At 51.3% G+C, this 69,902-nt stretch overlaps 3 protein-coding genes across 8 annotated transcripts; 2 read left to right on the top strand and 1 right to left on the bottom strand.

Moving 5' to 3' along the window:
- The first annotated feature begins 6,887 nt into the window (after positions 1 to 6,887).
- On the top strand, positions 6,888 to 12,083 carry ENPP7 (ectonucleotide pyrophosphatase/phosphodiesterase 7). The gene is made up of 5 exons (XM_033848425.2): positions 6,888 to 7,140; positions 8,434 to 8,579; positions 9,762 to 10,388; positions 11,056 to 11,323; positions 12,001 to 12,083. The coding sequence occupies exons 1-5, from the start codon at positions 6,888 to 6,890 to the stop codon at positions 12,081 to 12,083; spliced, it is 1,377 nt and encodes a 458-aa protein (XP_033704316.1).
- A 39,559-nt stretch (positions 12,084 to 51,642) lies between these two features.
- Positions 51,643 to 61,238, top strand: CBX2 (chromobox 2). Of its 6 annotated transcripts, none has more exons than XM_033847696.2 (5): positions 51,643 to 51,792; positions 51,864 to 51,907; positions 52,936 to 53,001; positions 55,258 to 55,363; positions 56,772 to 61,238. In XM_033847696.2, the coding sequence occupies exons 1-5, from the start codon at positions 51,721 to 51,723 to the stop codon at positions 58,074 to 58,076; spliced, it is 1,593 nt and encodes a 530-aa protein (XP_033703587.1). In that variant the 5' UTR covers positions 51,643 to 51,720; the 3' UTR covers positions 58,077 to 61,238. The 6 variants fall into 6 exon arrangements, with proteins under 6 accessions (XP_033703587.1, XP_073654501.1, XP_033703589.1 ...); XM_073798400.1 differs by adding an exon at positions 54,953 to 55,056 and having other exon boundaries at positions 51,661 to 51,907; XM_033847698.2 differs by having other exon boundaries at positions 51,661 to 51,907; positions 55,162 to 55,363.
- Positions 61,239 to 66,981: 5,743 nt separating this feature from the next.
- On the bottom strand, positions 66,982 to 69,567 carry CBX8 (chromobox 8). Its single transcript, XM_033846712.2, has 5 exons — positions 69,414 to 69,567; positions 68,991 to 69,034; positions 68,740 to 68,805; positions 68,547 to 68,613; positions 66,982 to 68,094 (listed from the first exon to the last, which is right to left on the bottom strand). The coding sequence occupies exons 1-5, from the start codon at positions 69,480 to 69,482 to the stop codon at positions 67,237 to 67,239; spliced, it is 1,104 nt and encodes a 367-aa protein (XP_033702603.1). The 5' UTR covers positions 69,483 to 69,567; the 3' UTR covers positions 66,982 to 67,236.
- Positions 69,568 to 69,902: the final 335 nt, after the last annotated feature.

Below are 69,902 nucleotides of genomic sequence, written 5' to 3'. Positions count from 1 at the left end.
GAGGTGGGCCCTTGACCTCCAGGGCTCATCCAACAGGGGGGACAGCCCATGGCTGGAGGACCCCGATTCCACACCCACTCCCCACCAGGACATCCAGGGCTCCCTGGCAGGCAGCACAGCCCGGGGGGCACAGTGACCAGAGAAGGAGAGAGAGATTCCCATTTTTAGAAGGAGACAAAGGAGAAGCAAGGAGATCGGTCAGGAGCAGATGGCCACAGCAGTGGTCCCGACCTGCTAATTTCATCCACCTACGCTCTCATTCATGCATCAAGATCATGCAATGCCTACTGTGTGTCAGGAGGCGGGGATAAAGAGTCGCTCACAGCCTAGCAGGGGAGACACAGAAACAATTGCAATGTAGTTCACTCATACCAGGTTGTGAATGAGAACAGGGTGGCACTGACCCGGGAAGCTGACCTTATGGGGACAATGCCTGGTATGTCCCTCTCCCCAGCAGAAACCGAGCACAGGGCTGGGCAGGCCTGTTCTCCCCACCCTGAGCCCCATGCACTGCTCAGCTGCCCAGGGTTACATGTGTGCTGCACACCACCACCTGTACATGTGTCAAATCCACCCGGTCCCCAGGCCTCTGGGTCAGGGCCCCCCAAACAAGAAAAGCAGCAAATAAACCACTTCATGCATCCCTCTGTGTCCTCAAGGAGGGGTCCTTCAGGACCTCTCTCCATCATGGATCCTGGTTTGCCCATAAACGTTGCACCCAGAGGAGCACATCAGCCCTGTCTCTCAAAGCTGCACATGCACCTGACTCAGCTAGGGAGTCCTTGGCTTCAAGAACAGCTAAGACGGTGACTTTTTAAATGTTTTATCAACACCCCAGTAGCAAGGCGCACACCCACCACCCAGATCTAATATCATCCTCCAATAACAGGAACCAGGGCTCCTTGAGAAACACCTGATTCCAGGACTGAGGTAGAACATGTACAAGATGAACCTGGAGCATCCTGTGCTCCAAAAAGCAAGGGAGTGCTCCAGGAGACAAACAATGGGGTGTGTCAGAGTGATGCAGGAGCCAACTGAAAGAGTTCCCAGCGGCCAAAGCTGGAGTGATTTAAGCAACACAATAAGTAAGTAGTATTGAATTGTAATTCAAAGTATAAAATAAATATCCATGCGTTCATACTGATATAAATGATTGAATAAATTAATAAAGCAGGAGAATAGACAAATGGATGTAAATGCTCCCAAGGAGGTGGAGCATGACCCCTCCCTCCTTAAGTGTGGGCGGCACTTCCTTCCAGAGAGTGGAGCATGAGAAAGGAGGGCGGGGAGAGTAACTTCATGGTGGAGATAACTGGCAGACGCTCTGCTGGCCAGATGGTCAAGGTCAACATCCACAGTGATGAGTCACGTGGACAGTATGTACCCTTGACAGGACATAATGAGAAGATGCTTTATCTCTGTGCTCTTCCTCCCAAGAAGCCATAACCCCAGTCTAATCAAGAGGAGAACATCATATCACCCCAGCTGAGTGACTTTCTACAAAAGCCCTGACCGGCACGCCTTAAAATCTGTCAATGTCATGAAAAACAAGGAAAGTATGAGAAACTGAGACATCCAAGAGGACCGTAAGGAGATGTGACAGCTTAGTGTAATGGGGGATCCTGGGACAGAGAAAGGACACTGGGGCAGGCACTGAGGAAATCTGAACAGAATAGGAACTCGAGTTAAAAACGACTTATCGGGCTTCCCTGGTGGCGCAGTGGTTGAGAGTCCGCCTGCCGATGCAGGGCACATGGGTTCGTGCCCCGGTCCGGGAAGATCCCACATGCCGCAGAGTGGCTGGGCCCGTGAGCCATGGCCGCTGAGCCTGCGCGTCTGGAGCCTGTGCTCCGCAACAGGAGAGGCCACAACGGTGTGAGAGGTCTGCATACCACAAAAAAAAAAAACAAACAAAAAAAAAACGCCTTATCAATACTGGTTCATAAATTGTGCAAAAATACCACATAATGTAAGATGTTAATAATAGGGGAAACTGGGCATGGGGTGTATGGGAACTCTCTACTATCTCTGCAATTCTTCCATAAACCTAAAATTATTGCAAAATAAGTTTATTTTTTTAAATGTTTTGCCTAACCAGAAAGTATGGTAGATACTTGCATACATTTTCTCTCTAAGTGTGTTTATTCATATTCAATAAATATGCGTTGAGCACCTACTCTGGGCTGGCATCATGCCAGGCTCTGGGGACATAACAAACAACAATACAGCAGGCCCTGCCTGCAGGGAGCTTTGAGTCTACCTGAAGAATGACCAGCATGCAAGAGGGTGGGGAAAGTTACAGGTGACAAACTTAAATGACAGGAAAATAGATTTCAGAAGTATATCTTCCCAAAAATATATGCCGCAAATTACACAAAGAACTAATAAAGCCCTAAGATTCGATGACCGCTTTGACCACTCAATCAACGGTCAAAGATGATGAAGCATCTGCATGCAGGTAGCTAGAGATAAGAAATCGTGACATGAAACTCTCCTGGCCTCTCTGGCTTAATACGTTAAGACGTCATTACACACCTACCAAGCTACCCAAAAGGAATAAAAAATAAAACCCAATGAAAATAGTGGGGCAGAGGAGGTATCAGCAACTATCCACTTCACCCATTCCTGATGGCAATCTGATTGTAAGAACCAAGTAGCCTTTACATCCTTTGTCCAATAACCCCTCGCTAGGGACAGTACCCCAAGGAAATAATGTGAGTGGGAAAGAAAAGAAAAAAGTCAGTGATACCAAGATATTCACAGCTGCACTATTCTTTAAAGAAAAAAATCAACAGCCCCCAAAGCTGGACAAGAAGATCCCAAGTGGCTGGTAAGTCAATGGGATCTAGAAGTGGTTCCAAGGGGGGTTCTGTGGCCAGAACACCTGGGCGCAAGTCTCAGTTCCTCCACTAGCTCAGTGACCTTAAACCTCTCGATGCTTCAGTTTCCTCACCCGTAAAGTGAGGGTATTACTAACTCCTGCCTCCAAGAGCTGCTGCAAAGCTTGAATCAGATCGTGGATAAAGCCCTGGGCTTGATCTGCAGAGATGCCCTGTCACTGTTAGCTACAGTCAACTGCACAATCTTTCTGCTGACATGCTCTAGGAGACCAGGGAATAAAAAGGAATCTGATGGGGGATGAGCCAAGCAGCTCCCTGTGACAAAAGGTGAGCGAGGAACAGAGCCAAAAAAAGGAGGGGAGCTCCCCCAAGTCTGGCTGAGAGCCGGAAGCGGACCTTTCATGCCACCTGCAGGGCAGAGCCAGGCCAGCAGGACAGGGTGAGCGGGCCAGGGAACTCCCATATCCCCGATGAGGACCAGCAGAAGGATGTGCAGAGTGAGAGCAGAACAGCGACTCCTCCCTCACCACACCCCACAACCACCCGCCACCAACATACCCCAGGTCTGTGCCCCTCTGCCCCTAGCCCCAGCTTTGCCCCTGGACCACTGCATCAGCCCCTCACTCACACACAGCATGCTCCCGACCCCCCACACAGCAGCCAGCATATTATGACACACACACCCTGCTTAAACCCAGCAGGGCCTCCCAGAGCCATTATCCTATTGGATTAGGTTAAGATAGGTCCTGCTGAGAGTGACAGAAAACCCAAATAACGGCAACGGAAGCAAAGACAGAGCTTGTGTAACTCTCCCTTCGAGGGTGCCCCAGGGGCTGAGCCATTCGAGGCTGGCTCGGCCACACTGCCCAGGACGCCTTGGGGGACCAGGCTCCTTCTGTGTACCCTCCCCCGGGGAGCCCCTCATCATCGTCAGTCCTCGGGACAGCCTCTGAGCTTGAAGCACCAGAGGGAGAAAGAATCAAAAAAGAAGGGCAAAGCTGGCGCTGGGAGGAGACTGGAGGCTGTCACATGACATTTTTCTTTTGACCCATTGGCCAGGACATGCTCACATGGCCAAACCACACTGCAGTGCATGTTGGGAAATGTAGTCTTTTTTTTCTTGGCAGACATTTTATTATGGAAGAAAGGGAGAATAGATATTAGAAGATATAAGAACTGATATTAGAAGACAACTAACATAAAATCCAGATTCCCCCAGACCTGCCTCCCAGCCTCAAGCCTGATCACTCCCTTCCTCCACCTCATCACCCTCATTGTCTGTCCTTACCTGGAAGGCTTTCCTGCCCACTCTTCTCCCTGCTAAATCCATCCTGTAGGTCTGGATCCTCAGAGTAGGCTTCAGGTCCCCACTCCCAGCACTAGTGTGAATGTGGTCCCCGCTGCTCTCTCCTAAGGCACCCACACTTCCACCGTGTTGCCCCACATTCGGTGGCTACTCACACAGGTACCTGGTCCACCGGCCGGAGCTCCGGGCCATGATCTCAGTGAGGGAAGGCCTGCCCTCTGGTCCTCCTGCACCCCAGCTCTGCGTGATGCCGGCCCACAGCAGCCCCCACATGCCCTGGTTGTAGGAGTCCATGCGGGGGACCATCTCCAGCTCTCAGACTCCAGCATCCGAGAGAATCATGAGGGGTGGCACCGTGCGTGGATTCCCCCCAGGGTGTGGCTCTGCAGATGGGGGGAAGGGCCCAAGAATCTGCACCCCGGGGTCCCCACCGCCTCACCCCAGAGGAGGCTGCTGACGGCTCTGTGACGCTGGGGATCGCCTGATGAGAATCCCTCTGGCCAGCCAAGCAGAGTCCTAGGTAGGACCGCCCTCAGCAGGTCAGCAGCGGAAGACAATTTAAACCAGGACATACCAAGGACTCGACACCTCCCGTCAAATTTCTCATGGGCACCTCCAACTGGATGTGGCCAAAATAGAATGTTCTGCCCTCGACCTGCCCTCTGACCTCTGATCGCCCAATGGGATACACGCAAGATACGATCACCCTGGCTGCCCAGGCGGGAAACCGGAACGTCTCCCTTGATTGCTCCCCTTCTGTCCCGCCCAACATGCAATCTAGAAGCAAATCCCTCCAGGAAAACCTCCAAACTCCCTCTGCATCTGTCACTCACACTGCCACCACCCTGGTTTAGACACCAGCAGTCCCCTCCCTGTGGAGCACCCAACCTCCCTTCCATTGTCATGCTGACCGTCCTGCAAATGGAGCAGCCTGTGTGTTCTTTCTTTTTTTAATGTTAAATCAGTTTATGTCACTCCCGTGTTTAAAACACCATCCCATGGGGGCTTCCCTCGTGGCGCAGTGCTTAAGAATCCGCCTGCCAATGCAGCGGACACAGTTTCAAGCCCTGATCTGGGAAGATTCCACATGCCACAGAGCAACTAAGCCCTGCGCCACAACTACTGAGGCCGTGTGCCACAACTACTGAGCCCGTGTGCCACAACTACTGAAGCCTGCGCACCTAGAGCCCGTGCTCTACAACAAGAGAAGCCACTGCAGTGAGAAGCCCGCGTACCGCAACCAAGAGTAGCCGCTGTTTGCCACAACCAGAGAAAGCCCGTGGGCAGCAACAAAGACCCAATGCAGCCAAAAATAATAAATAAATAAATTTATTTATTTTTAAAAAAAAATCCCATGGCATCCTCCCTGCACTGCACAAGAATGCCAGGCTCCGTACAACAGCCACACGCCCCAGGACCTGCCCTGCCGCTCTCCCACCTGCCCCGCCGCTCTCCCACCTGCCCCGACCCACTCCCCTGGCTGGCGATCCCCGGAATCACTCCCTCACAATCATCCTCTCACCAGGCCCTGGCCGACCACCGATCTGGTGCTGCCCCCTCCCACACCCCCAGACAGATGCTCCATCTCATTTCCCAGCCACCAGGCCCTGGCTGACCACCAATCTGGTGCTGCCCCGTCCCACACACCGCAGACAGATGCTCCATCTCATCTCCCAGCCACCAGGCCCTGGCCGACCACCGATCTGGTGCTGCCCCCTCCCACACCCCCCAGAGAGATGTTCCACCTCATCTCCAGCTTTACTTCTTTCTGCTGACTCTATTTCACTGTTTTACTTGTTTATTCACTTTGTGTGTCCCCAAACGTGATGAAAGAAGCCAAGAACACCGTTTATCTCGTTCACTGCTGTGTCCCCAGGACTTAGAACGGGGCCTGGCTCACAGAATCTGCTTCATAGGTAGTGAGAGAGACAGAGACAGAGACAGAGAGAAAACTGCACAATGAACTCAGGGTTCCCTCTCCCGCACCACCCTCCCCATGAGCACAAGGTAAAAAGGGAGGCCCCCCTTCTGACCACCTTGTTGATGCACTCCAACGATGAGACTGCCCACGCCTGTGCACCCCTCTGAGGCTCCCTGGGGCCCGAGAAGGAGGGCACAGCAGGTGCTAATCTGGGCCATCAGGTTGGATCTCTGCCCGCCGCATCCCAGGAGCCCCCTTAACACAGGCAGGGAGGGGAAGAGGCACTCCCCCAAGCTGGGGCTCCCTGTGGACAAGGTCAGCCTCCTGGACCTTGGACCCCGGACCCCGGCCAGCCCACCCCACAGCCTTGGCCCAGGCAGGCCTGAGACCCACGTACCCCAAAGGCCTCCCCAAAGTATGGTCTGGAGGAGGGGCTCCCATCCAGGTGCTCTGGGAGCACAGTAAGCAGGGCACAGGGACAGAGAGTTACTATGAGAGCTGGGGCGGGGATACAGGCTTTCCCAATGGAGTAGGCCCGTTCTGCTCTCCAAGCCTTCGGGAATGGTCCCCATGCTTCCTGTAAAGACACTTATTCACGAAGTGGGCAGGGCATGGAGCCCAGAGAGATCCGCTGGCAATAAAGGCAGATGCGCATGAGGGCCAGGCAAGGACACGCGGTCAGGGGCCACTCTCTAAGGCACAGGTGCGTGCACAGTCTCATTTCAGTTGCACAGGATAAGACTTGCCCAGTGACCCTGGGACTTTGCTCTGCTCCTCAGAAGGCACCTGCCTGGGTTCTTGCATGTCTGGAGAACGCATCATGCGAAGCCCGGCTGTCCTCCTCGCCGTGGCTCTGGCCACCCTCCTGGCTCCAGCATCAGGGGCGCCCATCCAGCGGCAGGGGTCCCGGAACAAGCTACTCCTGGTGAGCTTCGATGGTTTCCGCTGGGACTATGACCAGGACGTGCACACCCCCAGCCTGGACGCCATGGCTCTCGATGGGGTGAGGGCTCGCTACATGACTCCGGCCTTTGTCACCATGACCAGCCCCTGCCACTTCACTTTGGTCACCGGTGAGTGTTGGCCTCAGGTGGGGCTTGGGGGTGGAGGGAGAGCTGAGAAACCAGGGAACCAACAAAGGGAACTGAGCACATGCATGGAGCCCTGACCCATGGGGCTCGTGGTGCCAGAGACCAAGGAAAGACCAAGGAGGGAACACTGTCACTGGGCAGACATGACACGGCCCACGGGGTGGTCAGCAACCCTTACCGTTGGTGGCAACGGATAGAAGGCAGATAAAAACACCTGGGTGTCTCAGTTTAAACGGTGATCACAGCCAGGGTGGCAACCTGGGAGGGCTTCTGGTGGAGGTGAGGGTGGCCAGGACTCAGAAAGGCAGGAGAAATGAGCCTGAGGCTCCTGCTTTTTCCACCGCTCACCCCTCTCAGCCACCCTCGAACCCACTATTGCTCTGTTTAGGCTAAAAGCCTAAAATCCAGGTGTCACAGAGGCACACTCCCTCCGGAGGCTGTAAGGAAGGATCCTTCCTGCCTCTCCCAGCTTCTGGTGGCCCAGGCGTTCCTCAACTTGTGGCCACAGCTCTCCAACCCCTGCCCCCTTGTCACATGGCCATCTCCCCTCTGTGTATCTCTCCTCTTCTTATAAGGACACCTGTCATTGGATTTAGGACCCACCCTGATGCAGAATGCCCTCATCTTAACAAAACCAGTTACATCTGCAAAGACCTTATTTCCAAACAAGGTCACAATTGTAGGCTCCGGGTGGACACAACTTTGGGGCACATCATCCGGTACAGACAGCTTATTCTCACACCAGCATTCCCATGACCACAGACCCTTCCACACACAAACAGAGGCACCTGGTGCTCCCTTTTGCATGTCACCTCCTTACTTAACATGTCACAATGGGGATGTGGAGAAAGGAGGCGAGCTCTTCATCACCCCGCTTTTTCCACCTTCTGAACTCACACACAGGCATTTTGCCCATGAAAACAATAAATTGTAAAACCTGCCTCCTCTTGGTTCATTTATCTGCCTGCCTGGGATTCTATTTCACGGCTGGGCCATAATTTATTTAATTAGCTCCCTCCTGATAGCCAGCCAGGTTGCTCCCAACCTTTTGCTAAAACCAACGAGGCTGCAAACAACATCCCGGCATGTGTGTATTTGCGCCTTCGTGCGCGTTTAGCTGCAGGGTAAGCTGCTCAAAGTGGAAGCAGAATCTCTGAGTCAGAGCATGTGGCTGTGATGGCCCAGCCCGGCTCCCTTGGCGGCGTGTGCTTCCCCGCTGCCCTGGCTGTTTCCTGCCCTCCCACCACTTCCTCTACGCGCCCACCCACCCCACAGGCAAATATATCGAGAACCACGGGGTGGTTCACAACATGTTCTACAACACGAGCAGCAAGGTGAAGCTGCCCTACCACGCCACACTGGGCATCCAGACGTGGTGGGACAACGGCAGCCTGCCCATCTGGATCACAGCCCAAAGGCAGGTATGCCGCACCCACACCCACTCGGACAGACGGGGGAGGTGGGAGGGGGACCCAGCCAACGAGGCCATGACCACGTGACATCCATGGCAGGCCCAGTCCCCGCCCTGGGAGTCCGACAATCCCGGCACAGAGCGGTGTTGAGTGGGGTCCCACGGGAGGTGGAAGCCTGACGCCCATGAGGACCCACCAGCAGCTACACAGCCTGCCCAGTCCTCCCTGGAGCCCTGGGACCCAGAGGGGTTGTTCCATTCTCCCAACCGGAGTGAAACCTGGACTTCGGTACTGGTGGGAAGGGGGTCGCGGGGAAAATAATGTGACTCCACAAAAAGGCAGGTAACAATGAAACGGCTTCGTACTGTTCCCCTGTCGCACGCCTCTCAGGGCCGGGCAGCTAGTTCTAAAGAGGTGGGTCATCCTAGTGAAAAGCCCAGGACCCCAGCATCTTGCAATGTTCTGGGCTTCCTGGCAACAAACTCAAATTTTTCAAGGTGAGCCCAGAATAAACTTCAGAGGTTACCCCACCCCATAGGCAAGGCATCCACTCATATCTGAGTCCCCTCGCTCTGGAAGGAGCTACCAGACACCAGGCTGACTTGCAGAAAGTGTAGCCAAGAACTTGGCATCTCGAGGAAGAATGGCCAGAGGGAGTGGCCAGGCAGACGGGGCATGCATGGACAGATGGTTGTGAGGACAGATGGATCTGTAAATAAAACAGCAATCGGTTTATGGAAAGACAGATGGATGGCCAGGTTGAAGGCTAGAAGGGCAGGTCATGGGCGGTGTGTGGAGGGGCCGATGGACACACGGCTGGACAAGAGTACAGCAAGCAGAAGCCGGGTTGCAGGCCGGAAGGGGAGGGCTCTTGGGGCAGCACTGTGACCTAGGGCTACAGTGTCGATGAGGACGCAGCATATCTGGGATACTTTTATACCTACTATCTCATTAGTGCTGAGTCCACTAGGCACCTGCTCTCTCCTCTATAAAATCAGTATCAGCCTTGATAACATAAGAGCTATGAAAGGCCTTTCAGAAAATACAAAGTCCGGTGCCTGCAGTAAGGAGCAGGGATGGGTGAGTGGGCAGAGCAAGGGCAGGCGGTGAGGGCAGAAGCGTCAGCAGCTCATGACAGGCAGGGGACAAGTGGTAGGAGGCCCGTGGCACTGACACCGCCTTCCCCGGCAGGGCCTAAAGACCGGCTCCTTCTTCTACCCGGGCGGGAATGTCACCTATCAAGGCGAGGCCGTGACGCTGAGCCGGAAGGAAGGCATCCTGCACAACTACAAGGACGAGAAGGAATGGAGAGCCAACATCGACACTGTGATGAAGTGGTTCACAGACGAGGGCCTGGACCTGGTCACCCTCTACTTTGGGGAGCCAGACTCCACGGGCCACAAGTATGGCCCCGAGTCCCAGCAGAGGAAGGATATGGTAAGGCAGGTGGACAGGACTGTGGGCTACCTCCGGGACAGCATCAGGAAAAGCAGCCTGGAGGGCAGCCTCAACCTGATCATCGTGTCTGACCATGGCATGAGCACCGTCAACAAGAAGGCCAGCGACCTGGTGGAGTTCCACAAGATCGCCAACTTCACCTTCAAGGACATTGAGTTCGAGCTCCTAGACTACGGACCAAACGGGATGCTGCTCCCCAAGGAAGGAAAGCTGGAGAAGGTATACCAGGTCCTCAAGGACGCCCACCCCAGACTCCACGTCTACAAGAAGGAGCTCTTCCCCAAGTCCTTCCACTACGCCAGCCACCCCAGGGTCACCCCCCTGCTCATGTATAGTGACCCTGGCTACGTCATCCATGGGGTGAGTTCCTGGGGGCGCAGGTGCTTCCCTGGGCTGCTGGGTCTCTTTCCAGTTCTGTAAAAAGCACCCTCTGTTTCTAGCCAGACCCTAATTTGAGGAGAGTCAGCCACCAAAGGGACACACCTGCACTGTGTAACAGGAGTCGGGGGGCAGTGTACGTGCATTGCATACCTGTGTGTACGTGTGTGCATACGTGTGCACGCATATATGTGTTTGTGTGTGCACATGTGTATAGGGTAAAGTGCAGGAAGATTAGCTGTAAAAGTGACACGGAAGAGGTGAGAGCAAAGAGCCCAGGGAGGCTGAGTGGGAAGCAAGACGCAGAGCAGGGCAGGAAATCTGGGAGAGGAAGTACTGAGGTTTGAGGTGCCCAGCAATGGAAAGGAGCCCAGCAAGCATCCTTGGGCTGAAGCTCCACCCCACTTACTTGGCGGTCTCCATTCATGTCACCGGGTCTTCGCTAAGCCTCCCTCTTTAGGCCACTGATCTTTGGGGACTGAGAATTCAGAGAGACTGAGGCTCAGAATCCTTCCCACCCACACCCCCACTTTGAACTCCTTCCAGGGGTCCTCTGCCAATGCAGGGCCATGCAGAGGGTGCTGGTGGAGAGGGTGGGGTGGACTGGGAGGGCCAGCAAGAACTCACTCGGGGTCCTCCCTTCCCGCAGAGAGTGAACGTGCAGTTCAACAAAGGGGAGCACGGCTTCGACAACAGCGTCATGGACATGAAGACCATCTTCCGGGCCGTGGGCCCCAGCTTCAAGAGGGGCCTGGAGGTGGAGCCCTTTGAGAGCATCCACGTGTACGAGCTCATGTGCAAACTGCTGGGCATCGTGCCCGAGGCCAATGACGGGGCCCTCAGCACCCTGCTGCCCACACTCAGCGCCGAGGCCGGCGACGGGGCCCTCAGCACCCGGCTGCCCACGACCCCCTCAGGTGCACCCCTGCCCTCCACCTGCACCCATTGCACCTCCAGGCAGTTGCAGGTGATGTGTGCGTGCCCAGCCTGCCACTAGGTGTCATCTTCTCTTTCCCTGTCCCTGGCTCCTGGGAACATCTCGAGTCCCTGACATTCCCACGGGCCCTGACATACTACAGCGCACTTTGTGCATCTTGGCCGCGCAGGCAGGAGAGCAGGTGGATGTAAGCAGCCTTGTTTAAGGCGGGGAGGCTGAGGGCCAGAGGAGCCGGCAGTTTGCCCACAAGACAGGCCTTCCAGGTGAAGTCCACCTCCAGGTTCCATGGCCACATGAGGGCTCCTTTCTTCCTAAAGTCTTCCTCTGCCAGCCTCCCACACACATACCCTCACCGCAACCCTGACCCATCTCAGGGGCAAAGGTCACCTGGGAGCTGGCAAGGTGGCAGCCCCCGTAGGTGCCTGGCTGGAGGTGGGCAGGCCCCGCCGAGCAGGGGCTGTGAGGGGTCACATTGAAATGAGCCAGGAAGCCAGTGCAGCTGGGGCAGGAGAACAAGGCCGGGGGGCGGGTGGGGCCGGTGATGAAACCAGGGCACTTGTGGGGGCAGCCTGGTGGCATCTCGCCCGCCATTAAGCAGTCGGGGTGAGGGACATGCTCCCATTTCCCTCATTCACTGGCTCCTCCGACTTTCCTTAGGGTCTGCCCTCCTGCCAAGAAGCTGGCCCCCCTTGGTGACAGGACTGCTGGTGGCTGCAGTTCTCCTGGTCAAGGTCGCATAATACCCACTGCTCAAGGTCAGAGGCCCAGGAGGTAGAGGGGAGGGTGGAACCATGCTCCCTGCAACTTCAGCTGACACCCCCGCCCTGTCAGTCCTCGGGCGCCCAGGCAGCCCCTGCCAGCCTCTCTGCTCTAGACTCGGAGCAGTTCTTTCTAAAGCAGACAGCCCAGACAGAACTTCCCCGGCCCCTTCCCTCCTGCCTGCAATGTCTCTGTTCTCCCTGGGAACAAGGGAAGCCACGGTGGGTCAGGTTTGGGAGGAGAACTGCAGGGCAGTGTTCCTGGAATGTGTGGGAAGCAAGCTCGGAGGACTCAGCTAGCTGCTGGGTGACAGCCCCTGGCCAAAGCAGAAGCAGGTCACTCGTTCTTTCTAAAACTACGCAGCGGGAGCCCGCTTGGTGTTAGGCTCTGGCCTGGGCTCTGGGGACACACAGTGAACCCTGGAGTTTGTAATTTAGGGGCCAGGGAGGGCAGATAATACGAAGAGAACAAATACATACCCAATAATGGCAGAGAGCAGGCCATAGAGAGGGTGGGGGAGAGGGGACTGCTGTTTAGGTCACCTGGCCTCGCCTGGAAGAGCCTCTGTGGGGTGGGGGGGATGTGGGATGAGGCCTGAATGATGAGGACCAAATGGCCACACCAAGCCCCAGGGGACGAGATTCCAGGCAGGGCAGAGCAAGAGAGAGGCCCTGAGGTGGGACTGGCTCCTGTGCTTCTGGGAAAGAAAGGAAGCCAGTGTGCTCAGAGGCTGGTATACAAGCATGGGTACACGATGGGCTTCCATGGGAAGGCCCTGGGGGAGCCCCCAGCTGAGGTCACGCAGGGACGTGCCGTGGTCTGACACGAGTGATCAGGTGGCACATTAACTGCCGGGCAGGAGCACAGAAACAAGAGCAGGTGCGGCCAGTGAGGGGGTCACTCAGGGGTCCAAGCAGGACATCTCAGTGGCAGGGTGGAGATGGGGCAAAACGGACAGATTCAAGATACCTTTAAGGGTATACCTGACCTCCAAGGTTTACGGATAGATGGTGGGAGATGGAGGGTGAAGAAAATGGAGAGGTGAAGGATGAGTCTGAGGATCGGGGCCTGAGCTGCCCAATGAAGGACGGAGCCACTTACGGAGAAGTGAGCAGGCTAGAGTCATTCTGCACCCGCATGCCCCACCTTCACCCACCCTGTGCCCTCCCAGGTCCAGCTGAGGGTCAGGAATTCCCACAGGGGCCCTCCTCAGACTCCGCCCACCATGGGTGCCTCTGTGCTCCACCCTGGCCAGCGAATTCCCTCTATCCCTCCCTCCGGGCACGTCTGCTTCATCTCCTCCACCAGACCCGCCTTTCCCCTGCCGCATCCCTTCTTCCCAACCCAACACACACCTGTTCTTCCAGGTCCGCCTCTTCTAGGAAGCCTGCAGAAGCTGGCCACAGGGCCTGAGCCTGCTCTGACGGCCTACTGGACACGGATGGGCCTGTCTCCTCAGTAGACCTGGGGCCATGCCTCCCTGTCCCGACAGCCCCAGCCCCTGCTTGGCCATGATGGTGCCGGCACTACGACCTGCCCAGGTTAGACCTCCGGAGGCACAGGTCCACTCACCGGTCCACGGCTCCCAGACTCGCAGGACGCCCCCACTCCTTCCCTCCCCCTCCCTCTCCTTCTCACCGCCCTCTTCTGCCTCCCCACTTCCTCTCACCGCAGAACTGTCCCGTGGAGGTGCCACTATCTGTGGCCACGGGGTGGGGGGGTGTCGGGAGCCTGCTCGGGAAGGCGCCGCAGGCCTGATGGTGGTCGAGCTATAGGACCAAACCCTCAGATGCTCGGACCTCCACCTCCACCTCCGATGGGCGGCGAAGAGGCTCTGCCTGGAGTTCCCTGTCCCAAGTCCACATGCCTCCAGCCTGGGGCCATCTCCATCTGGGCTGACCAGGTCCTGCACCCAGGCCACCGGAAGGGTACCGCCAGGCAGAAAGCATGGATGAGAAAAAAGGACCGGGCTGGTCGTTACTAAAACGCAGTGACCAGTGTGGGTGTGACCTTTTGTTCTAAAGCCTGCTGGTTTCTTACAGCCTCCCCACTTGGATCCAGTGTATAATAAACTCCTAATTCCTTAGGAGGCTGACAAACACAGGGGAACCCACTCATTCTTGTTGGGGATGGGCCCTAGAGGTACAGCCAGCAAGAGGTGGTAAAGGGTGGGATCCCCGTTAAAAAGGAAAGTGGGGGGGGCTTCCCTGGTGGCGCAGTGGTTGAGAGTCCACCTGCCGATGATGCAGGGGACACGGGTTCGTGCCCTGGTCCGGGAAGATCCCACATGCCGCGGAGCGGCTAGGCGCGTGAGCCATGGCCGCTGAGTCTGCGCATCCGGAGCCTGTGCTCCGCAACGGGAGAGACCACAATAGTGAGAGGCCCGCGTACCGCAAAAAAAAAAAAAAAAAAAAAAAAAAGGAAAGGGGGGATGAGAACTGACAGGGAACCAGAATCTCTATGCCACATTGTTCAGCAAAAAAGAAAACACTGCAAATGGTAGAATGCCACTGGGGCGGGGAGAAAGGGGGGATAAGTCTAGACATAAGACATGTCCCTGGAGAAGTTTCAAGAGAGGGTGAGCATTGACTGGGTCCAGAGAGGGGACCTGGGTGACCAGGCCAGGAGCAGGGAAGACACTGTCCACCACCTAGTGCCTTGGACACTGTCAGTACTGAGCCACTTCAAGGACTGTGCGTTCACAACTACTTTCAAGAGCGTAGACTTTGGAGTCAGACCAACTCCTGCTCCAGTCTGTCCCCACCCACAGGCTGTGGCCTTAGGGGGGTCATTTACCTCCTCCAACCTCAGTTTCCTCATCTGAAAAGAATGGGATGATAAGGAGGTGCCTGCCTCCCTGAGATTACCCCAGGATGAAGCACCGGGGCAGATGCTTCATAGATGGTAGCCATGGGAATGATTAAATCCCTACTGTGGGAGGTACTGGACTTGTCAAATTCAGCTCTTTTTCTTTTTCTTTTTAAAAAATTTATTTATTTATTTTTGGCTGCGTTAGGTCTTCGTTGCTGCTTGCGGGCTTTCTCTAGTTGTGGCGAACGGGGGCTACTCTTTGTTGCGGTGCACAGGCTTCTTATTGAGGTGGCTTCTCTTGCTGTGGAGCACGGGCTGTCGGTGTGCGGGCTCAGTAGTTGTGGCACGCGGGCTCAGTAGTTGTGGCTCGCGGACTCCAGAGCGCAGGCTCAGTAGTTGTGGTGCACAGGCTTAGTTGCTCCGCGGCGTGTGGGATGTTCCCGGACCAGCTTTCGAACCCATGTCCTATGCATTGGCAGGCAGATTCTTAACCGCTGCGCCACCAGAGAAGTCCCAAATTCAGCTCCTAAACAAATAAATCCAGCTGTACCGATGGGAGACGCACTGTTTGAAGGACAGCTTTGTCAGGATATGCCTGTTCCTCACCTATGAATCCCCCTCTCCCTTCCCCGGGCCTCTCGCTTCTACCTGCAGCTTGAGCTTCACCTCCATCTGCACGATCCATCCATCCCAACCTGCCCTCCATAGCTGCCTAACCACCAGCCTAGAGCTGGAGTCCTGCCTGACCGGAAAGGCCTTGCGGCTCCCTGGCCCTGCATCCCATAGTTGTCCTGGAAGGACTACCCCGCCCCCACTGCCTGCAGCCATACCAGGATACCCAGACCCTCCTGCCTGCCCGTACCACCTTCTGACTCTGGACAGGCCCAAATCAGGCTGGAGGAGACCGGGGGGTTATCCCTATACATCCACGTCCACGGAGCAGTGAGAGTTCACAGGTGCCGGCATAACAACCACGACCCCCGGGTTTCCAAGAGACACCCAACCTTTAACTGAGAGCCCACGATTATCATGGTCAGCCTACCCTACTTTCCAGGGACGGGCCAACAGATACTCTGAGAATTACTCTTGATTGGCTCTTTCAAACAGAAAAGAGAAAGAGAGAGAGAAAAGAGAGAAAAATAATCTGGTCTGTCCCACATTAAGTATCCTGCTAGTACAGATGTCTGGCGTCACCAGAGCACCCCAAAAAAAATTCCAGGCAGTTGACTGACTTACTGAATAAGCTTCCTTTATCGGGAACACAGGAGCTAAGGCGGGCAGTGAGCTGTGGGCCGTTTCCCATCTGTGCAGCTGGGGGTGGACCAGGGGTGGGGGCACTGCCCTGAGCAGCATGGCGGGTTCAAACCAGCTCCCGAACTCCAACACTCACTAACTCAACACTCTGCAGCCCTGGGCAAGTTCTCACATCCGGGCCTCAGTTTCCTCACCTGTAAAATCAGGACCAATAGCAGTACCTGTCTCATGGGGTGGGCCTGATGACTGAGTTAATATCTGCAAACTGGGCTTCCTGGTGGCGCAGTGGTTAAGAATCTTCCTGCCAATGCAGGGGACACGGGTTCAAGCCCTGGTCCGGGAAGATCCCACATGCCACGGAACAACTAAGCCCGTGCGTCTCAACTGCTGAGCCTGCGCTCTAGAACCCGCGAGCCACAACTACTGAGGCCCACGTGCCACAACTACTGAAGCCCGCGTGCCTAGAGTCCGTGCTCCGCAACAAGAGAAGCCACCGCAATGAGAAGCCTGCGCACCGAAACAAAGAGTAGCACCCGCTCACCGCAACTAGAGAAAGCCCGTGCACAGCAACGAAGACCCAACACAGCCAAAAATAAATAAATACATTTATTTAAAAAATATATATATCTACAAGCTGCTTAGAACAGGGTCTGGCCCACGGAAGGCCTACATGTTTTAGGAGTTATGAAGAGACAGGGTATCACGTAGTGAGAAAGTAACAACGGCTCCCTTTTCATCTCCAAGCCTTCTTGTTTCTCTAGCAGAAAGCTTCTGGTTGGTGATACTAAATCTTAAAACACCTCCTTCTGTAGCATAGAGAGAGGACCCAGGCTCAGAGCTCTGGCGGGCAACTGTATAAGGGTGGAATGTTACAACCCTGTTTTATTTGCATTATATTTGTTTTTATGATCATCTTCAGCGTGGATGAGTGCTACTGATTTTCCATTTGAGTCTGTTATTTTAAATTTTTTCCTTTTAAAAGTAACAAGTAAAAAAGAATGAGTTGATTTAAAGAAAAATGTTGACTGGTGGACATAACAAAACGTATAAATAATAAAGGAGGTTATCCGGAAGCAGACCTGCTGGAGGTTGTCCACTATCCTCCTGCCTCCCCTCCCGCCCCCACAGTGTGGCCAGCCCAGGACACTTCTGGAGGGCAGCACTCGGCCTCTCTATGGCCAATGTCCAAAGATTCCCCCTCCCAGCCCCTCCACAGAAATACACTATATTTCAAACATGCCCTGCACCCTTCTCGGCTACCTATCAGAGGAGTTCAGGACACCACAGAAAACTAATGTTGCAGTTTGCTGCACAAAGTTCATTTTACTATCAGTCCAACTAAAAGAGTCTGGAGAAAACCCCAGCTGAAACAAAGCCATGCACTGCATTCTGGAGCCAATGGAGATGACTGGGGACTCACACATCATCCACACACAACTGCCTGTCAGCTCAGAGCCTTTGTTGAATTTGGCCAGTCCCACTGCTGGCAGTAATGGATGAAACATCTGAGTAAAGACTGGGTAGTTCATGCCTGGCTGGGTGTATGATTGGGACACTGAAAGCCCCCTTTGTCAAGAAGTTCTATTCTTTAGAGCCAGCTCTGCACGCTGTCACCAGGAGGCAGCACTCTTGGGCTCCTCAACACCCCTTGAAGCCTTTCTCAAGCAGCTTCTGAAGTAGAGAGGAATTCAGAACCTCCTGTTCCTCCAGCTTCTCCTTCTCCTCTGAAATAGCTGCACTCCTCCTCAGACCAGCCTTGGGGAAGTGGTCAAGCAGTATTTATGTTTCCTCTGGCTTTAGATGGAGCCCCAAGCAAAACACCGGGCGTTCAGAGAAAACTAGAACTTTCTACACTAGATTTGTTTTAGGATCCCATGAGGGAAGGGATCATGTAGCCCCATGCTTAGCACAAGGGCCACCCTGGATCAGTGGTTCTCAAATTGGTAGGTCTGGAAGTGGGCCTGAGGATTTACATTTCTCACTAGTTCCCAGGTGATTCTGATGCTGCTGCCCCTGGCACCACATGTGAGAATCTTTGCACTGGATAAAGGTTATGAATGAAAGAAAAGAAAAGAAAGACGGAGGGAGGGAGGGAGGGAGAAAGGAAGAGAAGGAAGGAAAGAAAGAAAGGAAGGGAGGGAGGGAGAGAGAGAGAGAAAGAGAAAGGAGGGAAGGAAGGAAGGAAGGAAAGAAGGGAAGGAGGGAGGGAGGGAGGAAGAAAAATGGCCTAGACCAACCTCCTCGTGTTAAACAGGATAAGAAGGTGGCGTCACCCACCAGTTTGCTCTGGACAAAGGTGGGAGGGGAGCACAGGTATATCCAAGTTCAATCCTGGTAGGCTTGGCCAGCCTCTTCCCGAGAAGGCTCTACTTGCTGGCAAAGAAGTCTGTGCTTTCCGGAACCCAGCGAGCTGCTCCCCTCTCCACTGAAGAGAAGCCTCCCTTCAGCCCTTCCCAGTCTTTTCATTTGTCCTGGGACTCAACAGGAGCACCTGCGAGTCTTAAAACCCGACCACTGCTTGCGACGCGTTCCGGCGCGCGGGTTCATCTCCCCCGAGCTGGAACCGAAGCGCCGAAGCCTTGCTGCGCCTTCACACCTCACAGCAGCAAGCGCTTTGCGCACCGGAGTCGCTGGGAGGCGAGACGGCAAGAATCCTTCGGCCCCCGCCCCAGGCCTGCAGAGCTCCCGACTCAGGTCGCCGGGTCCCCCAGGCAAGCAGGGTCACCAAGGAGGGCAGCGCGTCCAGACTCCAACGTGGGCGCCTCATCCGACGCCTCCCCACCCCCCACCCCCGCCACGGGCCATCTGTTGCCATGGTTACCCGCCGCACTCCCTGCAGCCCGAGCCGGAGGTTCACCTCGGCAGGCAGAGGACCGCTGAGCCCGCTTGAGCTGGGGACTCAAGCAGGACGGGACGCGAACCTCACGCGCCGCATACGTACGCTGTACACTTTCACACGCGAACCGCACACGCCGCGCACTCATCTCACCCGCACTCGGCACGTACCACATCCCACCCCACACACACCACATACACACAAAACACACGCCACATGCACGCACACTCCACACGTGTTGCGCACACTGCATGCACCCCACGCTCTACACCACCTCGCTCCACACCCAGCCACACACAGCATAAAAACACGTACAACACATACAGATACACACACACACACACACACACACACACACACACACACACACCCCTACTCGGGACCTGGACGCCGGAGGATACCAGCCCTAAACAGGCGCCCCCCGCTGGCCCTGCGCCGACTTCTACCTCCGAAGGCACAGCCCGCAGCCGGGTAGAACCCTTGCCCGCGCACGCGCAGCAAACTGGTGCGCCCGTTCCTTTTGTGATCGGCGGGCAGCGGATTCCCTGGCCCTCTCTGCAGCTCGACCTTGAAGGTCATTTAAGGGACGGGGCAGCACCGAGGGGCGCGCACCCCCAGGCTGGACGGTCAGCGCGGTGGCCCCGGACCCCCCACTCCTCATCCCGCCCGGAAGCGCCCTGACCCCGCGTCTCCTAGCGACCAAAGCCCAGCGGGCCAGCCCGAGGGTGTCCCGGTCGGACCGCCCGGGGGCGCGCTTCCAGGGAGAGCTTGCCAGGGCCTGAGCCTGGGGGACCCAACCACCACCATCGCAGGAATGCCGCCTCCTAACCCCATCGCACCTCCGGAGGTTGCCCCTCCATCCCACAAGGCAGAAGGAGGCTGAAGGTGGTGAATCTCCCAGGAGGAGAGACCTAGGCCACTCACATAACCCCAGTGCCAAGAAGGCAAGTCGCTAAGACCCGGAATCTTTTCCATCCGGATGAGAATTTACTCTGGTCAATTTTTTGTTTTCCTTTTGGTGATAAATCACTGAAACTTTCAGCTTAAATCTCCAAAGAATTTCAAAAAGTGGAGCGACATAGCTCTAACAAAACTATCCCATTACCATGAATAAATTTTATATGAGCAAGTTTTCTCATAGTCTACACCAATAAAAATGAAAAATGGGGTTGGAATTGATTCTGAACCACATCTCAGATAATAAGTGATATTCATCCAATGACACATGAACCATTTGAAAACATACAGCCCCAACTATCTCGTTAAGAGATGCAGTCCAACAAAAATTTAACTTTTATATGTATATCATAAACATATACCACAATTTTAATACATTTTTGTTGGTTTGAGGAGTTGATTAATTGTATAAATCACTCAACCCAGAGAAACTTTTTTTAATAGAGTCTTAGAGTCACAGGAAATAAAATATTTAAAATTTACATTACATACATGTTTTTGTTGCAGAGACCTATGCTTGAGTGGTTAGTGAATTACTTTCAAACGTAAAAATGTTTTTATCAAAATAAAATTCAGTGGAAGAAGTGAAAGGTGGAGGAGAAAAGAACGAAGAAGAATCTGCCCATGTCTTTGGTATCATGAGGCCACATTGCTGCCTAAATTACATTTCGTTTGATATATTTAAAAGAATTGTCCAAGGAAAACTGGAGGCAGATGCATTTAGAAAAAGAAAGTTTTCTTGCAAAGAGTGCAGAAGAGGCAGACTTTAGAAGGACTGGCTCACCAAATCCAAAAAGCCATCAAGTATTTAAAGGGGAAAAAAAAATCATGAGAGAACTAAGGTCACCAAATTTACATTCATCTGTCCTGGGTGGGTCAGCAGCCACTTTCTCCTGCGATAATGCTAACCCTACAGGTCAGGACACGTGACAGGAAGAGCAAAGGTCGGGGCTAAAATTCTTGTTGTTATCGAATAGAGTCGAAGTTCACAGGAAATAGGCAGGGTTGGATCATTTAGAGACTGTGATTTACGTTCATCTCAAGATGCAAAGTGGTTTGCTGGGTTGGTTTGGGTTTTTTTGTTTTTTGTTTTATTTGGCTGCGTTGAGTCTCTGTTGCTGGGCACGGGCTTTCTCTAGTTGTGGCGAGCAGGGGCTGCTCTTCGTTGAGGTGCGCGGGCTTCAGTAGTTGTGGCCACGCGGGGTCAGTAGCTGTGGCTCGTGGGCTCTAGAGCGGAGGCTAAGTAGTTGTGGTGCACGGGCTTAGTTGCTCCGCATCATGTGGGATCTTCCCAGACCAGGGCTCGAACCCGCATCGCCTGCATTGGCAGGCGGATTCTTAACCACTGCACCACCAGGGAATTCCCGGTTGGTTTGTTTTTAGCGGAGGAATGTAACTTGCTCAATAACCTTGGAAGCAGGACAAAATGTCAGATTTTGCTTCTCCAGAGTGAGGAACCATTTTATTTTTGAGTCGAAGTTTACAATACACTGGAAATCACATCGTTTGCAACCTTGTAAACCTCATGATGAAAAACAATAGATATCAACCTGAAAAGGTACCAAAGTTGCATGATTTTTCCAAATTCTTTTAGGAGTTATGTGGGCAAAGCAGCTTGAAGGCCATTGACCTAGTTCAACTCCCTTTTGGACAGACTTGTCCACTGTTACAGAGTGCTGGTAAAATGCAAGGGAAGCTGGGCAAATGACCAAGGAGCACAAGGAAAGACACTCAATGTCACCATCTTCAAGGAAATGCAAATTAAAACCACAGTGAGATGTCACTTCACCACATAAAATGAATATAATTTTTTTCAAAAAAGGAAAATAAGTGTTAATGAGGATATGGAAAAGTTGGAACACTCATATATTGCTGGTGGGAATGTAAAATGGTGCAGCCGCTATGGAAAACAGTTTAGTGGTTCCTCAAGAAGTTAAATATAGAATTACCAAAGGACCCAGCAATTCCACTCCTAGGTATATACCCAAAAGAATTAAAAACAAGTGTTCAAACAAAAACTTGTACACAAATGTTCATAGCAGCATTCTTGACAGTCGCCAAAAGGTGGAAAAAGCTCAAAAGTCCATCAACAGAAGAATGGAAAAATGAAATGTGATGTATCCATACAGTGAAGTAGTATTCAGACATAAAAAGGAGTGAAGCACTGACACACGTTACAACACAGGTGAACCCTGAGAACATGCTAAGTGAAAGAAGCCAGACACAAAAGGTCACATATTGTATGATTCCGTTTATATGAAATGTCCAGAATAGGCACATCCTTGGAGACAGAAAGCAGTTAGTGGTTGCCAGCGGCTGAGGGGAGGGAGAAACAGGGGGTGACTGCTTCATGAATGCAGGTTTCCTTTTGGGGTGATGAAAATGTTCTGGAACTAAATAGTGGTGATGGTTGCATGACACTGTGAATGTACTAAATGCCACTGATTTATACACTTAAGATAGTTTAAATGATATGCTTTATGTTATGTGTATTTTAGGAAAAAAAAACAGGTTCTGGGGTCCCACAAAAAAAAAAGCAGGGAGACTGCATAGTGGCCATGTTTCAGGCCATGAAACACGGGGGACCCCGTTTGCTTAGCCCGCTTCCAACAAAGCTGCCCCAGTCCTCTGCTTAGCTGATAAATGCTGCTGCGGGGACCCACAGGGGAGCCAGGAGGAGCAGCTTGGGTTGTCCCCGCTCTGAAGAGGTCAACCCAACTCCCATCAGAACCTGGCTGGAGCCTCAATTCCTCCATAAGAGAAGCTCAGGGAAGGTGGACGAGGACGCTCCAGGGAGCACCTGGAAACTCCTCCTCAAGGCTGCTCTGGGCTCCAGTTGTGGGGTATCAGTCCCAGTGAATTGATTCCTGGTGGCTCAATGTGGAAAATGACATTTTTCAATCATCAGATTCAAGTCATCAGCAGATTGTTTTTCTTTTTTTAAACAGAGCACACCTTAACAGATACCTCCCACCCTCTGGATAAAAAGTTAAGGTTGACGTATTCCACATCTGGAATTAATTAGGGAAGTGGTTCTTTTAACCGGCAGTTCCTTGGGAGAAACTCATTCTGGAGAACAAATGTAAGAGCCAATGTTTTTGGACAAACCACGCCACAGAGAAAACCCCTCTGGAAGTCCAGTGTTTTACATGGAAACTTCTGCTAAACAAACAGGTCAGGGGCAGCGGCACATAATTTGTAAATGTCCAGCCCAGGGAACAGGAAAGACCCAGTGTCTGTCCAGAACAATCATCCCTCCGCAGCTGCACACTCCCTACGGGAGGATCCTCCCAGAAAAGGCTCTGGTTGTTCAGTTCTTACTACGGCTACTCTTAAGACTTTATTAGAAAATTAACGTTTTCCGTTTATGTCATTTTCACCAAAGGTTTGCTTTTCTCATGCGAAACGTGGGTAAATAAATTCTGCAAAGAAATTCAAAGGACCAATAAGCAAGCATAGGGAAGGATGTTCATCCTTTCTAAAGAGCCAACAGCAGAGGGATGCTATTTGGACCTAATCATTGCTTTTTAAGATAAAACACAAAGGCAGGTTCCCACCACCACTCACCCAGATGGGAAGCAACTGTCATCACCCACCTTTTCACTCTTTCTGTGGTTCTGCTCCTCCACCAGTTTTGCCACTAATTATGTATGAGACCCTGTGCAAATCATCACACCTGTGTGCCCAGTTTCCTCTGTTAAAACGGGGTTCTGTGTGGTTTTTGCACTTTATTTATTTTTTATTTTTCAGCTGCATTGGGTCTTCATTGCTGCACGCGGGCTTTCTCTAGTTGCGGCGAGCGGGGGCTACTCTTCGTTGCGGTGCATGAGCTTATTGTGGTGGCTTCTCTTGTTGCGAAGCACGGACTCTAGGCGTGCGGGCTTCAGTAGTTGTGGCACGTGGGCTCTAGAGCACAGGCTCAGTAGTTGTGGCCCACGGCTTAGTTGCTCCGCGGCATGTGGGATCTTCCCAGACCAGGGCTCGAACCCGTGTCCCCTGCATTGGCAGGAGGATTCTTAATCACTGCACCACCAGGGAAGTCCTTTTTGCACTTTAGGGAGTGCAGGTTACATAGACTGAGCAGGGCCTCACTGTCATGTTATTCTGACCACAAAGGCCAATGTGATGCCAAAAGCATTTCCGTTTTTTTTTTATTATTATTTATTTATTTATTTTATTTACTTTTGGCTGCGTTGGGTACGTGGGATCTTTCGTTGAGGCATGCGGGCTCTTCGTTGTGGAAGCGGGCTTCTCTTGAGCTGTGGCATGTGGGTTTTTCTCTTCTCTAGTTGTGGCCCACGAGCTCCAGGGTGCATGGGCTCTGTAGTTGTGGCGCACGGGTTTAGTTTCCCCGCAGCATGTGGGATCTTAGTTGCCTGACCAGGGATCGAACCCGCGTCCCCTGCATGGTAAGGCGGACTCTTTACCACTGGACCACCAGGGAAGTCCCAGCATTTCTGTATTTTGTATCTTCAACTATATCTTGAAGTTACCGACCAATACGCGCTCTTTCGTCCACAGAGACAATCCAGCCACCTACTATGTGTGTTTTCTGTGGCGGCTCTAACAAAGTGCCACAGACTGGATGGCTTCAAACAACCCAGACTTCTGGAGGTCAGAAGTCTGACATCCAGGTGTCGGCAGGACCGGGGTCCCTCTGATGGTTCTGGGGGAGAATGTTCCCTTGCCTCTTCCAGTTCCTGGCGGCTGCCAGCACTTTTTGGCTTGTGGCCACTCACTCCAATCTCTGCCTCCATCATCGCATGGGCTTCCCTTCTATCTGTGTCTCTACTCTTCTGTGTCTTATAAAGACACTTGCCATCGGATTTAGGGCCCACTCTGTTCATCCAGGACAATCTCATCTCCAGATCCTTAATTACATCTGCAAATACCCGTTTTCCATAAAAGCTCACATTCGGAGGTACTGAGGGCTAGGACTTAGAACACATCTTTTTGGAGGCTGCCAATCAACCCACTACACCTGCTTACTTTATACATCTAACAACTTTGCCATGGGAGTGATTAGGTATTGTTATCCAGATGGATTCCCAACCCATTAATAGGAATAGAGCTACCCCTGGAACCCAGTGCTCCTAAAACCCCAGCCAGAGGTCAGCTGGAATGTCCAGCAGGAACCTGAAACAGGTGAAGGGGCTGGTTTATTTCATAACATGAAACAAATCCTCTGGGCTTTTTGCCCACAGACCTACCCCATTTGTATGTTCAATAAGCAGGAATAGTCCTCTTTCCCCAAGAGATGGAGACCTCTCCAGCTGTTTTTTTATTTTCCACTTTTGATAGAGACACAGGTAATGGAAATATTTTGCTTTTTTCTCAACTCGACCATGAGAAAGACAACAGCATAAGCACAATAATATACAGCAGTCAACCTCTGGTCTCACTGTCTGGATGACACTGTCCCAGGGTCAGGAGCAGCTCCTATCTGCTCTGCGGCGGCTGACATGCAGGACGGCAGCCCAGTGTGGCCAGATCTCCCTGTTTTTCACAAGAAACTTGACAGTAGATGTTCTTGGGGGGTGAAATCTCCCCATTATTAAATGTTGGCAATTAATTCAACATATTTAAAAGCCTGTTTGGTATTTGTACGCCCACGTTCACAGCAGCACCATCTCTAAAGTCAAGGGGTGGAAGCAACCCAAGTGTCCATCGAAGGATGAATGGATAAACAAAATGTGGTCTACCCATACAATGGAATATTATTCATCCATAAAAAGGAAGGAAATTCTGACACCTGCTACAACGTGGATGAACCTTGTGGACATGATGCTCAGTGAAATCAGCCAGTCAAAAAAGGACAAATATTCTGATTGCATTCATGTGAGGGACCTGAAGCCGTCAGATTCACAGAGACAGACAGTAGATGGTGGGTGCCAGGGGCTGGGGGAGATGGATGGGGAGTTAGTGTTTAATGGGCAGAGTTTCAGCTTTGGGAGATGAAAACATTCCACAGATGGATGGTGGTGATGGTTGCACAATGACGTGAATGTACTTAATGCCATGGAATCGTCCACTTAAAAGTGGTTAAAAGGTAAATTTAATATTATGTTTAACAATTTACAGTTTAAATGTACAATTGAAAAAATGTTTAAAAGACCCAGCTTGGACCCAGCATGGGCCACACATCACATCTGGATGCCAAATGAAGCCCACTGACTGCCAGTCTGGGGGTTGAGCAAAGTTTCTTGATGGCAGCAAGCCTTATTCCCAGGTGTTTCCCCAGCACCCAGCCCACCACCTGTCTGTCCCCTAGTAGGTTTAAAATATGTCATTTGGTGTTTTGGTTTTTCAATGCAATGTTGGTAATATACACAATACAAAGGAACTGTATACACGGAGAATTGTGTGAGCCTTTACACACACACACACACACACACACACACACACCCCTGCACAGAGGGGTGGGTTGGTAAGGAGGTGCATCCAGGGTACCTAACGCCATCCACTTAGCTCCACGAAGAAGCCCAGACAGGCTACCTGTGATGATCTGGATGGTAAAACCTTTCCCTCGAATTACATAAATACATTTTCTTTCGCAGTGGAATGAGAAAGAATGTTGAGGGATACACAAAGCCAGTGAACTAATTGGGAGGATGTGGAAAGTAACCAAGTCATCCCAAAGTGGCTGTGGGAAAAGGCTTCAGCATTTTCAAGTTTAAATTGCAAAGCCAGCTGGAGGCAGATGGGGGAGGCTTCTCTGTACAGGAAAAGGAACAGGCAAAATGCCCAGTCGGATACATTTTTTTCCAAGATCTTCAGCCTGAAACACAAGGTGCTTAAAAAGTCTGCCTTTGACACCCGAGACCTGGCCAGCCCAGCCTCGAACAAGGACAGCAAAGACTTTGGAGGAGGGAAGTAGGAGGTGTCCCCGTTGTCAGGCAGGCTTCCCTCCCTTCAGTTCTGTAAACACACCTGTGGGGGCAACAAGCAGGGACAAGGACCAACAAACACAATCAACCTACCTCTTGCTCCAAAACTGGGTCCTTTCCATTTATCATGAACCCTCCTAGGCCACCAATCTCTCCTTCTCGCCGTCCTCACCTTCAAAATGCACACATAAGCTCATCACCAACATTCCATCAGCTCTTTAGTGAGAACCTACTATGGCCGTGCACAGCTTTCTAGGCAGAATCCCTGCATCCCCTGCCCGGAACTCCAAACTCCTGCCCTCAGCTTGGTGAAACCGGTACTACCCCGACCTCTACTGTGCAACACTGCATTCAGGTAACTTCCAGGAGTCAGTGACATTCCATCGTGGAGGCACAGAGGTTTCAACTCATGCCAACGCAGGACACCACGGGCCACATGGAGCTTTGGGTTAGGAAGGATTCTGAGACCCAGTCTAGGCTCAAAGGGAAACCATGCTGTGGTAAATTGGTGAAGTCATCCCTGGAAATAAGATGGAGAAATGATGGTGCCTCCCAGTTCTGGGTTTATTTTATTCTAAAGCACTTACCAAAATTAAATTTAAACTCCTCATTTTGATACTGTGTGATCAAGGTATACAAGCAAAGGAAGAGTGTGGCTCGACAGTTGAGTTTCGAAACTAACATCAGTAGAAACTCCTGTGTTTTGCTGTAGGTATAAAATTATTTCCTTTCCATGCTTTTCAAATACAAGGTCCTAATTTCTTCAATATACAAAGAGTGGTCGCAAATACAATTTTAAAAAGATGAATGACGTAATAGAAAGGATTTGAATAAAATATTTAGACAATTCTCAAAAAAGAAGTATATTAATGGCCAGCAAATCCAAGAGAAGGTGTTCAGCCTCTCGCTCATAACTAAAGCAACACAAAGCAAAGTGAGATGCTATTGCAGGGGGCGGGGGGTGGGGGGATCTATTTTAAAGTTGAATAAAAGCATTTTCACCTAATGTTGGTGGGCGTGGGCATTGGTGAAAGTTTCTGGAAGAACAATTTGGCTTCATCTATCAAACTTGAAGATTTTATATATCCTTTGACCCACACACTTCACATAAGCCTGCAAAAATACTTTCTATGAGGCGTTTACAGCAGCATTATTTGCAATGTCTAACACTTGAAAACTACCCAAATTCCATCAACAAGACAATGAGTAAATTCGTGGGGTAGACATTCAATGGGATACTACTCAGCAATAAAAGTGAACTATCTGAACCTTGCAGACTAATGCTGAGTGAAATAAGCCAGACAGGGAATTCCCTAGCCGTCCAGTGATTAGGACTTCTCGCTTCCACTGCAGGGGGCACCAGTTCAACCCCTGGTCGGAGGAACTAAGATCCCTGCAAGCCACACACTGCAGCCAAAAAAAAAAAAAGCCAGACAGCAAAGAGGACATCCTGTATGATTCTATTTACATGAAATTCTAAAACAGGCAAACTAATTTATGGTGTTATAAGTTGGAATAGAGGTGACATCTTGGGTCGGGGGAGCCCCAAAGGACACTTTGCCTCAGCATCCTCCACCTGAGTGGTAATTACAAAGATATATACATAATGTGAAAATATGCTGAGCTATTTCCTTAAGATCTGTACTCTTTAGTATATGTAAGCTATATCTCAATTTTACAAGTTATTTTTACTGTGAGCATATGTTACTTTATATGTACAAAAATCACAATATATTAAAAATACTCAAAAAGACAAGCTATAAATATATTTTTACCATGAGCATGTATTACTTGTGTGTGTGTGTGTATATATATATATATATATATATATATGGAAAACACAGTATATAAAAACACATTTGAAATATTTTATGTATATATTAAATACACAAAATAGAAATATATCTTTTATGGTGAGCACACATTACTTTTATATATATGGACAACACAAGATGTAAGGAAAATATAAGACCAGACTCTTGAAAGAGTAAATCTCCTCGCCCCCCAACCCCCAACGTGCAAACTAGTCCCCTCCTTTGCACCCAGCCTCGGGGGGAATCTGCATCCCTCCCCAGCCCGCCCAACTCCTCTGTCTTGCCTGCCCTCCTGGCACTTGGCCACCTGCTTCAGGGCAAGAGTCATTTCTAAATACTTGCAGTTGAGAAGCTGTGAGATCAAAAGGAATTCTTGCTTGTGTTCAAGAGGCCTCGTCCAGGGGAAGGCCTCGGCCCAGGTGTAACTATCAATACATCTCCAGCCAAACAACTCTGTGTTGCTGGAGATGGAGATAAAGGACTCTGGGGGGTTCCTGGGAGGCTTCCAGAACATCAGAGGAGGTTTCCTGGGATCGACTATAGTGAGAAGGGCAGGAGAGTTTGGGATGAATCCAAGCGAGACCCCACCTGTGTCGAGGGCAAAATGATTCTCCTGGCTGTTGGCTTTACAGCTGCAAAGTCAGTCCCTAGGGGGCAGGGAGGAGGTGCCCACAGCTGCGCCCCAGGGTGGGTGCTGCAGTCCCCCCAGGCACCTGTGTGGACAACCAGGAAGATGGGGTCTGGGTGGTGGGAAGTGTGGAACACTTCCTTTCTCTCAGGCAGTCTCGCTGGTTAGATAATCAGTGGGTCTGCTGATCTGATCAGGCAGGAAATAGGAAAAAGTAAGCAAGCAGACATTCTCTGTGGGGCAGCTCAGCTCTCCTCCCAGGACGGGGCTTCTGGGCTCCCGCTGCCACCAGATGTTGGCTGTTTCTTTCCTAAATGAAACCACCAGTGCCTCCCAGCTCAGGAACAAGCCCCAGGAAGATGAGGACCACTTGGCACTTTGTCATCTGCTGCAACTTTCAGCTGGAAGCTGGATCATCTATATAACCCAGGCCGGAAGAATCTCCTCTTTTCAAAGGAGGGAAGCTGAGACACGGTGAGATTGCACATTCCCAAAGACATACAGGGCTACTGAGGGGGTGACAGGCACCCCCTGCCCATTCCTGCTCCCTGGAAGCCATGGCAACCTAAACAGGAGGCCCCAAATGCTACCTAAAGCTGGATACCAGAGAGACAGACAGAAGGGGGAGCTGAGACGTAGAAAAGTGACCAGTCCCGATCTAAGAGAAACTCAAAATGCCATCTGCCAGAGCTGTCTCATGTGTTTTGACTCAAGTTTAAAAAACATGGTGGCTGGGACTTCCCTGGTGGTACAGTTGTTAAGAATCCTCCTGCCAATGCAGGGGACACAGGTTCAAGCCCTGGTCCGGGGAGATCCCACATGCCGCGAAGCAACTAAGCCCATGCGCCACAACTACTGAAGCCCGCGCATCTAGAGCCCGTGCTCCGCAACAAGAGAAGCCACTGCAATGAGAAGCCCGCGCACAGCAACGAAGAGTAGCCCCCACTTGCCGCAACTAGAGAAAGCCCACACACAGCAACGAAGACCCAACGCAGCCAAAAATTAAATAAGTAAATAAATAAAAAGAGAAGACAATAAAAAAGTAATAATAAAATAAATTTTAAAAAAATAAAAAACATGGTGGATATTTCCAGCACCAGGCTGACCAACCCTTCTATTTGTGCAGGATTCTCCCAGTTCTAGCACTGAAAGGCCCTCACACAAGCTGTGTTAGTTTCCTAGGGCTGCCGTAACAAATTACCACAATCTGGAGGGCTTAAGACAACAGAAACCCATTGTTCTGGAGGCCAGAGATCTGAAATCAAGGTTGGCAGGTTGTTTTTTTCTGGAGGCTGAGAGGGAGTCCATCCTTGCCTCTTCCAGCTTCTGGGTTTACCAACAATCCTTGGCTTGTAGACACATCACTCCAATCTCTGCATCGCTGGCACACAGCTTTCTCCCTGTGTCTGTGTCCCAAATCCCCCTCTCCTTCCTCATATGAGGACATCTGACATTGGATTTAGGGCCCAGCTCAAATCCAGGGTGATCTCATCTCGAGATCTTTGACTTAACCACATATTCAAAGACCCTTGTTCCAAATAAGGCCACATTCACAGGTCCCCCAGGATTAAGACTTGGACACATCAGGGACACGATTCAACCCACTACCCTGGAAACTCCTCCATCTCAGAGAAACTAGCACAGTGGACACCCATCCCCCTCCTGCCGCTTCTACTATCGATGCTGCCTGCGTGTCCAGCCCCAGAGCAGACATTTTCAGGTGGCAGAGAAGATGGGAAGGGCCCTGCTCCAGCCCTGTGCTCATTTCAGAGTGGACACCCTGCCACCGACCCTGGGCAAGGCCTGGGCAGAAATCCCTCCAACTCTGGGTGTGGGGAGAGGTGGCAGAAAGCCCCCTTGCCTGCCGGGGAGCATGTGGTAGCCCCACTTGTTGGTGTGGAAGACCCCGTGGCTCCCATATCTGGGGCCTCTCCTCCAGCTCTATTCTACTCTCTGACATTTTACTATATTCTGCTCTGTGCCTTCACCTTGGCAAGTTATTTTTGGAGCAGGCATACAATGATGTAATAATGAGATGTCGTAATGACATCTAACATTCACTGAGGCCCAAGTGACTCTCAGTCCTGACGTCACCCCAAGCGGCATCTACTGCTAAGTTCCTCCCAACTCGGGGCGAATTCTGAACCTGAATCCAGGTGTGCCGGCCTCTGGAGGCCCAGGCCTCATCCCAGCCTCCAAGTGAGCACTAGCTCATTTCCTACAAGCAATTCCCACTCTCGTAGCTCTGAGAGCTGAACCCTGCCGGCCAGCTAGGTGGTTTAGCCTTTCCAAAAGTGTTCAGAGGGCATCTGTCAGAGAAGCCACCTGCCCCGGCCCCGGGCAGGTTTTCATGAAACAAGAGTCACTGAACTTTGAACCAATCACAGTGTCGTGGACTGAATGCCTGTGTCCCCACCAAAGTTCATATGTGGAAATCCTAACCCCTAATGTGATGGTATTAGGAGCAGGGGGCCTTGGGAGGTGATATTGTCATGAGGGTGGAGCCCCCATGAACAAGGTTAGTGTGCTCATATAAAAGACCTGAGAGCCCTCTCTCACCCGCTTTCCACCATGTGAGGATGCAACAGGAAGTCTGCAGATTGGAACCCTGAATAGGTCCCTCGCCAGAACCCTGGAACCCCAATCTTGGACTCCAGCCTCCAGAACGGTGAGAAATAAATGTCTGTTTTTTTATAAGCCACCCAGTCTATGGTGTTCTGTTCTAGCAGCCTGAGTGGACTAACGCAGCCACTTAGCTAAATGCGTCTCCCAGCTGCCTCATTGATCCAGGCCTTACTTCACCATCTCCCACGGCCTGTAAGAGAGAAACCTGCAGAACAATCAACACCACACAGCACCCAAAGAGGCTGAATCAGGAGCCCGCCAGGGAGAGGAGCCACCAGGGGGAGGGGCCCAGACCCACTCCCGGCTGGGCATCCAGTGTCTGGAGACAGCACCGAGCAAGCAGCACCCCACCCTCCATGGGAGTTGCCATCCAGGCTGGGTAAGCCCCTAAGTCCAGAATGGCAAACAGGAGTGAGAGAGAAAGCAGGCGCATGCAGGAGCCTGTCGGGGGGAATCCACCCAGGGTTACCTGACTTTTACAGTTTTTCAAGAGATGACTAGCTCCAATTAAAAAGAACATGTGTACGTTAGGGAGATCAAATCAAAACCACGATGAGACACCACTTCACAACCACTAGGATGGCTAGAATTTAAAAAACGGAAAATAAGAAGCGTTGAGCATGTGGAGAAATTGGAAGCTGTGCGTTGCTGGTGGGGATGTAAAATGGTGCAGCCACTGCGCTCCTCCAAAATGTAAACAGAGGGGGCTTCCCTGGTGGCGCAGTGGTTGAGAGTCCGCCTGCCGATGCAGGGGACACGGGTTCGTGCCCCGGTCCGGGAAGATCCCACGTACCGCGGAGCGGCTGGGCCCGTGAGCCATGGCCGCTGAGCCTGCGCGTCCGGAGCCTGTGCTCCACAACGGGAGAGGCCACAACAGTGAGAGGCCCTCATACTAAAAAAAAAAAAAAAAAAAAAGGTAAACAGAGAATTCCACAAAATCCCTCAATTCCACTCCTGGGTGTATACCCCAGAAAATGGAAAATGGGTGTTCAAAGAAAAACTTGCACACAGCGGCTCACAACAGCATTATTTGTAACAGCTAAAAAGCGACAACAACCCAAAGGTCTTATCAGTGGATGAGTGGATAAGCAGCATGTGGCACATCCAGGTGGTGGAATATTACTCACCGAAGCAGACACACCACACGCCAAACGTGAACCCTGAAAACATGGTGCTCAGCGAAAGAAGCCAGACACAAAAGGCCACATACTGTATGATTCCATTTATATGAAATTCCAGAAGAGGCAACTCCATAGAGAGAGAAAGTAGGTTAGTGGTTTCCAGGGGCTGGGTGGTCGGGGGTGGGGGAGGATGGAGAGTGACCACCGACGCGTTCAGAGTTTCTTTGGGGGATGGTGGAAATGCTCTAAACTGACTGTGATGATGGTTGTACAACCTTATTAATATACTAAAAACCATTGAATCGTATACTTTAAAATGGTGAATTTTATCTTGGTGAATTATGTATACATTTTTTAAAGTGTGCAAGCAAAATAAAGGAGATCTATGGACCACGTTCCACCTGAGAACAGCAATTTTCAGCCCGCAACCTGAGCAGAAGCCCTCCGCCTCGGCACTTGGTCTCCATGCCAACTGGATTCACTTTTTGCTGTTCCTGCTCTAAGACAAAAATGTGAGCTAGAATTCTCTGATAAATATGGTGCTACTGGTTGTGGGCAGTGGCCAATCTTTTTGGACAGCCCTTAGTATCAAGAGCAACAGAAATTATTATACCCTTTGATCCCAAGATTCCCTCCAAGAAAACATACCATAAGGAAATAATTCCAATTACAAAATGTTTTCTATTCAAAAATGCTTATCCAGCATTATTTATTCAATGTTAAAACAACTGGAAATAATCTAACCAGCCAACAATTTGCAGAGGTTGAATAGATCACAATGTGTCAGCAGGGAGGAATCTGGCCTCCATCGCTTACACTGTGTCATGTGGGCAAGTGTGGTGGGCAGAATAACAGTTCCCGGAGATGTCCACACCTGAAAGCCCAGAGCCTGTGAATATGCTGCCTTACAAGGCAAAAGTGATTGTGCAGACGTGATAAAGGTAAGGGCCTTGAGATAGGAGATGATCCCAGATTATCCGGGCAGGCCCATGTAATCACAGTTGTCCTTATAAGTGAACAAAGAAGGCCGGAGGGTGGGAGTCAGAGGAGGAGATGTGAGGGGGGAAGCAGGGGTCAGAGGAAGCAACAGACAATGCTGCACCGCTGGCCCAGAAGATACAGGAAGGGGTCACAAGCCAAAGTAGGAAATCTAAAGTTGCTAAAGTGGGAATGATAATTTTACCTGGGCTTCCCTGGTGGTGCAGTGGTTGAGAATCTGCCTGCCAATGCAGGGGGCACGGGTTCGAGCCCTGGTCTGGGAAGATCCCACATGCCGCTGAGCGACTAGGCCCGTGAGCCACAACTACTGAGCCTGCGCGTCTGGTGCCTGTGCTCCGCAACAAGAGAGGCCACAACAGTGAGAGGCCCACGCGCCACAATGAAGAGTGGCCCCCGCTTGCCACAACTGGAGAAAGCCCTCGCACAGAAAAGAAGACCCAACACAGCCAAAAATAAAAAAAAATTAAAAAAATAATAATAATTTTACCTGCTTCTTGGACTAGTGTGAGACAAGAATTAAACACTAGTGTGAGACAAGAATTAAACACGATCATCTCTATAAACTCTTGTCACAGTCCCTGGCATGTAAGTGCTCAATAATGACAATTATCCAGGGACAACTGTGCCATCATGTAAAGTTACATTTGCAGAGAACTTTCTTTTTATGGGAAAATGCTCCTGGTGTAACGTTAAGTGAAGAAAGGATAAAGATTATAAACCATATAAAATAGTAAGGAAGAAGCAATTATATAAGTATATTAATATTGCCCTTTTTCTAGGTGATCTTTATTCTATCTAAATGTTCATGTATTTTCTATGGAATATGTTTTACTTTCATAATCAGGAAAAATGTGGGGAATTTCCTGGTGGTCCAGAGGTTAGAACTCGGTGCATTCACTGACAAGGGCGTGGGTTCGATCCCTGGTCAGGGAACTAAGATCCCACATGCCGCATGGCTCAGCCAGTAAATAAATAAAGATAGATGTTTTTAAAAAATAAATAAATAAAAAATTTAAAAAGAAAACTGTGTTTGTTTTTCAAATGGGGCCCCTGGAACAAAGTTTTCTTCACTCCTTTCGGAGTCTCTGTTAATGGCCAAGGCTGACTGCACGCAGCCAACCCACGCTTGAGCTTGTATCCCTCCCTACATCCTCACCATTTGTCCTTAAATGCTTCTGTAGTATCAATTTTTAAAACTGTTGGGTCGGGGCTTCTCTGGTGGCGCAGTGGTTGAGAGTCCGCCTGCCGATGCAGGGGACACGGGTTCGGGCCCCGGTCCGGGAGGATCTCGCGTGCCGCGGAGCGGCTGGGCCCGTGAGCCATGGCCGCTGGGCCTGCGCGTCCGGAGCCTGTGCTCCGCAGCGGGAGAGGCCACAGCAGTGAGAGGCCCGCGTACCACAAAAAAAAAGAAAAAAAACTGTTGGGTCGGCACTTGTTTGGTGGTGCAGTGGTTAAGAATCCGCCTGCCAATGCAGAGGACACGGGTTCGAGCCCTGGTCCGGAAAGATCCCACATGCCGCAGAGCAGCTAAGCCCGTGAGCCACACGGCCCAGGTAGCCGTGCTCGGCAACAAAGACAAGCCACCGTGATGAGAAGCGCGCGCACTGCAACGAAGACCAGCCCCTGCTCGTCGCAACTAGAGAAAACCTATGCGCAGCAATGCAGACCCAACGCAGCCGAAAATAAATAAATAAATAAATTTATTTAGGAAAAAAAAAACTGTTGGGTCTTCCCTGGTGGTCCAGTGGTTAAGACTCTGCGCTTCCAATGCAGTGGGCACAGTGCGCATGCCGCATATCCTGCATGCCGCATAGTGGGCCCGAAAAAAAAAATTGTTGACAATCTGATGGGTGAAAATAGATGCTGTAATTGATATTTTAATTTGCATTTATTTGATTATTACTAGGATGGGATCATCTTTTCCATGTATTTCTTTACCATCTTAACTTTTTTTCTTAACTTTTCTTCTGCAAATTGCCTCTTTATTTGTCTCTTTGCCCATTTTTTTCTTGGAGTCTCTCTGTTTTTGTTTTTGTTTTTTTGGCCACACTGCACAACTTGTGGGATCTTATTTCCCTGACCAGGGATTGAACCTGGGCCCTTGGCAGTGAGAACACACAGTCCTAACCACTGGACCACCAGGGAATCCCCAGGACCTCTTTTTTTTATTTCTGTTTTTAAATTGAAGTACAGTTGGTTTACAGTGTTTCAGGTGTACAGCAAAGTAATTAAGTTATACATAAAAATATATATCTATTCTTTTTCAGATTCTTTTCCATTATAAGTTACTACAGGATATTGAATATAGTCCCCTGTGCTATACAGTAGGTCCTCGTTTTTTATCTATTTTACATATTATAGTGTATATCTGTTTTTATTTCTATAAAGAATAAAGCATGGATGTTAACATCCTGTCCACTTATAATTTCATTTTTCTCACTACCTTTTTATGATAAAAAATGTCAAACATACAGCAAAGTTGAAGGAAGAGCTCATGAACACCTGGGTACTCTCCACTTAATTCTCAGCATTTTGCCACATTTGTTTTACCAATTTGTTTTTGCCGATTCATATGAAAAGAAGTAGGTGTTGATGGCATTTCCCCACTAAACACCTCAATATACATTGCCTGAGAACCAGGCCCGCCTCCTACCTAGCTGCAAAATCACTATCACACCTGAGAAAATGAAAAATAATACTCCATCTCATCTAATATTCAATCAAGATTCAAATTTTCCCACTGCTGCGGCCTCTCCCGCTGCGGAGCACAGGCTCCGGACGCGCAGGCTCAGCGGCCATGGCTCACGGGCCCAGCCGCTCAGCGGCACGTGGGATCCTCCCGGACCGGGGCACGAACCCGCGTCCCCCGCATCGGCAGGCGGACTCCCAACCACTGCACCACCAGGGAAGCCCCAAAATTTCTTTTTCAAAGCAAGACCCAACCAAGCTTCAGCACTGCATTTGCTTTTTTCTTTTTTTTTTTGACTGCACCACCAGGCCTGCAAGATCATAATTCCCTGACCAGGGATTGAACACACGCCCCAGCAGTGAAAGCCCCAAGTCCCAAACACTGGACCAACAAGGAATTCCCGCATTTGCTTTTTAATGCATCTTTATAGTTACTCATCTTTTTTATTTTAATGACATTTGTATTATGCTTAGAAAGGACTTTCCATGAGTAAACAAATTTATCTTTCCTATATTTTCTTCTGTCATAGCCTTACTTTTTAAAAAAATTTAAGCTTTTATCGATCTGATATTTTTAAAATTTTTGTGTCAGTGTAAAGTGTACAACTTTATTATTTTTTTTCCTAAAAGATTACCAATTAGTCTGACACCTCTCATTGCCTAACCATCCCTCCACACTGATTCAAATGTCACTACCATCAGTGGCTCAAAGTCCTCTGTATGAGTTTCCCGGGGCTGCTATAACAAAGTACAGCAAACCACATGGCTTAAAACTTACAGAAATTTATCCTCTCACGGCTCCAGACACCAGAAGTCTGAAATCAAGGTGTCGGCAGGGGCACATTCCCTCTGAAGGCTCTAGAAGAGGACTCTTCATTGCCTCTTCCAGCTTCTGGTGGTTGCCAGCCTCTCTCAAAGTTGATATCTTGCATAATTATAGCACAATATCACAACCAGGAAATAGACATTGGTACAATCCACAAACCTTATTCAGGTTTCTCCAGTTTCACTAGTTTCTGCTTTGGGGGATATAGCTTAAATACAATAAAATACACTCATTTTAAACAGTTCTACCCGTTTTGATAAATGTATATAGTTGTGCAACCACCACCATAATTAAGTTTTAGGGTACAGAAGATGATGGAAGAAAAGACCAGAGTGGAGGGTCCCCAGACTTTCTGGGGTTTTTTTTATTTGTCTGCGCCGGGTCTTAGTTGCGGCACACGGGATCCCCGTTGCCATGTGCGGGATCTTTCAGTTGCGGCATGAGGGATCTACTTCCCTGCATTGGGAGCGCGGAGTCTTAACCACTGGACCACTAGGGAAGTCCCTCTCCAGGCTTCCTTACAAATACCTTTTCTATTTGTTCATTATGTAAGCAATACACATTCCTTGAGCAGACACGATTTTAAAAAATAAGCAAAAATTAGACAAATGTATTTCCAGCCTTTTGTGGACATAGTTAACAAATATGGAATCATTTTGTGTATATAGCTTTATAGTCTGCTTTTTTAAAAACTTAACACGTCTGTCTGCCCAGGACAAGAAAAAAAAAAGTCTACAGCACTTTTTATGACCATAAGGCATTCTGTTGTATGGCTGTCCCATGAGAGAGGCAGAGGAAATCCTAGGACAGTGAAGAAAGACTTTAGGACCACATCCCCAGTCCAGTTTGGGGAGCATCCTGCCAAAAATCCCACGTGCCTTCTGCAGACAGCCCCCACCCCTGGCTCAGGCAGCCACTGATCTGCTTCCTGTGTCTGTAAGTTTTGCCTTTTCTAGAATTTCATAGAAAAGAAAGCATATATATGTAGTCCTTTGTGTCTGGCTTCTTTCACTGAGCGTAAGACGTTGAGACGTGTCCGTGTTATTTCTTTCATCAGTAATCCCTTCCTTTTAGTTGCCGAGCAGCCGTCCCTAGGATGGTTGTACCAAAACGTGTTTATTCATTTACCAGCTGACGGGCATTTGGCTATTCCGAATGAAGCTGCTTGAGCATTCACATACAGGATTCATGCGGACATGTGTTTGCAATTCTCTTGGATAGATACGTAGGGGGATTTCCGGGTCATATGGTAAGTGTCTATGTACTTTTAAGAAACCGCCAAACTGATCCCCAGAGCGGCCGAACCATTTTGCCTTCCCCCCAGCAGCGTGTGCAGGTTCCAGCGTCCCCACACCCTCACCAGAACTTGCTATTGTCAGTCTTCTAAATTGTATCTGCTCGGCAGAGGTGTGGTTTTACCGTGTGTGTCCCTAATGAGCAGTGACATGGAGCATCTTCTGAGGTGCCTGTTGATGGTGATGTCTGCTTCTGTGATGTGTTTGTTTAGATTCTTTCTGGACAGCCCCCCTTTTTGGTTAGTCTCCTGTTTTATTACCTCGTGATCAGAGAATGGGGCCCATATGGTTTCCACTTTTGGAATTTGATATTCTTTGTGGCCTAGAACATCAAGTTTTACAAATGTTTGATGGGAAGTTGAAATGAGTCTTGGGTTGACAGGAGGGGGCAGAAACCCAGTTCATACTAGCTTAGACCACCAGAGGGATGTCCCAACTAGGAAGGCCCCGGCGGATACTCTGGGTTTGTCCCAGGTTTCTCTCTATTTTTCTCTATTTCTCATTCTCTCCTTCTTAGCCTGCCTTTCTCTGTGTGCTGGCTTCAGTGTCTCTCAGTAGAAACGCTTATCAAGGGGTGGCGGGGGAGGGCATGACAAACATCCCTCCAATTTAGCCACCTCAGAGGAAGCAAGACCCTCCCGCAGGGTGCTTAGGTGAAGGCCGGGGGAGGGCTGTAACTGCCCCAACTTGAGTCACGGCCATCCCCAAGCCAGGAGCTGCATAAACTCCCAGGATGCATGTCCAGCCCCACAGCCAACGCACACCCAACCACACGGAGAGAGTGAGGGTTGGCACCCCAAAGGGAGGTGGGTGCTCTCCCCAGAACCAGGGCTAGGGAGCCAAGCATACAGATACATCCTGCCAGGGAAACAAGATGCTCCATCAGGACACCAAAAGTACCAGGGTCTGGTCCTCTGAGGCCTCACCGTTTCATGCCCACTGGGTCTGTGATTTCTCAGAAAGATACCTGAGAGTCTCAGCGGCAACTGTTCTCTCCTTAATTCTTCTAGTTGTGATACTTACCACTTGCTGCTTTTTTTTTTTTTTTTTTTGGCTATGCCGGGTCTTAGTTGCGGCACGAAGAATCTTTGTCGCCGCGTGCGGGATCTTTAGTTGCAGCATGCAATCTGCTAGTTGCAGCATGTGGGATCTAGTTCCCTCACCAGGGAACGAACCCCGGCCTCCTACACTGGGAGCACAGAGCCTTAGCCACTGGACCACCAGGGAAGTCCTGCTACTTGTTGCATTTTAATGCTACCTCTCCTGCGTTAAAATTCATGAAAAGAAAACCTTGACGGGCTGTAACTTATTAAGATGCCACAGCCTTCTTTGTTCTGGTGCACAATTTTTTAATGATTTTTAAAAAATCAAACCAGCACCTCTTCACTTTTCTTCCCTCTCATAATTTCTACCTCTCTTACTCAAAAAGTCTGTCCTTCTCGAGTCTGCCCCCTCCCACCCCTGCCACCCTGCCACCCAGCCACCCAACTGTCCGAATTTGAGCATCTGAGTTCAGAAATGCTGACTATAAGCATAATGTGTACTCATCACAGAAATCTTGGAAAATATAGACAAGAAGCATCAAAAAACTAATTTTAATCTCACATAAAGTATTTTTATTATTTCTCTCCACTCGTTTTTTAGATGCATCTATATAGATATTTTTATAATATTGAGACCACACTGCATCTGTTTATTTAATCTGCATTTTTTAACCTAACATTACACATGGTTTCCACCATGTCATTTAAAAAGATCTCCTAAAACTTGTATTTTAAGGATCATAGAGAATCTCCTTGGACGAGCACAGCACACTCCATTTAAGTCAGCTGCCCGCTGATGGACATTGAGCTATTTCCAATTTAATGATAAGCTCTACTGCAGTGAACAAATCAGGATATAAATAAATCTTTCTGTACATCTCTGATTTTTTTTTCCTTAGGCAAATGGATAACAGAAGGGCGTGACTGGTGTTAAGGATCTGGAATCGCATTAGCAAATTACTTTCCAGAAACAATGAAGCCATTTGCATTCCCACCCACGGCGCATGAGGGCTGGTTTCACATAGTCACCCAACTTTTACCAGGGCCTTCTAAATTGATTTTTAATTTAATTGAGGACTTGAGGGGTTAAAATCACTAATATGCTCTTTCCTGGGATGAATTTGCCCCATGCCTACCTTCAAATTATTCATTTTATGACTAAGGCTGGGGTTACAGTTCTGTGCCAGGTGGTGTGGTGGATTTAGGGACGTACCAATTCCATTCCCACCCTTGAGGGTTTATACCCTGATGGGAAGGAATTTAAATCAAGAAACAGTTAAAGAACAATACACAAATTAAATAAACCAAGAAACCCTCATGTACTCGCAGGAGGTCATCAAGCTGAAAAGGCCTGAATGAGCCTGTGAAAGTGAGAGGGAGGTTGTGTACACCTGGGGAATGCGGGAAGTTGGGGTAATTCTTTCTGTGGACATTTTGGCAATTCATGTCAGAGTCATAAAAATGTTTGAATGTTTTCATGGGATTTTTCAAACCAGAAAGAGTGATAAACTTTGATCAGAAGGAAATTATGCTAATGTCGCTACAAAGTAAATGGGCTGGGCTGCAGGCTGGCATGTACTGTCACCCCATACACATTGTCCCTAGTACATACTGTCCCCTTGTACATGCTGTCCCCTGGTACACACTGCCCCTGGGTCATGCCATCCCCTGGTACACAGTGCCCCATGGTGAATAGTCCCCTGGTACATACTATCCCTGGTACACACTGTCCCCTGGTACACACTGCACCTGCCATCCTTTTGCAGGTCCCATGGCAGTATATAAACTGCTCATACCACTGTCTCAGCCGTGGACCCTGTACCTGGTCTTTGTCTCCTCCACGTGAGGATGAGGATGAGGTTGATATGTGTCCCGCATGTAGTAAAGCATCAGAAGTCAGCTCCAATCTGCTGCTGTCTCTCCGGCAGGTGGTCTGAGGCAAACTCCACCAAGCCCGTGGATGAGCCCTGGCCTCTAAGTCTCTCCTGCCGCAGCCCCACTGTACCCAAGTCCTTCCCTGGCCATCTTTACCTTTGAGTGGCAGGAAGTACCTTCTTCATTCATTCAACAAGTTTTTGAGTGTCTTTTGTGCCTGAGCCCTCTCTACACAGTGGGGCCACAGCAGTGAACTAGCCAGACTTTGAATTGTGAGTCCTCCTACCTTGTTCTTTTTGAGATTGTCTTTTTTTTTTTTAATATTTATTTATTTACTTTTGGCTGCATCAGGTCTTAGTTGTGGCACACAGACCCTTCGTTGCAGTATGCGGGCGTCTCTCTAGTTGTGGTGCGCGGTCTCCAAAGATTGCGGGCTCAGTAGTTGTGGCTCACGGGCTCAGTTGCCCTGCGGCATGTGGGATCTTAGTTCCCCGACCAGGGATCAAACCAGTGTCTCCTGCATTGCAAGACAGATTCTTAACCACAGGACCACAGGGGAAGTCCCTTGAGATTGTCTTGATGATTCCAGGTCCTTTTAGAATTAGCTTGTCAATTTCCTTTTTTTTAAGTATGCTGAGATTTTGATTGCAAGTGTGTTAAATCCTTAGATCGAGTTGGGGATGTTGACATCTTAAAAATAGCAAATCTTCCAGCTCATAAACAGTCTTTCTTTTGGCCACGCATAACGGCTTAAGGGATCTTATTTCCCCGACCAGGGATCGAACCCGCACCCTCAGCAGGGAAAGCACAGAGTCCTAACCACTGGACCGCCAGGGAATTCCTGACAGTCTTTTTTATTTAAATCTTCTTTAATATTTCTCCACAATAAAGAAATCAGAATATACTGAGGGGAGACTAGGGCCTGAATATTTTTATTATAGAAAATTTTTATAAAATTTGAGTTTTAAAAAACACATTAAACTATAACAAAGATCAAAGTAATCCGTGAGCTTAAAAGCTAGATAACTCAGGAAACAGTATTTTATATAAATTTACACATGCACAAGGTAAAATTTTTCAAATATTCACAAGGTCATAAACTGATCATTAAAAACCTCTTCAGAGACTTCCCTGGTGGTCCAGTGGTAAAGAATCCACCTTACAATGCAGGGGACGCAGATTCAATCCCTGGTCAGGGAACTAAGATCCCACATGCCGCAGGGCAACTAAGCCCGAGTGCCACAACTACTGAGCCTGAGTGCTGCAAACTACAGAGTCCACACACCCTGGAGCCTGCAAACCACAACTAGAGAAGAGAAAACCCGCACACCACAACAAGAGAGAAGCCCGCACGCCACAGCGAAAGATCCTGCATGCCTCAACGAAGATCCCACGTGCCACAACTAAGACCCAACACAGCCAAAAATAATTAAATAAATAAATAATAAATCTTAAAAAAAAAAAAACACCTCTTCACTGCCCCCCAAAAGTAACCACTGTTATGCATGTCTTGAGTATCCTCTCAAAAGATTTGTGTACATGCACCAACACACAAATTCCTTTTGGTTGCACAACAGAAGTAATATCATATATATTTGTAGAGGGCTAAATAATGGCCCCCACATAGACATGTCCAAGTCCTAACCCCCAGTACCTGTGAACGTGACCTTATTTGGAAATAGGGTCTTTGCAGATGTGATTAAGTTAAGGATGTCAAGATAAGAGCATCCTGCACTTAGGGTGGGCCCTACAACCAATGACTGGACTTAGAAGATTTAAAATGTCTTTATAAGAGAAAGGAGAGGGAGGCTTGAGACACAGAGAGACAGAAGAGAGACAGGGAAGGAGTCCATGTGAAGATAGAGGAGGAGAATGGAATGGTCTCTGTGCCAAGGGATGCTAAGGACTGCAGGCAACCACCTGCAGAAGCTAATAGCAGCAAGAAAGGATTTTTCCCCAGAGCCTTCAAAGGGAGCTTGGCCCTGCTGACACCTTGATTTCAGACTTCTGGCCCTCAGAACCTTGAGACAATAAATTTCTATTAAGTCATCAAGCTTGTGGTAGCTTATATGGCAGCTCTAGGAAACTCATACAATATTGCTCCATGCTTAGATTTTTCACATAATAACATACTACCTTGGAGATCTTATGTGTCCACCTGGCTGGGTTATTGCCCCCAGTTGCTCAAACAAACACTAGGTGTTTCTGCAACAGTATTTGTCTACAATCCGTTGACTAGAGGTAAAGGAGATTTTCCTGGATAATCTGTGTGGGTCTCATCCAATCAGTTGAAAGACCTTAAGAAGAGAACTGAGGTTTCCCTGAGGAAGAAGAAATCTTGCCTGTGAACATGAATTCCAGCCTGCCCTTCCTGATGGCCTGCCTTAAGATTTCCAATTTGCCAGGCAGCCCACAATGGCATAAGCCAATTCCCTGCAATACATCTCTTTAGGTATTGGCATTTCTATATCGGTGTTTCTCTGGAGGATCCTACCTGATACAATCCACCCCCCAAATGAGGCTGTGGGCCCTGCTCTGTTGTCACTGCTGGCTGGGGTCCCTGCCAGCCCTGTTCCTCACTCTTACAGGGTAGCCTAACACAGTGCCAGGCCAAAAGAGCCACTAAAAAATATTTGCTGTGTGCATGGTCTCATGACCACCTCTGAACCCAAAATTCACCTTGCGAATTCCTATCTGGATGCACCCTCACTATCTTGTCCAACTCTGTCTACTGAAGTCGTGGGTACATTGAGGTGCCATTCATTCTGGGACACGTGCTCCCATCAGCAGCATTCACACTAAGACATGAGACTCTAAAAAGCAGCGACTGCAGGATGCAACTTGTACTAAACCCCAAGAAATATGAAATGGTGATGTCGACAGCAGCCCCTTTCACTTACATAGCCAGAACGTGTATAATAGAAGATTTCAGCCCCGAAGAGGAATATTCTATGAAAATACCTCAAAAGACAGTGGTCACCACTGTCATCTGAAATAACTGGGAGTTATTTCAGATGCTCACAGAACCTGTGAGGACATGCCCAGCCAAAGGAGCCGGGCTCCAGCACCTGGCCGTGCATCGTGATTAGATTAACAGCATTTCAACCAGTGTTTTGTTTCTGCAGTCATCATGGACACTTCTGCTGCAGGCCTGCATCCCTCTCACAGTCCAGAGAACAGAAAAACTTGATTTTTTAAACAAATGTTACTCTTTGCAGCAAGAGCTAAACATTGGAACAACTCACCGTCTGTCAATCAGGATCTATTTATATAAACTACCATACAGCAACTACAGAATATCATGGAGAGATTCAAAGGAGCAAGGTAGGTCTATCCACTTGTTGGGGAGCAACCTTCGAGCCATACAACTAAGAGGAAAAAAAGCAGCAGGCAGAACAGCCTTAGTGCACTACCATTTGTGTGACCAGAAGAAACCAGCGGGAGGGTGCACCAGGAGAAAACGCTCCACGCATCCTTGCTGGTTCAGGCACAGAAAGGCCCTGGAAGAAAACCTAGGAAGGGGTTGAGTTTGTTGCTTCCAGAGTGGAGAACTAGACTGCTGGGGACAGGAGGGGAGGGAGTTTTTTCAGTATCCATCTGAACCTTTTGGCACCCGGGGCATGTCCCACTCTCCTTGCTCAGTTAAGAGCCACAAAGGCCTATGGTGATGGAGGAGCAGAGCTGGAGGTTGGGGGGCTGGCAAGGTGCTGCCCGGCATGAGCAGGGGCCCAGCCTTGGACATGTCAAACTAGACATTCCCGCCGTCCTCTGGACCACCCTGTGCTCACCTGCAAAGCGGAATTTTCACGGTGCCTTTTGGTTCTAACATTCCTTGCCTCCAAATGCAGTTCCTCTGATTATCACTGAGATTTTTGCCAACAAGAAGCAGGAAAATGACTTTTTAAAAGAAAATGTGTCCTTTGGACTTATCTTCGTACTATCTCACCAAAGCAGCAGGATTAAAGAGGGTAATGAAAATCTCTTGTTTCATGTGACCTGAGCGACAGACATTTCTTTGTTTGGGTTCTTTTAGACAAGAAGTAACCCAGCAAATGAAGGGAGTAAACAAGAGCATGCATTTGATTCACAGGGGGATTTGCAACCCAGTTCTCAGGTCCATCACTCCTGAAACCGCTGGGTTTATCGATGGTGCCCACAGGATTTATAGAGGATGCTCAAGATCGCCTTTAGCATCCGGGGAGAACAATTAGCAAACTCACGATGTGTATTTGTTTACTGCTTTGAATCCCCAAGCTAATTATTGGTTTTTAAATAAGGACTTCACCCTAAATTTTAAAACTTTGTTAAGTGTAACTTATTGTTAAATTTGAGAAAATAATGTATGATATTTCACACTGGAAAACTGCACTCATAAAATCATTTTTACACTCTAACAATCCCGCACCAGGCAAAGGTTTGAAAAAAAGCAGATGTGGGATGTGTAACAGACGTGACTAATTTGTGTTAGAATACCACTGAAACCAGCTAAGCATCAAATACTTTCAGAAATGCCCTAGATGGACTTATACCTCCTAGAGTTGCTGAGAATTCGGGGACAGAGGCAACCCCATCTACCTGGGGTGGGAGTCTAAATCAGTGTCGATCCCTGGGGGACACTTTGGCAATAGCCAACAAAAAAAAAAGTAGACCCATTGCCCTTCAATACAGCATCAGTACAATACATGCTGTTCCAGAGATGTGCCAGCACCTTGCACATGCAAAGATAAAGATATTCAACCAGGGAATTCCCTGGCAGTCCAGTGGTTAGCACTCCGCGCTTTCATGGCAGAGGGCCCAGGTTCGATCCCTGGTCTGGGAATTAAGATCCCACAAGCCACACGGTGCAGCCAAAAAAAAAAAGATGTTCGACCCGTCAGAATGGTCATCCTCAAAAACTCTACAAATAGGGACTTCCCCGGTGGCGCAGTGGTTAAGAATCCGCCTGCCAATCCCTGGTCTGGGAAGATCCCACATGCCACAAAGCAACTAAGCCCGTGAGCTGCAACTACTGAGCTTGCGTGCTGCAACTACCGGAGCCCACGCGCCTAGAGCCTGTGCTCTGCAACAAGAGAAGCCACGGCAATGAAAAGACCGCACACCGCAACGAAGAGTAGCCCCCGCTCGCCGCAACTAGAGAAAGCCCGCGCGCAGCAACGAAGACCAAACATAGCCAAAACAAAAAGAGTCTACAAATAATAAATGCTGGAAAGAGTGTGGAGAAGAAGGAACCCTCCTACACTGTTGCTGGGAACGTAAAATGGTGCAGCCACTATGGACAACAGTATGGAGGTTCCTTAAAAAACTAGAAATAGAGTTACCATGGGACCCAGCAATCCCACTACTGGGCATATATCCGGAGAAAACTCTAATTCAAAAACATACATGTATCCCAATGTTCATAGCAGCACTATTTACAGTAGCCAAGACATGGAAGCAACCTGAATGTCCACCGACAGAGGAACAGATAAAGAAGATGTGGTTTATATACACAATGGAATATTACTCAGCCATAAAAAAGAAGGAAATAATGCCATCTGCAGCAACAAGGATGGACCTAGAGATTATCATACTAAGTGAAGTAAGTCATATAGAGAAAGACAAATATCATATGATATCACTTATATGTGGAATCTAAGAAAATAATATAATGAACTTATTTACAAAACAGAAGAGACTCACAAACATAGAAAACAAACTTATGGTTACCAAAGGGGAAAGGGGGGTCAGGGATAAATTAGAAGTTTGGGATTAGCAGATACAAACTACTCTATATAAAATAGATAAACAACAAGGTCCTACTATATAGCCCAGGGAACTATATTCAATATCTTGTAATAAACTATAATGGAAAAGAATCTGAAAAAGAATGTATTTATATATATGTGTGTGTATATATACATATATGTATAAAGGAGTCACTTTGCTGTATACCAGAAACTAACACAACATCAAAAATCAACTATACTCCAATTAAGAAAAAAAATAAAGATGTTCGTCACTGCACTGTTTCTAATAGTAAGAAATTGGAATCATGGACTGATATGATTGCAAAATTAATAAACGACACTCTTTAAAATAAAAGCCTTCTACAACAGAGGTCTCTCATAGGGGGCTGTGGTCTGGTCTCCAAAGCAACATCGCAAAGGAGTTGGTTAATTGTCGTTCCCTACCTCCTACAACAGCGTTCCTTAACCTCCCCAGCCCCCAGGATCCAAGGGGGGTCCAGTCTGTGCATATGTTTAGGGGCCATGCAATAGGCTAGGCGGCCTGGGGCGGGCCTCGTGCAGCCCTGGAGGGCCTACTGCGTGCAGGCTACCTCACTACTTCCAGACGTAGCCTGCCCGCCCCCACCAGGCACAAGTGGGGAATGGCAGGAACAGGCTCCACAGCCTCAGGACTTGAAGCAATTTACGATTCCTTGCCCTCATCTGTAAAATGAGGGCTGGGACAGGCTGCCCTTTGTAAGAAGTGTTCTAAACAGTGTGAGCTGCAGACGGCCTCGGGGGGGTCTCCTGGGTCAGAATGTCTGGGGTGGGGCCCAGGGTTCAATATTTGCATTGTGTGCCCAGGGGATACTTAGGCAAACTGAAAGCTTGAGAACTTCTGCAAGGGCCCTAACTGTGCTTATTTTTACTTGAGTTCTGATACATAAACACTGTGTGTCACGTATGTATAACATTTATCCATTGCATATACAGAGTCAGCATCACATAACACAGCTAGCCTGTAAGTTATACCTCAGGCTTGCAAATGTGAGCGGACCTGGTTGGGGGACAAATCATCACATTAAATATTCAAGTTTGTGCAATGTATTATACATCCTGAGTTTATCCCATGCAGACCATTGAGCGTGTGTCCAGTGTGGATGGTGTTAGTTACTCCTTTTAACCAACTCTGATTACGGCAATGAGACAGTATTTGTAAAAAAAACTAAGAGCTGGCCTGAAACTGTTTTGTAAGATGTAACCAGTGTTATTTAGTTTTAACTGCCAAAGCTGACAGATCCAGGGTATTGGCTTCATCTCAATTTCTGACTTTTCCATTGACTTGAGAATAATACCGTCACATCATTCATTTCTTGTCTCGGTATCTTTGCTTTCGGATCCACAAGAGCAGCATGAAAATATTTAACCTTTCTTGGTGGTATTTCAGACATTAATTACTTAATATTTGTCACTGGCACTGTCACTTGCACAGAAAGAAAGTGGCATTAAACAGAGTACTTATGTTTGCCTGTATGCCTGTATTTTTTAATATCTTTTTTGTACATGTTTTAAACATTCTCATAAACAGTAAAGTATAAATGGAAATGTAGATAAACTATTCATGTTCCAGGATTAACTTAAGTATCAATAATTGCATTACTTTCATTGAAAATGTCTAAAGTATAGTCCTTGCATTCCTAAGGACTTGTATTGCCCAGTACTTAACCACTAGCTACACGTGGCTATTTAAATTTAAATTATTTAAAATTAAATTAAATTAAAAAGTAATTCCTCAGCAGCACATTTCAAGTGTTCACTAGCCACAGATGGCTGGCGGCTGACACACTGAAGCGCATGGACATAAGGCATTTCCATCCTCTCTGAAACTTCTACTAGACAGCGCTGTTACAGACTCTGCACTATATCCACTCATGTCTAGATGACAGCAAATGCTGAGGAACCATTTGTTGAATGAATAAGAAAATAATTAGTTCTAATTTGTCTTAATAATTCTTAAATGTGACAGTCAAAACAGAATCAGCTTTGGCCCAAACCCATGTTTTGACACAATTGGATTAGCTGGAATCATTCCTCAATTCTGCCAACTTCCGGTTTTGCTTTTAAGGAGCACTTCACAAACTTTGGATCACAAAACTTTGATAATTTAATTATAGTCAAATAGGTCATATTTGTTTCTCCCAATAAATTATCTAAACGTTATTTTACCCAAACTGGGCATCCCCAGTTGGATAGACAATGTATGTATTAAACCTTCCAAGAAATTGATTTTTTTCCCCCAATGAGTTAGGATCACATTCTGGACAAACTTATTTCTTAGGGAAAGAAAACATTCTCTTTTTTAAGCTTTCTTTTCTTTAAAAAAAAAAAAAATTAAGCAAGTATCCCAGGATAACATATATCATCAAGAGGAAACTGGAAACCTCCAGGGCAAAAACCTCACACCCAAGATGAATTCTGCAAGGAAATGTGAGTTGAAACTGATCCAGCTATTTGTAGGATTACAATAAATACACCTTTGGCCTCAGCTCCACAATTTACTGCCTGGCTCCACAAGATGAGGATACAAAAAGAGCTGTAGAGAGATTGTACGCAGTTCTCTCTACCCCAGGAGTGCAGGTTTTATCCCAAAACAGGTATTCTGGGCTGCAGCCCCCCCCAAGTAAGCAATCAACCCCCCACCAAAAGCAATCTTCCTTCTTCCCACCTCCTTTGCAAATAATATCTGAGTTTGCAAATGTTACTCAAGTTCTCTCCAGGATATCGTATGAACGTAACCTATTTAACCAAATAAACTGAAGAACATGCCAGAAATTGAAAGATGGGCTCCTGAAGTTCCATATTTTCTACAGTAGGCCTTTCCTATTAAAACAACAACAAAAATACATTTCTCCTGCAGAATCCTTTATAAATATGGTTTTAATGATCAAAATTACATTGAGACAGTTTCCTGCAACAAGAAACGACTTTTTGACGTACTCAACCCATAGAGTACTTTGCAGCTGTGTCCAAGGGAAAAACAAAGCCAGAAAATGAATTTTGAGTTAAACTGTACTGATACGAAAAAAAAGTGCTAACGTATATCCCCTTTATTACTAGTTTGACTTGCTCTGATTCAAGATCTAAATGATTTAAGGGAAGAGTTGCTCACGGAATATCGATCTGAACAGCGTTAAGGGTGGCTGCCGAAGATGACCCCACCGGACTCCAGCCCACCGCCTTCTCTAAACCCGGTCCAGTCTCCTCTCTGCCGCATGCAATTGATCCAAAGGACATGGACTGCCAAATCCTAGCGGGCCCATTAACGACTTGGTCCTAGGTTAGAACCATGTCCTCAAATCCCGATCCCATCTCCTCCACATTCATTTCCTTAAAATCATGAAATAAATTTTTAAAAGGTGCAGTTGCTTTTCCCCCTACGTGCGCCCTAAAACTTGGGGGTTGGGTGCCACTCTTCACAACTTAAAGAACGAAGAGCCGTTCATTTCCACCAGATGCATTTTCCTCTCTCGCCTTTGAGATAAAAAGCTGGGCTGCTCCGTTTTTGCCGCTCACCTCCTCCCCCAGCACTTTGTCTTCCATTCCTTCCCCGCCCCCGCCCCAGCCCGTTTTGCTCCCACGCAAAATAGTACGACTGCCCGAGACCAAAGGAGACCAAGTTCAAAAATGCGGAGGGCGCCTGGGCCCTCCGCGCCCCAAGCAGCGCCCCTCGGGGACAGAGGCAGGAAGCGGCCGCCTCGCCGCGTCCCAACTTCCCCCCGCTTCGGGGCAGAACAATGGCTTTTTGCCCGGAAAACGAAGTTCGGAGGAGGCCAGGCGCACCCCGGAGACCAAGCGGGACTCGACTGCTGATCGCCAGGTCCGAAGAGGCAAGGCGCCTCCTTCTTCCCCGCGAGGGACCCGCCCGCGCTCTGCTGACCCACGCGCGCTGCCCGCGGCCCCAACCCACCCAGACCAGGCGCGCCGGACCCCCGCCCGGGGCGCGAAGCTGGTCCCGCCGTGAACAATGCGCGCACCGCCCCCAGGCACCGCCCCCTTGCGCTCATTGGCCCATGCCGGAACAGGGCGGCCCGCACGGGCTGGTGGCGGGCTGGGGCGCGCGGGGCGCGGAAGCGTTGCGCGTGCGCGGGGCGGGCCTGCGCGGGGCGGGGGCGGTGCTTTGTGTGCGGCCGGGAGGGCGCGCGGCGGCGGTGGCTGTGCGGGGAGCGGCGGGTGCCGCGGTCTGGGCGGGGCAGCATGGAGGAGCTGAGCAGCGTGGGAGAGCAGGTCTTCGCCGCCGAGTGCATCCTGAGCAAGCGGCTCCGCAAGGTGCGTGCGGCCCGGCCCGTGCCCACCCGCGCCCGCCCACCCCGGCTCACGCGCCTCTTCTCTCCCTGCAGGGCAAGCTGGAGTACCTGGTCAAGTGGCGTGGCTGGTCCTCCAAGTGAGTCCCCAACAATGCGGCGCCCGCCTTCCCGCCCGCGCCACCTCGGTGTGAAGGGGGGGCGGCGTGGGGTTCCTCGGCCGCGCCGTCGGGGGGCGTCGCGCGCCGGGCGGGAAGTTTGTGGGGGCTCCGCGGGCTCCTCGGGCTTGGCGGGAGGGGGCACACAGCCTGCGCAGGGTGCCCTTTGTTTACAAGCCCGCGGGTCGCAGGGCTGGGCGGCCTCCCCTTCCAGCCCGCCCAGCTCCGCTCCCGGCGCCCCGGCCGCCTCTCCCCGCGCCTGGCCCGCGCCCCTCCGGCGCCGCGCGTTCCTCCCGCGCCCATTTGTTGCATGCGCCCCCGCCCGCCTCAGCCCTCCCTGCGGGACGCGAGCCCCCCTACTCTAGTCCGTATTTTCCCCGCTGTAACCTGAGCTTTCTATTCATGGATGTAGGACTCCTTTTTTTTTTTTTTTTTCTTTTAATGGATGGGAGGGGACTTGGCATCCCGGAAGGGGCTCTATTTACAGAGAATCGCGCAGACCCAGTTCCCCTTTCTTCCCGGACCCCACTTTTCTTTCTTTGCTTAACTCTCCGGGTTCCTGGCCCGCGTAGGCCTGGGCGACAGCAACGTCTTTGGGCTGCGTTTCTGTGCCCCTAGGCCTCCTTCTCCCTGCATCCTGAAGGAGCCTTCCCTTCCCTCCCTGGCTCCGGACCAGGGTTTGGGGTCTTCCCTCTCTGCAACTTTCCATTTTATTGGGATTTGTTTTCCTCCAGAGGGAGGCTGTAGAGTCCTCCTGAGGCCGGGTGTTAATTGGGGGTTGAGGTTGTGGTTTCCCTTTGAGTTTGAGGACACGGTGTTGGCTTCAAGAGTTTGGTGTCCAGGAGCTCGTCCTGGGCATGGGTGAGACCTTTCGGGACTCTCCCCAGCACCCCGATGCCCTGGCTGCCAACAGGGATCGGAGAGCAATGGCGCAACCCCACTTGGGCTTGTTTCTGAAGTGGCTGGTCAGTGCCTAGTGCTTTAAGATGCCCTGTTCTTTGCTTTTCCAGACACAACAGCTGGGAGCCAGAGGAAAATATCCTGGACCCGAGGCTGCTCTTGGCTTTCCAGAAGAAGTGAGAAAGTTAACAGACCTGTGGGAGGGGGAGACTGTTGGGGGGACCCTGGCCTGTCACACAGTCGTACAGGGCAGTGATGGCGCTCCAGGAGTCCCAGGCTTGGGCTGTGGTTTGAGGTCCCAGATGAGTCCTCTCCCCACCTTCCCTCGGCTGGCCAGCACTGTGCCCAGACCTTGGGAGTCACTGAGTAAGTGCTGCTTTTGGTCTTTGTGACAGCCAGATTTGCCAAAATGAACCTTCTTGGTTCCTTCGTGAAAAGTTCTGGCTTCTCTTCTTGGCCTTTTCTGTTGACTAGTTTGCAAATAGCACTGGTTAAAAACAAGGATGGCAGGTTTGCCGTAAAAATTGCAGACCTGGCCTCCCAGTCCTCCTTGTGGGTGCCATTGAACAAGAGAAGGCTCAGAGAGGGAGCTGGGACACACAGCAGAAAGCTATGCCTACTGTGGTGTGTCTGACCAAGAACAACACATTTATTTTTCTCTGCTGCAAAACAGCACCAAGTGAGCACCACGGGGGCCCCTTTACCAGTCTCGGGCTGAATTTACTTCTGTAATTCTAGATGTCATATCTGTTTTTAGGTAGGAGACTTGGGTTAAAAGAGACCTCTTTGAGATACTCAGGGGAAAGGGTGGTGAGGGGCATGTGATGGCATAAGGTTCCAGGGAATGCTATTCCAGAGCAGGCTGGTGGGGGCAAGGTGTGGGGATTGCCCTGTTGATAGAGGCTGATAAATTAGGTGCTCAAAATCTTTCCCAGACGGGGTCGATCCGGCCAGCTGTTCTCTGGTAGCTCAAGCTGTGTCCACTTTTTTTTACTATAGCAGGACATTTTGGGTCTTCTCAGAAGGGCCAGAGCAATGGGGAAAAATAGAGATAGATTTTGGTGGGGGGGGGTGAGAGAAAATACATCGAGCATATGCTTGCCTCAGTACCTTTGAAGAAGCTTATGAGCAAGCTGTCTGCTGTTTACTCCATAACTCAGGTCCTGTAAGTCGCAGAGGGTGGGAGCTGATACTTTTCTCTGTAAGACAGTGTCCTGACCGTCGAGAGAGTGTGTGTCCTTAACGTCACTTTTACTTACAGCACAGCAGACAGGAACTGAGGTTAGCAAATACCAGAGAGATAGATGCAGCAGTTACAAAGAGCCATGGGGTGGTCTGGTTTACATCACGGGGGAGAGAAAACTGGGAAAGTGGGTGCTCTGTCTTCCTGTCCACCCCAGAGATCCCCCTGGGAACTAGGAACTGGTGGTGATTTGCTTGGTGTGGGGATGTGACCTTTGACTGTAAGGGGAAGTCTCAGGTTCAGAGCTCACGGGTACAGGTTAATGTGTCAGCGGAGACTCCTCTACTTTTAGGAGACATGTTGGGGCTGCTTTGAGTATGAGCTCTGTCTCGTTGTACTAATTGGCTTCTTTAAGAGATCACCTTACAGGCCTCAATGCGATGATGTTTGCCCATTTTGATTACCAGGAAACTGCTCCAGATAGAGCCTCTTTCCCGGGGGTAGCCTGGAATAGAGGCTTTTGGGGCTGGTGGGTAGAGGCGGCTTTCTTGGCTCCCTGACCCCAAGTCATGGAGCTGGTTAATGGTGTCCTGCCTTGAGCCCTGAGCCCCGGCCACCTCGGAATCAGGCGTCACCAGTACTTCCATCTAGAGCAGAGTGTAGGAACAGAAAGGGCTTAGAAAGAGGAAACCAGAAAAGAAATGTGAGCCAGGGGCACTGGCTCTGGGTAGACCGTGTGGGGACCAGGAGCCCTTGGTTACCCCAGTGCTCTGACGACCGTGAGATTTTGTGCGGGCATTAGAAGACTGAGAATGGGGGGCAGTGGTCCTCACCTCCCTACCTCTGGACTCTCTTACTTGGAGTGAGGGGGTTGGACCACGTGAGCACAAAGCCTCCTTCTAGTTGTGGTATTGTAGAATTTCCACAATATCATCTCCCTGCAGAAAGTGGCCAGGATTCGCACAGGGTTTTAAGAGGAGTCGGAGAAAACTGGGAACCGTTCCTTTCCCAGCTTTACTTGAATTTCGTGACTTGACTTTACCCAAAGGTAAATGAAATAGATGGAGGTAAAAATAATACTGAACCCTAATGCAAAGATGGGGGTCTGGACCTCTGCCTTGGATGTGTTAATTAACAGGATATGTTTTTGCAGGGAAACTGGTGCTAAGCTACCTGGGGGTGTTTGAAACCACGGGGTTCCAGGGTGGCAGAAGGAAAGTCTGTGACTCTGATTGCTGATTGTCTTCAGGGAACATGAGAAGGAGGTGCAGAACCGGAAGAGAGGCAAGCGGCCCAGGGGCAGGCCGAGGAAGCACACAGTGATGTCCCCCTGCAGCCGGCACTCCAAGCTTAAGGTGGGTGGCTGCTCCCCTCCCAGCAGTGGCCCTCAGCCGGCTGAGTGGAAGGCAGTGGCGGGAGGGTTGCGGGCTTTGGGGAAGGGGGCCAGCTGGCACCTCCAAGTCTTTCCCTTGCTCAGAAGACCTTGACTCTGCCTCTCTCTAGGCTGCCGCTGTGAGCCTCTGCCAGCAGGGGGCAACAGCAAACCTCAGCTCTCCACCTCCTGCCCTGTCTCTCTGGGGAGGGCCCTGCAATGGTTAAGCCCCCCAAGCTGGTTTCCTGGTCCTGTGACGTCCACTCTGCTACTTTCTCACCTCCATTGGCTTACAGGGAACAAAAACAGGAAGCATGTACACAGTAGGTGCTCATAGGTTTGCCAGGTAGGCGCAGCTAAGAGGGGCACACACACCTGGGCTCCATGGCACAGCCCCTCCTTCCAGTAGCTCAGAGGCAGGATGGGGAAGGGGTTCCGGCCTCAGTCTTAGATGTGTCTGTGATTTCTCTCTTGAAGGCACTGCCCCCGGGGCCTGAACCCACACACTGGCCAGGAGCTCAGTCACTTCTTACAAAACTGCCCTTCCAGGAGGCGGAGAACCCTGCCGTGAGCCTTATTGGCTAGGGTACGCTGGCCTGGTTTTGTCTTCAAAATGTTCTTTTTGAGCAGGATAGTGGGGCTGGAGGATTCAGCTTTACTGCAGGAGAATGTGGGGCATGTACGTTGAGGAACATCAGCAAGGCGGGGGGCCAGCCAGGCAGGGAGGCCCCAGACTCCCTGGGTTTGATTCCATCATCCCCAGTTCGGGGCAGGCGAGCTTTGCGACCGGGAGCAGGTGTTGGCTCTGTCTACCTAAAGCACACTTCTTACACAGCGACCTGAGAAATAGTAAGGTGTGCTTAATTAGTGTTTGGGATGACACCCAGAGGATGAGGAGGGCAGTGGTTTGTTTTCCTATGTGCTGGAAGGTTCTGAAGGGGTCAGCTTTGGAAATGGGGAGATGGAAGCAAGATGTCTGGTTGCTTTAGGTTACCAAGCTCTCACACACACTGCTTCACTTCACCCTTCCCTTCCGAGACACGTGAATCATGCTGCTCTGAATTTCCCTTTTCCAGGTGTCTGCCGAGGGCCAGGAGCTCCCCGTGTGTCCCTGGAAAGCTCGGCGTCCATTGTCAGCATGTGAGCGTTTCCCTCCATCGTTCTGGCTTCACTTTGTGAACCACCTATTTTTCTTTGTTCTCTTTCACTTTTAACTGCATTTCTTGGGACCTCATAAGGACCTCTTCAGTCCTTTCTGGAACCAAACAGTGAGATCGCTCCCTCCTGGCTGCCTCTCGGGTCTGGAAGCCACAGGAGGGGCTGGCTCCAAGGTGTCTGATGCCCCTGGAGACCAGGCTGTAGAAGTGACACCTTCCCCTTTGTCGTTGCAGGAACCCGACGCCCCCTCCAAATCCAAATCCAGCAGTTCCTCCTCTTCCTCCACGTCCTCCTCATCTTCCTCAGATGAAGAGGATGACAGCGACTTAGATGCCAAGAGGGGCCCCCGGGGCCGTGAGACTCACCCAGTGCCTCAAAAGAAGGCCCAGATCCTGGTAGCCAAGCCCGAACTGAAGGATCCCATCCGGAAGAAGCGGGGCCGCAAGCCCCTGCCCCCAGAGCAGAAGGCGGCCCGGAGGCCCGTGAGCCTGGCCAAGGTGCTGAAGACGGCCCGGAAGGACCTAGGGGCACCGGCCGGCAAGCTGCCCCCCCCGCTCAGTGCCCCCGTGGCCGGCCTGGCAGCCCTGAAGGCCCATGCCAAGGAGGCTTGCAGTGGCCCCAGCACCATGGCCACCCCGGAGAACTTGGCCAGCCTGATGAAGGGCATGGCCGGCAGCCCCAGCCGGGGTGGTATCAGCTGGCAGAGCTCCATCGTGCACTACATGAACCGGATGAGCCAGAGCCAGGCCCAGGCCGCTGGCAGACTGGCTCTCAGGGCCCCAACTGCCAACAAGTGCAGCCTAGGGCTGGACCTGAAGGTGAGGACGCAGAAGGGGGAGCTGGGGATAAGCCCCCCGGGAAGCAAAGTCCCAAAGGCCCCCAGTGGTGCTCTGGAGCAGAAAGTGGGGGGCACAGGAGGGCCTCCACACGTCCACAGTGGCAGCAAGGTCCCTGCCGGGTGCCTGGGCCCCCAGCCTGCACCCACCCAGGAGCTGAGCCTCCAGGTCTTGGACTTACAGAGTGTCAAGAACAGCACACCAGGGCTGGGCATGGTCGCCCGCCATGCCACAACCACCAAGGGTAACCCTGCCCCCCACCCAGCCACTGGGAAGGGTGCCGGGGGTGGCCTCACTGCGGTGAGTGGGGCTGGCCTGCCCACCGACGCCAGCAAGAGTGAGAAGCTGGCCTCCAGGGCAGCAGCCCTGCCCACGCCTGCCAGCAAGAGGGACTTTGTCAAGGGCAGCATGGCCCCAGGGCAGGAGGGCCACCCGACTCCGGGAGAGGCGCGGAAGACAGCTACACTGTCTGAGATGAGCACCGGCGAAGAGAACAGCAGCTCTGACTCGGACCCTGACTCGGCCTCCCTGCCCAGTGCCGGACAGAACCTGTCAGTGTCCGTCCAAACCAGCCAGGACTGGAAGCCCACCCGCAGCCTCATTGAGCACGTCTTCGTCACCGACGTCACCGCCAACCTCATCACAGTCACGGTGAAGGAGTCTCCCACCAGCGTGGGCTTCTTCAACCTGAGACATTACTGACACCCCCTGGCTGCCCGGGTCTCACCTTCCCCTCTCTGGCCTCTGGCTTTGCTTTGATACATGGCCCGCCTCCCAAACCCTCTCCAGGGGCCGGTGGCCTCCTTCAAGGGCAGGCTTGGATGGGAACTCCCCTGGACCCAGCCCTGCCTGCCACTTTGGCAGGGGAGGCTCCGTGATGCCTTGCCACCCGGCCTCGCCCTTGTTCCTACCTCTGGGCCTTCGCTTTGCTCTCCATTTGCCTCAGGAAGTCTAGGTGGCCGCCTGTGGCTCAGCGAAATGTTTCTCAAGAGCATCCTGTGTTTCTTGAGCCTGACCATGTTCGCTGTTTGAACTGCCTCCGTGGCCTGTGATGACAACGGTGGTCACCTTGCCTCCCAATTTCCCAGAGCACAGGTGTTAGAGGAGGGGGCTTCTGGCCCAGCTTGGCTGTTTCTGCCCAGCTGCTGGAAGAGAAGGTGTTAGGGCTGGGGGGAGGTAAGGCCTGGGGAGCTGCTCCAGGGAGGACTCTGCTCAGTGTGTAGAAGGGTGGGGGGAGCAGGAAAGGGGCCTTTCTGGTCGGAACTCCCCCCTCAGCAATGCCTGAGCTGGCAAGGGTGAGGGGACTGTCCACCTCCCTGTCCCTGCCCCCACCCGGGACAGATGAGGGCTGTGGCCTTAATATAAGAGGACAGGTGTGGCAGTTGGGATCAGGAACCCTGAAGAGGTTGGTGTTGGTGCGATCTAACCCTGATTCAGATTAACAACAGCAGCCCCCAGATGACTCAAGAGTCCAGCATGGGCAGGGAGGGGGCTGATCCCAGAGCTCTTCCACCTAAACCGAGTGTCGGGGGCCGCTGCTGCCTTCCTTTCTGTCAACCTGTTCAAGGACTGTCTTAGTCCTAATCATGGCCCCACAAACTGCCCCAGATCCACTGGGAGGTGGGCAGTTGCTGGCAGTAGGTCCCCCCTCCCGACATCCGCTGGCTTCCAGCTGCTGTGCAGGTGCTTCCCACAGTTCCCACCTACCTTCCCCTGACAATCCCTCCCCACTTCTGGGGGTTCCATGTTCTCTTACCCAGCTGAGAAGCTGTATCCCTGTACCATTTTGGAAATGGGACAAAATCTGAGTGACCCACCTGGCCTTCGGAAAGGCCAGAGCTGCCAGCCCGACTGCCTCCCCCCAGATGGCTGAGTCCGGCAGCTGTCTTGGCAATTCCAACCAACAACAGAATTGCCATTACTGATTTGGGGCAGAGAGGTACATCAGTGAGTGGGGTCACTGGTCTTTATGCCAAAAAAAAAAAAGTAGGAATGCAGGGAACTTTATTTCTGCTTCAATTATCGGTTAACATCAGCCAGTAGGTGTGGGATCTTCTGTTGTCCCCATAGCCCTGAGTGCAGTGGACACGGTGGGCTCTGGTTTCTGAGGGTGGGCCTGCCAGAACTCCAGTCCCCTCAGTCCCTCACCCTCCACGCCAAATAGGAAGAGATGGCTTTTGCATAGCCAAATCGATTTCAACAGTGTGCCTTTGGGGACAGATCACATCCAGGACCTCATTGAGGGGCATCCAGATGCAGCTTCCGACTCTTGTACGTGATAGCCATGCTGGCTGCAGCAGGAGTGGTGCCCACCCTGGCAAACCTGAGGACTGGGGGTCCTGGACAGCCAGGCTGAAACTGGAAAGTGGGCAGTAAAGGGGGAGAATGCCCCCTCCACTGCCCCAGCAGGAGATGGCGAGATGCCAGTGCACTGCACAGTCTGGAAGGAAGGGGTTCCAGCACCCTGGGCCCCTGGTACCAACCTCCCCTCCTGTCCCCAGATGTCCCTGGGTGAGACTAAAGGGGCTCTTCTGGGCTGCCTCCCCCTCAAAGGAGCTCATAACCTCCAAGTTTTGCTGCCTTAGAGGCTGCAGAGCCAGGCCAGTAGCAGCTCTCCCCTGCAAGCCCTCAGGGTGACCCTGATCTGGGCTGATCTGACAGCCCCAGCAGCCAGGTCTCCAAACCCTGATTAGGTGCCTTTCTGTTTACCAGCTACTTCAATCCCAAAGTTTGAATCTGCAAACACCTTACTCCCAGCCACTTTGCCTTCTTGCTGTGTTGTGTGTCTTTCTTGGTGTTTGTGACTCCAAGAGGTTCATGTTTGTGTGTGTTTGTGTGTGTACACACATGTGCAGGCGTGACAGCCTTCGCTGAAGAGTTGGACAGGTGCTCAGAGTTGGTCGTCATGTTTACCAATAAATAAAAGTAGTACTTTTTTTGCTGGTGTGTGTGTGTGTGTGTGTGTGTGTGTGTGTGTGTGTGTGTGTGTGTGTGTGTGTGTGTGTGTGTGTGTGTGTGTGTGTGTGTGTGTGTGTGTGTGTGTGTGTGTGTGTGTGTGTGTGTGTGTCTAGGCATTGGTCGCACATCTGACTTGTTTATCCTGCAGGGTTTCTTATGCGAACTGCATCACAGTGTATGTTGAGTGGGTGTTTCAATCCTGTTTTTCTGTTTGCTTTTGTAACGGATAGGAAGGGGCCAGTCTATCTTCTTCTTTAGAGGATTTGGCATATTTTTATATATATTTTTTGGTACCAAAAAGAGTGTTCCTTGTTTTTGGTTACACTCAAGATTCTGACCTGACTAAGAGAGCTCTGAGCCTAGAGGTTTTATTAGGGGGAAACTAGGGGGGAGAACCAGAGCTTTGGACCATTGCCAATCACTGGCTTGATTTGTGTTTTTTAATTTAAAAAAAAAGCCAAATTATTCATGTATGCCACTTCTAATTACTTTAAAGTGTGGCTGTTTGTTTGCTTTTTTTAAAAGAGAGAGAACAAAAGTGAATATGTTATTGCCCTGGGAAACTTAAGATCTTTGTTGAAACAGCACAGCAGCCCAGCCCCCATATTCAATCAGGACCAGTTAAAGGAAATGCTTCCCCCAGGAAACCCACAATGGTTCTGGGGGAAAGGGGTGGGAGGAGGGGAGAGGTAGTGCCTAGAGGACCAGATTTTTGCTCAAGTGCATCTAAAGATTCTGTGGATCTTCTAGTATTTTTGGAGAACTAACGCTAGCAATAGGTTGCAGATCTTTTTAGACTGATGTTAATTTATTTTGCAGGGGAGAGTCATTAGCAAAGGTGTCAGGATTTTTGTCTTAACTTTTTGTTAACTCTTAGTATATCAATAAATTCTTTTCTTAACTTTCCAGCCTGGTGTATGTCATGAGTGATACCTGGAAACAACAGTCTCTTCACTTTCCCTTTCTTGAGGCAAAATCGTTATCTGGACTTGAACTGAATCATGGGGTGAAAAAATTAAAGGCTTTGGGAAAGGCTCAGCCACTTTCCTGGGATGGAAAAAAAAATGTTCTTCTAAGCAAAGAGGTGGGGTTGGTCATGAGTCCCTACACCAGCGTTTCCCAGGGACGGCAGTTTGGCACCAAAGGGGACATTCGGCAATTCCTGGAGACAATTTTGGTTGCCACAACTCGGGGGCAGGGGTGAGTGTTGTTGCTACTGGCGTCTAGTGGGTAGAGGCCAGGGATGCTGCAATACATTATAAACTCACTCTGAGACATCTCCCAGAAACTAACACTTTAGGTTAAAACAAAATTTCCACACACACACCCAGTATCCAATGATACTGTGTTGGAAAGCTGCTTAACCTCTTGAATCCACCACACGTGGTAACACTTCTAAAGGACACAGCAATAAAATTCCAGGGGAGTTGCCATGAAGCACAAGAAACTGAATCAGTGGTGCTACTGCGACTCCTAACCCATGGCTCATAATAAAGAGATGATTTGCTTATTATATAACCTTCCCTGGTCCTTTAAGGTTTGCATTACCCTCAGCATGAATTTATTCATAAATTTCAGCCTCTGGGGAGAATGAAGCTCCCTTTGAAGTAAAGAGAGAAGTTGGGCCTGGATGTTGGCCACCACTGATTGAAAGGCTAGTTGGGGCGAAGGCCTGAATGTTTTAGTTTGGGAGGAGATTCCCAATACAAACAGCAGTGCACCCCCCCCCCCCCAGCTCTGCCAGGCTCCAGAATTCGCCCTGCGAATTTGCAATCAGATTCCTGCAGGGAAGGCTGCGGGCATGTTTTCTTTTGTTGTGCCTTCGGTGGCTGCAGCGGCTTTCTTTTGGAGGAGGTGGGCAGGGACGACCCTAGCTGTCCTGTCCTGGGCCTTTGAGAGCAGCAGAAAGGGGTTGGGGATGGCCGGGAAAAAGCGGGCTAGAGGGAGTGAGAGCCCGCGCCCTTCCCGGTGGCGGGCCCGAGTCCACTTGTACAGAGCGCCGGGCAGACGTGCACGAGGGGGGGCCCTGACCCACACTGGCCTTTGTTAGTTTCTGCGCTGCTGATCTGATCGCCTAATCCACCGCCTTCCCAGAAGAATGGGCTGGGCTGCCAAGGGGCCCGACCTGGCCCGCGGCATCCCGGGGGCTCAGCCCCGCGCCTCCTGGTCCAGCCCGAGGGCGCCTGGTGGATCTGGCGGGCTGGACACATCCTTCTTCCCTACCTTTGTGGTTGGAGGGCCTGGCCGAAGGGAGAGCGCAGAGGGGGAGCCCGCGGTGGCCCACTCTAGAGTACTTTTGGGTAGGGGAGATGAGGCGTTTCCTTCTCCTTTTGGGACCCAGAAAGGCACCGCCGCCGCGGAGGGGGTGGGCGCCAGGGAGCGGGGCTGAGGCCATCGCCTCTAGAGGGCGCGCGCGACCCGCGAAGATCGGGCCGAGGGCTCTTTGGACGCGCGGGGAACATTCCCCACCCCGGGGCTCCGAGCTGCTAAGGGGAACCGAATTGGACGACCCGCAACCCAACCGCTCTTAGATGCCCCCCAGCAGCCTCCGTTTCCAAAGTCTCACGAAGAAAGCCCCGGCCCCAGGCCACAGCCTCTTTCGCCGTGTCCAGGCTCCCAAGGCTGGAGGTAGAGCCCGAGCAAGCCTTGAGACGCTCCAACTAGAACTCCAGCTGGACCGAAGCACCCCTTTGGTCCCAGGGGACTTTGGGGTGAGAAGAGGAAATCAGAATACGAGCCCCCAAAGTGCGAGGGCAGGCCTGTTCGCCATTGGGTCTCCCGCACACAGCACGGGGCCTCGACTAGCATCTGTACTGTTAAGCATCAAAGGGACCAAAAAAAATCCAACCCGACGCTCTCCGAAGAGCCATAAAGATTCCAGTTCAACCAGTGTGTGTGCTGGGCCAGGCTCCGCGCTGGCGGCGGCCCCACGAGGCGGCCCTGCCATCCGGAGGCAAAGGAATGCCCCAGCCGGAGGCAGCACCACAGGCCCAGGCCTCCACACCTGGTCTCTTTCCCAGAGAATCTGCCCAGGCAACGGAAACTCGTGGAAAAAGCACCAGATCAAAGCCGAGGCTGGTGGTGGCCAAACAACTGGGGAAAGTGGGCAGAGTCGGTGCCCTCCATCTCCCTATCTCCCAAAGCACGAGCCCACTCTGCTGCCCAATGCGGGAGGGAGTCTTGGTGGAGCAGCGGGGCCACGGCTTTGGGGCTTTGGGGCTGGCCGCCCGCCGCGACCCTCGCCAAGCCACTCCACTCCCCGCCCTCTGACTCTGCCCGCCGGCCCAGTCCCTCACGTCCGAAGGGTGACCCACTGCCCCAAGCCCAGGCTCCTGGCCGCGCCCTCCCTCCCGGGTCCTCACACAGGCCACAGACTAGAGAAAGGAGGCGGGGAGAGCTCCGCCAAACGTGGGGTCACCGATTCGATGGACAAGAGCAGGAGATGCGCCAGCCTACGCGTGCCCACACGCCTCCCTTCGGGCTCTGCCAAGTACGCCTAGATCCGCGCTTCTCCACGGGGCGACGTCTGCTAGGGCTATGGGGGTGGAAGTGAGCTCAATGTGGTGGCCTCTTTGGGGTCCCAAGGGCGGCTCTTCTGTGCCGGCTTCACGACCCCGCCCCATTGCTGCAGTCTTCGGCCAGGAAAATCTGAGAAACCCCCCCCCCCACCCTGTGCTCTGCTCTACCCCAGACCGTTCCTCGCCCAGCGATGGGGGTGTTGCCCCCCAGAAGACCGGAGACTGAGAGGCAGTGGGGGTTGGCGGGGGCGGGGGCGCGGGGCTGCGCCGCGGCAGCTCCGGGTTCACTAATCACATCAGCGCGCTCTGCGCCAGCTCGGAGCAGCCAGTTGCCTAGCAATACCCGCGAACTCAATTCCTCAATCAATAGGCGCGAGGCGCTGCATTTCGGGGAGCGCTGGCGAGGCTAGGTGGGTCTGGGGGGCGGGTCCCCAGACAGCACTGGTGAGCTGGCGGGGAAGCCGGGGGAGCGCGGCACAGAGGCGCCGGGCGTCAGGGACCAGGACCTCAGGCCTGGGGGTGGGGTGCGCTGCGGGAGTCCTGCCAGAAGAAAAGGGAACCCAGAGGTCGGGCCCATCTTCCCGAGATCCCCGAGTTCTGCCCAGGCCGCAGAGAAGTGCAGTCCGTAGGTGAGGAAAGCCAGGACCATCCCCTTATAGAAGGCTAAGAAGGGTCACATCCCGCTCCCTCCCAAGCCTACCCCTCTCCACCGCCGGGTTTGGCATCCCCTCAGTTGGGGTAGGGCCTACTGGAAACGGAATCGTCCAGGGCCGACAGGGCGAGAGAGGGGGGTGGGATGGGAAATGAGCGAGGAGGGAAGGGTCCTCTCCCCCGCGAGGCGCCTGTTCCCTCTTCTCGAGGGCCAGCAAAAAGGAATAAATCCGAGACACGTCTCTATTTACAAAGTATATATTTAAACATGTAAAAAGCGGTATTGGATACAGACATTCACAACCGCGGAAGATAGGTGCCAACCTTCACTCGAGCTGAGGCGGAGATCGAGTCGAGATTTGTACAAATCTTAGAATTAAATAAACCCAACACGCACACATCCCGCGCGGTTGCAGACTCCCAGCCACGCGGCCCCGGCCCTGCCCACCCACCCCCAGGTCAGCGTCGCAAAAGAGAGTAAAAGAGACGAGCGAATGGCCACGGACAGACGGCAGGACAGAGGGACGGTGGGGCAGAACGACGCTAGCCGGGAAAGGTCAGGGGGAAGGGGCAAAGTCAGCCCCGAGGGAGGGAGATGAGGGCGAAGGGAGGAAGGGAGGGAGGGAAGGCGGCAGCCAGGTAAAGACACGTGTCCCGGAGTGACCTTCCACTCGGTAACAGACATGTCCCGTCAATGAAGTTTCATCTGAAAATAGCGTCGATATTTAAATAGATACACTTGGTCAACGGCGCTTCTTTATACAAAGTCTAAAATACCAGTTTTACAAACGCGAGCATTTAAAAATCCCCATTCCAGGGGCTTCTCTTTACAGGCGCAATTTCATAATTAAAAAAAAAATCATGTAGTACACCGTCTTCCTCTTTTTTACCCCCTCACTTCAAAGGCAAAAGTCTGGAGGAGAGAGAGGCTGAGAAGAGGGAGGTGGGAATACGGCGAGTGAGGAAGAGAAACCAGGCTGGGGTTCCCGCCCTGTCCCCCCAGCATCGAGAAGTTTCCCCCCTCAATCCCGGGTCCCCGCCGCGCTCGCCCGGAATCTGTGCTTCCTCTCAAGGCTCGGGGCCCCCTCGCCCCTCCCTCCACTAGCAATGGGAAGTTAGATCCCCGCTGGCCCTTTAAGGGTGGGGGAGGGCGGGGAGGCCGCAGGATCATTCCTCGAAGGGACCGGGATGTGAGGGGGACAGATTTGTGCTTTTGAGTCAAAAGAGGAGCGCGCGTTCTGCGACCCTGGAGCACAGCGTGGTCAGGAGTCGGCCGGGGCGGGGGCGTCCCGGGACCCGCCGCCACGCAAGGCCTCCCCAGCCGTCTCTTCTCCAACTCCCGCTCCTCCCTCCCCCTCTGGCGGAGTTTGAATGTCGAGTTCAAATAGAGAACACTCCGCGAATCGAAAAGGCCTATAAATTATAGCTTTTGCTTTTAAGGGGGTAAAAAAAAAAAAAAGGAAAAGTTCTGATGCGCACTCTTGGATGGAAACCTCCCCTCGCCCCTCCCCTCTCCCAGCCGAAACCGCCGGGATGCGAGTCCTGCCGGCTCCGAGCCCCGAGCCCCAAGCCCAGACCCTCCATCGCACTCCCAGCCAAGCTGCGGCCCCCGCTCCCAGCCGCCCCTCCCTCTGTGGGTCCCGCAGGGTGGGCCTGTCTGGCCATTCTCCTGAGAGCTGGCGGCCCGCCCTCCCCGAGGGAGGGAGGCTAGTCCAACTCTTCCTGGGAGGTGGGGGCCACCGTCTCTTCTGGCGTAACTAGAGGACGCGAAAAGGAAAAGTCCACCCCGACCACTTTTCTTGTAAAACAACAAGCGCCTCGAACTCTGGGCACTGACATGCAATCCTCCCAATTTATCCTGGCATTTCGGGAATGTAAACAGATTCGCTGGATTTCTTTTCTTTCTGTGGAGTAAGGAAAGGAATCGAGGGAACTGGGAGATTTTGTCCACATGACATACACACGATCCGATCTGCGTGTACAACACACACATCTCCCGTAAAGTGCTTTTTCTGGTGTGGTCCTGGGAGAAATCTGCTGCTCCCCAACCACCCGCAACTTTTTACCTTTAACCTCACACACAAAATGTTACTCCAGTTAATACTTTCTCCCCGCAACAGATTTCTTAATCTTAAAAAAAAAAAAAAATTAGGAAAAAGAATAACAGACTGACCCCACCCCCTTCCTTTCTGATTGGGGAGCCAACCTTTTGTTGGCCTGGCCCACCAATGGGAAGAGAGAAAAAATCCAGGTCCTGCCTTGGTTCCAGGGGTGTGACCTGGGGCTGTAGGAAAAGGGAGGAGGGGTTAGGTGGGCTGGCTGAGTCTCTCCTGACACCATCAGAGGCCCAGTGCCCAGGTCTTCATCCTCCCTAGTGCCCTGGGTGGCTGTCAGGCCCCTCCTGCCCATCTCAGCCTGTCTGCCCCAACTGAACCACACTGAGTCTCTCTTTCTCTCCTCGTTTAAATAAAACAACTTCAAGAGTTGAAATATATATATTTAGATATTTTTTCTTAAATAACATATTTACATCTAATAGAAAATATAACTCTAGAGATAATCTTTCCAACCAAAACTGAGGGGGAGGGATGAAAGGAAGGGGGTTATGTGAAGGTAGGGATGGGAAAGGACCAGCCAGAAGGCCACCTCCCACCCAGAAATAAAAAGCATTATGCCAAGTTTGCACTCTCACTCTCTCTCCTGCTCTCTTGTCCTGGGATCACCCACCCAGCAATTCATCTTTTCTCTTTAAAAAAGCCTTGGTCCGTGTTACTTTCCTTAATTGTGACGGTCAAAAAGTTTGAGGTCACGTCGGTGACCACCACCTTCTCCAAGTTGGTCAGAGAGGGGCTCCAGGATTCTTCCTCTGGGTCCCCCAGGATTCTGGCCACTGGGATCCTGGCGATGAGGGAGGGCCTTCCCCCTTGGGCCCCCATGTCCCGATACAAGCCCCCCACAGAGCTGGGGGTGCCTGAGCCATGCCGGACCCGGGGGCCACCAGGGTCCAGGGTGCCCTGGCCTTTGGCCTCCAGGAAGGCGGCCCTGTGCTTTATGACCCTGGCTGGAAAGGTGTCCACAGCCAGCTTGCCCGTGGCCTCAGCCGGGCTGGGGCTGGCCACACCACACTGGGCCAGGTCCGAGTCCTGCCTTCGAGCCAGCTGGATCACACTGTGGCCAGCTGGGAACTTTCCTGCCCCGGAAGCAGTGTCGTCCAGCTTCCTGCCCTTGAGGTAATCTCCAAGGCCATCACTGGGTTCTCCCAAGGGCCTTTGTGAGGGGTCCAGGAGCTCTTTCCGGGGCTTGGGACCTCGCTTCTTGGAGCTGTCGCCTGGCGAGCTGGGTTTGTCATCTGTGCGGCTAGCACCCCGTTCACGCTCTCGTTCCCTCTCCCTCTCTCGATCACGGTCCCGAGGGGGCTCCACTCGGCAGGTGCTGCTGCTCCCCGGTGGCGAAAGACCCATGTTCCGAAGGCCCTCACGGGCCCGGGAAGTAGAGGCCAGTTCTTGGGGTGAGCGGCCGGGATAGGGGATCCGAATGCCTCGGGCCGAGTCACTTCGGAACTCGTAAGTTTTGGCCTTTGCCTTGGCTTGGGCCTGCAAGAAGAGAATGCAGTGTCAAGAGCAGAGCAGTGCCCTGTCCACCGCCCCCACCTCCCCACCCCTCTTCCAGCCCCACCCTCCCTGCTACACTCTCTGATGCCTTGGAATTTCTATATGGGTTGGGGTGAAGCTTAGGGGCAGCAGTCTGGAGGAAGGAGTAGACGATCTATCTGGAAGCAGCCATCCACACCAAGCACACTTCTTGTATTTGATTACATGTCTATTTGGGATGGCTGGGGGGTCCGATAAAGGAATTCTAGTGTGGAATTCTAAAATACCCCTCCCCTCAAGACACACTTAGCAGTGCCAGTGACTTGGTGACAGCCTGTCTGGGGACTCCCCCCTAGATTACGAATAGGACACCCCACTGGTTCACAAGCCCTCACGGCCCGCTTCCCACAAACTGACATAACATTGCTGCCCACCACTGGACACTGCCATCCTACCTTGAGCAGGAAGGTTTTGGGTTTGGGTCCTCGCTTTTTGGGGCCATAGAGCTCCATCTCTCGTTCCCTGCAGAAAGGAAGGAGGGAGAAAGGGGTGTGTGAGTAAAGAAACCAAGTGGGCCTCCAGTTCAAGCTGGATAGGAGCCACCCTTCATGTTCTAAGTGAGAAGTCGAAGCTTGGAGGGGCCTCTACCTTTCCTCAAAGGCTGCGAGCAGGCGAGCATCCAGGATGTTTTCTTCAGGTTCCCATGTGCTGTACCTAAAAGGAATCAGGAAGAAGTGGGCATCAGTCCCGGGAGCAGGGAAAGAGCCGCGGGTAGGTGTGTGTATGTCTGTAACTTTTCTTGTTGCATTGTATTGTATTTCAACGTAAAGGGAAAAAGAGGAAGAAAGCAAGCTCCCAAATAACAGTCTGGGGTTGAGAATTGCACAGAACCTACTTACTTCTGCGACCAGCCCTTCCATTTCACGAGGTATTCCATGCGTCCCTGAGGATGTAAAAAGGAAAATGTATGTGTGCACGGGGAAAAATGCATGACGAGGACACGAGAAATACATGCAAAAAAATGCATGCACCGAATGAATGCGCGAAATCCCACCGCGAAAGGCAAGCGCCCGCTGCATCACCCCTGCACGAAACGCTGCACAAAGTGCATGCACCGGCATTCATTCCCCCCACCCCGCCCCCCACCCCCCACCCATGCAATCTGTGCATCGCTGCAAGTCTAAGGAAAGCGCTTGGGCTCAGAGCCGCCGCCACGGCCGCGGCCGCTGCTGGGACCTGGGGGAAGGGAAGCTGGGCTGCAGCAGGGGGAGGGAACCCGGGCCGGGAGGGGAGGGCTCGGCCCAAGGCCTGGGGGCACCTACTTTCCGTATGCGCCGCTTCAGGAGGGCTTCGGCCGCGAACACCCGCTCCCCCACCGCTGAAAGCTCCATGTTGACTCGCCGCTTCCCCCCTTGGCCGCTTCCAGGAGCAGAAAAGCAGCAGCCAGCGCACGACAGACCATAATACTCTCCCGCTGACGTCAGTTCTCCTCCCCCTCCCGCGCGCTCGCTCCCTCCCCACCCCCTCCCGCGCGCGGCTCCCTCCTCCCTTCTCTCCCCACTCTTCCTCCCGCCCCACGTGTTGCTAACGACGTTGCTAAAGCCGAGCGGCCAGGGCCAGCTCTCCCGCGCTCTGATTGGGCGAGCTGTGGGCCACGCCCCTCTCGCTTTCTCCCCCGCGTTGCTACGTGACCCGCGTTCCAATCGCCAGGGGGCGGAGTCCGAAGCGACTCCGGAGACAGAGCGCTGGCGGTGGGGGGGGGGGAGAGAGAGAGAGAGAGAGAGAGAGAGAGAGAGGGGGAGGGAGGGAGG

This window comes from Tursiops truncatus, chromosome 20 (assembly GCF_011762595.2).
Source record: "Tursiops truncatus isolate mTurTru1 chromosome 20, mTurTru1.mat.Y, whole genome shotgun sequence".
In the NCBI taxonomy this organism is placed as follows: domain Eukaryota; kingdom Metazoa; phylum Chordata; class Mammalia; order Artiodactyla; family Delphinidae; genus Tursiops; species Tursiops truncatus.
This window is presented reverse-complemented; position numbering and strand designations above follow the sequence as displayed.

Bases quoted from the DNA above. Each gene is read 5' to 3' on its own strand.
- CBX8 (XM_033846712.2), bottom strand. From the start codon at position 69,482: ATGGAGCTTTCAGCGGTGGGGGAGCGGGTGTTCGCGGCCGAAGCCCTC. The intron at 69,035-69,413 runs GTAGGTGCCCCC...TTACATCCTCAG, and splicing joins TGAAGCGGCGCATACGGAAA to GGACGCATGGAATACCTCGT. The intron at 68,095-68,546 runs GTAGGATGGCAG...CTCTTCTTGCAG, and splicing joins CCAAAACCTTCCTGCTCAAG to GCCCAAGCCAAGGCAAAGGC.
- ENPP7 (XM_033848425.2), top strand. From the start codon at position 6,888: ATGCGAAGCCCGGCTGTCCTCCTCGCCGTGGCTCTGGCCACCCTCCTG. The intron at 10,389-11,055 runs GTGAGTTCCTGG...CCCTTCCCGCAG, and splicing joins CTGGCTACGTCATCCATGGG to AGAGTGAACGTGCAGTTCAA. The intron at 11,324-12,000 runs GTGCACCCCTGC...GACTTTCCTTAG, and splicing joins GCTGCCCACGACCCCCTCAG to GGTCTGCCCTCCTGCCAAGA.
- CBX2 (XM_033847696.2), top strand. From the start codon at position 51,721: ATGGAGGAGCTGAGCAGCGTGGGAGAGCAGGTCTTCGCCGCCGAGTGC. The intron at 51,793-51,863 runs GTGCGTGCGGCC...CTCTCCCTGCAG, and splicing joins TGAGCAAGCGGCTCCGCAAG to GGCAAGCTGGAGTACCTGGT. The intron at 51,908-52,935 runs GTGAGTCCCCAA...TTGCTTTTCCAG, and splicing joins TGGCGTGGCTGGTCCTCCAA to ACACAACAGCTGGGAGCCAG.